This window comes from Vigna unguiculata, chromosome 10 (genome assembly GCF_037176805.1).
Source record: "Vigna unguiculata cultivar grain cowpea cultivar isolate G323 ecotype 2 chromosome 10, ASM3717680v1, whole genome shotgun sequence".
In the NCBI taxonomy this organism is placed as follows: Eukaryota; Viridiplantae; Streptophyta; class Magnoliopsida; order Fabales; family Fabaceae; genus Vigna; species Vigna unguiculata.
In genome coordinates, this window is record NC_140801.1 from 48,192,293 (window position 1) to 48,264,381 (window position 72,089).

The 72,089-nt window shown below is 28.3% G+C and overlaps 2 protein-coding genes, 1 long non-coding RNA gene, 1 other non-coding gene and 1 pseudogene across 9 annotated transcripts in view; all 5 read left to right on the top strand.

The window, feature by feature from the left end:
• LOC114167219 (F-box/kelch-repeat protein At3g61590 pseudogene) overlaps nt 1-2,463 on the top strand; it is a 3,038-nt pseudogene extending 575 nt beyond the window's left edge. For 2 of the 5 annotated variants that reach the window (XR_014985463.1, XR_014985464.1), the window contains exons 2-3: nt 818-861; nt 950-2,463. The product of XR_014985463.1 is annotated as an F-box/kelch-repeat protein At3g61590 pseudogene, transcript variant X3 (transcript). Of the gene's footprint in view, nt 1-449; nt 862-949 lie in introns of all 5 variants that reach the window. The other 3 variants (XR_014985461.1, XR_014985465.1, XR_014985462.1) reach the window with 2 other exon arrangements.
• Nucleotides 2,464-26,725: 24,262 nt separating this feature from the next.
• On the top strand, nt 26,726-30,264 carry LOC114167636 (uncharacterized protein At5g41620-like). Its single transcript, XM_028052751.2, has 3 exons — nt 26,726-27,311; nt 28,020-28,142; nt 28,564-30,264. Exons 1-3 carry the CDS (start codon nt 26,922-26,924, stop codon nt 29,950-29,952), a joined length of 1,902 nt encoding a protein of 633 aa, XP_027908552.2. The 5' UTR covers nt 26,726-26,921; the 3' UTR covers nt 29,953-30,264.
• Nucleotides 30,265-31,079: 815 nt separating this feature from the next.
• Nucleotides 31,080-32,514, top strand: LOC114165723 (uncharacterized). The gene is made up of 3 exons (XR_003599767.2): nt 31,080-31,230; nt 31,342-31,409; nt 31,553-32,514. It is a non-coding gene; the product is annotated as an uncharacterized LOC114165723 (long non-coding RNA).
• A 1,100-nt stretch (nt 32,515-33,614) lies between these two features.
• TRNAL-UAA (transfer RNA leucine (anticodon UAA)) lies at nt 33,615-33,697 on the top strand. Its single transcript has one exon. It is a non-coding gene; the product is annotated as a tRNA-Leu (tRNA).
• A 16,652-nt stretch (nt 33,698-50,349) lies between these two features.
• On the top strand, nt 50,350-50,816 carry LOC146883386 (secreted RxLR effector protein 161-like). The gene is made up of 2 exons (XM_085667534.1): nt 50,350-50,584; nt 50,662-50,816. The coding sequence occupies exons 1-2, from the start codon at nt 50,350-50,352 to the stop codon at nt 50,814-50,816; spliced, it is 390 nt and encodes a 129-aa protein (XP_085523660.1).
• Nucleotides 50,817-72,089: the final 21,273 nt, after the last annotated feature.

Genomic DNA, 72,089 nt, shown 5'->3' on the forward strand with positions numbered 1-72,089 from the left:
TTTTTTTGTTTGTTTTGTTTGAATCTCCACCAAATCTCTAATGGGGTGATTTTCTGGTTCTAAATGTTGCTCCTTTGTGCAGAAAAGAGGTTTTCTGGATTTTTTTCTATTGCGTGTTGTTTTTTGCACTATTTGAAATGCTTGTGATAACCAGCAGGTTGGGTGTCTGTTCTCCCAATGGTATAGTGTGTGTGTGAACTTTGTTACTCTTATATGTTTGATAACAGTGTTACCTCTGGGTTGTGCGTGGTTTTCCTTTGTGTCTTCCTTGTATGTTTTACATTGACATAAAATTTATGAGCTCTTCTCGAAGCATGTTGTTTTTGAGTGTGGTTGCGGTGTTATCTATGCGTGTACTTAAATATTATATCGGACGATTCCTGCTTTACTTGGCTATCTGCTATCAGCTCCTTTTGGTTGTTACTAACGTTGTATTTTGGATTTGTTAGCAATGTTAGTTTCAAAGAACCAAACAATTTTTAAGAAATTTCCCGAGGTGGGGTCTGGCTTTGATTGCTATTTCCAAACTTCTTCACCATCTTACCCAGTAGCATGTGGACTGGACCAGCTTTTCTAAAACACCTACAAAAGTAGGACATGTGATGGCTTTTAGTTTCGTTGTGGTCCTTTGACCAGAGGTTCGGAATTAGTGTTTTTCTTATTGTAAGGAGGTGATTTTTTGTTTGAGTCTTCTTATCTTTGGTGAGATTTGATTTGGCACATGCTGTATTTTGTCTAATTCATCCTTTGATCATTTATCATACGCCAGAAAGTATTTTGTGTGTGTTTGATCTTGCTTATGTTCTTCCTTTGGCAGGATTGGGTGTATTTTTTGAAATGTCCTTTCTATTTTGTCATGAGGTGCTTCACCCCCTGTACTAGTTTGATTTTCTATGATCTAGAATTTCCTCATGTGATATAATATCTGGTTTTCTTTCTTGTTTGTTAGGACGATTTAACAGTTAACTGAGTTCTTCTGAACATACTCAGTGACCCTTTACTTTCAACTCTACCATGGCGGGAGACACATCATGGATAAGCCACTTAGATGATGGTGCACGTAGGGAGACTAGGGATTTTGATTCAGTTTTGGAATTTGGCGAGGAAGTTGATACAGAGGAAACTGCTGTTTCTGTGAACACAGTGTTACCTGATGAATTGGTGGAGCGAATCCTAGCCTATCTCCCCGTGGTAAGCATTTTCAGAGCAAGTTCTGTGTGTAAAAGATGGCATGAGATTGTTACTTCTGAAAGGTTTCAATGGAACCCTTCAAATTCATTGCCTCAGAGGCCTTGGTACTTTATGTTCACCTACTCAGATGAGCCAACTGGTTATGCTTACGATCCCATCCCTCGGAAATGGTATGGCATTGAGCTTCCCTTCATCGAAACATCTAGTTGGTTCGTTGTTTCTTCTTATGGTTTAGTTTGCTTCATGGACAATGACAGCAGAAGCAAATTATGCATGTGCAACCCTATCACCAAAAGGTGCAGAAGGCTTGAGGGTCCTCCGGGTCTGAAATTTTCTGATTACAGTGCATTGGCAATGTCAGTGAACAGGAAATCCCACAGTTACACTCTGGCAATTGTGAAATCAAAACAAATCCCTGAAGATTTTGTCCAGTGGGAGATCTCAATTCACATATACCACTCAGAGAAAGAGACCTGGATGACAACTACAACAGAGGTTTTGATGGGTTGGAGGGGTGGTAATGAGAGTGTGATATGCAATGGTGTGTTATACTTTTTAGTCTACTCAGCTGGGGGTGTTCCTTCAGAAAGTAGGCATGCACTGATTGCATATAATGTTTCTAATCTCACTTCTCAAACTACCTTGAGAAGGAGCTTTATTGCTGCACCCTGTTCTCTAACATGTGGCCGTTTGATGAATATGAAGGAAAAGCTTGTAATGGTGGGAGGAATTGGAAAACAAGATCGACCTGACATAATAAAAGGAATTGGCATATGGGTTCTTAATGATAGGAAGTGGGAAGAGATTGTCCGAATGCCCCACAAATACTTCCAAGGCTTTGGGGAGTTTGATGATGTTTTTGCTAGCAGTGGTACTGATGATCAAATATATATCCAAAGTTATGGATCTCCAGCACTCCTCACATTTGATTTGAACCTTAAGCAATGGAGATGGTCACAGAAATGCCCTGTATCAAAGAGGTTCCCTCTACAGCTATTCACTGGTTTTTGCTTTGAGCCTAGGCTTGAAATTGCTCCATAGGTTGTTCTTCAAACAATCAACAGCTGCGCTGCTATTATTAGTATTGACACTTTTGTGTCTGAGTTTTCTTCATTTTACTCCATTGTTCTAGTAAAGCTTAATTTGATTTCTGCTTTTCAACATCTTTATACAAAGTGTACTTTGCTGATAAGGTTGGCTATTCGTGGATACTGGGATATTATATAGCATTTGAAAAATACAAATAGCTACATATTTTTAGTTTCCTTTCTATATCTACTCACATGTTTTGCTACTCTTATTAATCAAAACAAAAGTATTTAATAGTCAAAAGGCTATGCTTTTTTTTCTCTGCATGCTTTGAAAATGGAGTTAATCATGCATTTAAGTATATTTGATTGATTGCCTAGGCTTTCTAAAACTTGGTATAATGACACTTTTATCATGCAAACTTTTCTTTATCACCTTTTTAAACTAGGACAGCATCTAATCCAATGTTGTGGATGGACCAATTTTCTTCTGCCTCGCAGTGGCAGTGTCCTTTAGAATTGTGGAACAACATTCAGGCTGTCCTGCACACTGACTTGTGTTGGATTGAAAATAATGAAGTCATGTGCTCTAATATCTAATTGCTGGGAAACTATTGCATTGTTGGGGAAAGTTGTTCAGTGTTGAAACAGTCCTCATCAGTATCCCCAACATGTCAAGTCTCATCATCTAGGGAACTTAGGAGAAAGGTGAAACAAAATTTCTTATGTAGAAACATATTTCCTTTTTAGGTGTACGGCTCCTCAATGATACTGAATGGACTTTAAAAACCTCTTTTTTATTTTTTCTAGTGTCCTAAGACATGTAATCTCCTTGATTTAGTGATGAGCCAATGAGCAGAACACAACACATGTTGTGGTCAGATAACACAATCTGTGTTGTGCATGTGTGAATGAGTGTGGTGGGTGTGTCGTCCGTACAACACATTATTTTATTCATGCCAACTTGAAAGGGTCTGTGATGGTTGGTGGAGAAGTGAGGTCCACGCCTGCTATGACAAAGGTGGGTTTTCCTTGGTGGAGATGTGACAAATAAAGCTTATATACAATTTTCCTTTTCAAAATGGCCATCACTTCCCTATAACATTTCAATATTCAATTACCCTTTCAAGGGGTCCTTGGAGTTATGATATATATCAGAGTTTTGTTTTTTAAAATAAATTATACATGATATGTAATTAAGTGCTATAAATAATGCTTTTCACAATTAGAGAAGCATAGATATGAGTTATTTAAGATTTGATTGGAATGATCTATAAGAATATCCAATGATCTGGTGTGATAAGTAAAGTAGATATCAGAACAAAATACTAAACAAGTCACATCATGTTCATGTTGAATATAGTTGTTCCATTATCAAGTGTATTCAAAAGGAATTGTTAATGCTTTATAAAATTCACAGGTGATTGTTAACCAACAAATAATTTAGTCCAAATAAGGTGGTTATTGATTCATTGACTGTTCCCCACCATGTTACAAAAATAAATTAGTTTTAATGGTTGTAAAGGGTTTGGCTAATCAACTAATAATTTAGTCTAAGCATCTGTTTAATTTAATAATTTTTTAGTGTATTGAATCGGTGAAATTACATATGTAACTTTACATTACTTTCAACTAATATTTATTCGATTTATTTCATTAATCAAACGTGTAATAAGTATTTTTGTTATATTTTAGTTCACTGCTAATCTTATTTATAAAATTGTGATCGTGAATTTTCACTTATAAGGTATAAAAATAGTGCATTTGGTACTCTAATGGTTTTTATAGGTATGCAAAATTGCAAATCCCTGCCAAAGGTGGGAGACAAGGGTAATTTTCTTCCCAATTGGTTGGTCCAAAGCTTTTATTTCTTTTGGATTTTGCTTTTGTTTTGGTTTTGTTGGGTCTAACCATTTCACTGACTTTGCTTTTAACATGAAAAAAAAAATGACAAAGAAAATGTACTTTTTAAGATTTGATGGTGAAGGGGCGTGATAGAGTGTTTGAATCCTAATTGAAAATTTAAGTTGTATTGAATTTAATTGGTGAATTAAGAAAGTTCACTGTAACTTTCAAAATGAGTTTGAAACAAATTTTATTTGTGATTATTTGGACAAAAAATATCAAAAACATATCAATACACTGTTTAATAAAAACTGAAAGTTACGTTAAATATTCCGACATAAATCAAAAACACTATTTAACACTCAAATATACTCTGAAAAGGAATCAATCCCAATTATCAATAATAAAATAAGAATGAAAATTAAAATACATGAGTGCATGCGTGTTCAACTTTTTTTTCTTACCTTAACAAATTTTTTTTTAAATGATAAAATAATTTTTAATTATTAAAAATATTAATAAATCATAAAATAATTTTTATAAAAGGGTAAAACTATAAAAATAAATAATTTTTATAATTTTATTATAATTTATTTTCATTATGTAATTAATTTTTTATTATAAATAATTATTTGAATTAAAAAATATATATTTAGTAAAAGGTAAAAAGTGAAAAATGTTTTCTTTAATAATTTTAAAAATAGTTACTAAAAGTGTAAAATAATAAGAAATTTTGTGTAAAAAAAAATTCCTATACATATTGTTCTCACTTAAAAAAAAATAGAAACAAACTTTTCAAAATCATTAATTAAGTTTTCATATGTATTTGTTATTAAAATAATTCATATTTTCTGTTAATTTTATTTTTTTTAGAAAATATTTATAAATTTTGTTATGAAAAAAATTTGCAGGAAATTATTTTCAATTTTTTTTTAAAATATTTTTTATAAAACACTTTTCACAACAAATTTTATAGGAAATATTTACAAATTTTATAATTTTATAGGAAATAATTATCTACGAAAGAATTGTCTGTCAATTAAGATTTGTAAGACAAATAGTAAGAAAAAAGTCTTTTCTTGTAAATTTTTTAACAAATTTAAAATAAAAAATCTTATGTAATATTTTATGTAATATAAAATATGTTATCAAATTTTATAACAAAAGTCCTATGATTTCAGAAAAAAAAAAAGGTAATAGAAAGAGTATATAACACTAACATGTTGTTTGTTGAGCATAACATATTATATTTATATTTTTTTATAAATGTCCTGAATTGAAATTCATAACTGAAAAGTGATTTAAGAGAAAAACACTTTGTCAAATGATTGTTAAACTTTTTGACAAAAAAAAAAGCCAATCATAAATAAATGTAATATTTTTCTCATCAATATCATAATGATTAAAAAGGTGTGCATAACATAAAAACAATTCCTAAAGGGTTTTCCTAATAAATGTTTGAATAAAAATGACAAACTAAAATTTTCTTGTCCTAACATTTGCAGATGAACCATTCCCACAACTTAGTATTAGAGTTTTTTTCATAAATATATGTATTTAGAATTAATCAAAAGATATTAAAATACGAAGGAAAAAAAACATGAAATAATATATTTCACTTGTTATTTATTAATTAGTAAAACAAGAAATATATACAATAAAAGAAAAGAAATCGAAAAAAAAAGTTGGATTAGTATTTGAGATTATTTTATCATTTGACACATTATCATTTTAATATTAGTTAAAAAAATATGTTTGATACATAAAAAATTAACATAATTAAATTAAGACAATTATATTCATTTAAAATTAGAATAAAATACATCAAAATTTTAAATATTATGAATTTTAATTTTGCGTTCAAATTTAATGAGTAAAAATATATTTAATCTTAAAAAAATTTATAATTTTTTAATACATAAAATTTATATTTTAAAATATAACATATACCATAAATTATTGAATTTGACTAATATTCATTTTCCTGCAAATCTTCTCTTATAACAAAGAAAATTCACTTTTTCAAAACATGGAAAACAAGCCATATATAAAACTGAACAGAGAACATAGAGAAAAGAAAAAAAAAATTTAACTGCCGGCTAACTTTTAAAAACCAGCAAATAACATGAAAGGTGTACCAAAGTTAATATTACAGTTTTAGAAAATTACATTAAAAAAAGTAGTAATTTCATTACACTAAACTTGTTTTTCTTAATTTTATACCTCTAACCTTGTTTTTTTTTTAACATTTTGAATTCATGTTTTTATTAGCTAAAAGCAAAGTTTGAAATATAAATAATTGCAAGTCAATAAAATCAAACAATGTGAGAGGTAAATATTAAAGTATACTTTTGATTCCTTATTCTATTGCTTACATTTGCTTTGAAGTTTTTTTTTTTTTTAAGAAAAGCATTTTTGATATTTTTTATTTAAGTCTACGTTGTTCTGATTTTTTTTTAAAACTAGTATTATTTATATTAGTTGTTTGATATACATCACTTTATATGTAGAGATGACAAATAAACCCGTGTCTGTGGGTATCACCCGAACCCGTCCCCGTTTTGACGGGGAATCCCCGCTTTGACTGGGTATGGGTATGGGTATGGGTAATACCCGAAATTTTCAACTGGGGATGGGGATGGGGATGGGGATATATATATACCCGCCCAAATACCCGTCCCCGCTTAAATTACTAAACTATTTATAATTTATTAAATAATCTAAAAAAAATATATAAATAAATAATATATTTACACATATAATATAATATAATATAATATAATATAGTATATATACATATAAATAAAATATACTTTTATATATATATATATATATATATATATTTACACATATACATGTAATATAATATAATATACATATAATATATATACATAATAATATAATATAATATATATAATATATACGTATAAAACAAATTAATCATTTAACTAGTGAGATCTTTTATAAACAAATTTATAACATTACAAATTTATAAAAATTTAAAAGAAATATATATATATATATATATATATATATATATATATATATATATATATATATATATATATATATAAAAGCATAAAATATCTACGCATATACATATAATATATATATATACATAATAATATAATATATATTATTATATTTATATTATTATATAATATAATATAATATATACTTAAAATAAATATATATCTATAAATATATATATATATATATATATATATATATATATATATAAACATAAGATATCCACACATATAATATATATACATAATAATAATAATATAATATATAATATAATATAATATATATAAATAATTATATATATATATATAAACATAAGATATCCACACATATAATATATATATATACATAGTAATATAATATATAATATAATATAATATATATATATATATATATATATATATATATATATATATAACATATTTCTCATTCTCTTTGTTTTTTGTTATACACTTTGTTTACTCTCTCAATTGTCTGGTTTGTTTTTCAAGATTTAATTTTGAAGGTAATTTTTCTTCTTCTTATTACATAATTTTTACTCTCTGTACATGGTTATGTTCAAATAGGTGTTCCTCAATTTCATTCTATGAAATAATTTTTAGGTTACACATTTGATTATCTTTATTTATTTATTTATTTTCATGAAAATGTTTGACTCTTATTTTGTAGCTCTTCTTTTTGTTACTTTGGTTATACACTTTTTTACTCTCTTTTAATTGTTTGGCTTGTTCTTTAAGGTTTAAGCAGATCTTCAAGGTACTTTTCCTTTTATCATAATCTTAATTATACATTTTTTTTTCCGTTATGTTATGTTCAAATGGATATTCTCAAATTTGGGTCACACATTTAATTATCTTTACTCCTTTATGATAATTTTATTTATTATTTATTTTTTGTTTCATGATAATGTTTAATTCTCAATTTTAAGTGCTCAATTGCATAAATCCTTAATTTAATTCAAGATCAAAAGATGAAGAATCTATGTTTAAATTTGAATTATTATTAATTTAATTTTGTTATTTGTGCTATTTCGTTTAAGTGGTATAATATAAATTTTTAATAGTATAAAAAAATATTTGAAATATTTTTAAACTTGATTATTGGTTTTCCTTTTATATTTTGTTAAAAAAGAAATTAACCTTTTTACTTTGTTTGATTTTTTTTTGTTACGTATGTTAGTTTCTAGAGAAAATGAGCACAGGAGATCAAGATTTGCAGGTACCAAGTCCACCACAGTGTTCACAACAACCAACTCCCTTTCAAAGTTCCAATAATGACAGTCAATCTCCATTGAATCCATCTACGCAAACACCTTCAGAAGTTCATGATGAAATACATTCAACAACACAAGTAGAGCCTGAGAAAGGGAAATTGAAAAGTGTTGTGTGGGAACACTTTGAAAAGATAAAAGTTGATGGAAAATACAAAGCTAAATGTAACTATTGCAAGAAACTGCTTGGTGGAGAAACAAAGAATGGAACAAAGCACTTGCACCATCATACAAACATATGTATTCAAAAGAAGGCTTTAGCAAAAGGAAAAGGGGGACAAAAAACACTTTTTTCTAAGATTTCAAGTGGCAAAAAGGAATTGGCTTGTGGAGCTTATAATGAAGAAAATGCCAAGAGGGAACTTGCAACAATGATTATATTGCATGAATATCCATTGTCAATAGTGGACCATATTGGTTTTATTAGATTCGTGACAATAATTCAACCATTATTTCAACTTCCTTCACGAAATACGATAAAGAAAGAGATACTCGGCATCTATGAACATGAAAAACAAGTTGTTATGAAGTTGATAGATACAAATAAAGGAAGAATAGCAATTACATCGGATATGTGGACTGCAAGCAATCAAAAGAAAGGGTATATGTCTATCACAGCTCACTATATTGATGACAATTGGACATTGCAAAATATAATTTTGAGGTACACCTTTTTTAATTTATAAATTTTCCAGTAATTTTTTTTATGCACCTCTAGAAAGATTATATGTCTTACAAAATATTGCTTAATTTATAGGTTCATTTATGTTCCCGCACCTCACACAGCTGATCGACTTTGCAATGTATTAGTTGATTGTTTGTTCGATTGGAATATTGATACAAAATTGTCTACTATCACTTTAGACAACTACAGCACAAATGATAGCATGATTGAAAAAATTAAGGATAAGTTGAAGTTGGACACACTCATTAAGAAAGGGTCTTTGCTTCATATGCGTTGTTCAGCACATATCCTTAATTTGATTGTGAAAGAAGGGTTAGCCGTCCTAAAAGAAGGGGTGGAAAAAATTCGAGAAAGTGTAGCATATTGGACAGCAACTCCTAAAAGAATGGAAAAATTTGAGGAAACAGCTAGACAATTGCGAATTTCTTTCACTAAAAAGTTAAGTTTGGATTGCCCAACTAGATGGAATTCTACTTACAAGATGCTTGATATTGCCATATGTTATAAGGATGTGGTTTTTAGGTTAAAGCAACGTGAAGCTCAATACACTTCTTTGCCAACTGATATGCAGTGGGAATTTGCAAAGGATGTTTGTCGAAGGCTAAAATTATTTAATGACATCACAGAAATCATTTTTGGCTCCAAATACCCAACTGCCAACATCTTTTTCCCAAAGATTTGTGAGATCAAGATTGCAATAAATGATTGGGTTAAATCTCCTGAGATAACCATTCAAAATATGGCAATACAAATGTTAAAGAAATTTGAAAGTTACTGGAGTGTTATTCATGATATATTGGCAATTGCTTCAGTTTTAGATCCAAGGTACAAGATGAACATGTTAGAATATTATTTTTATAAATTGTATGGTAATGATTTTGATCTGAAACTTAGTAGGATTCGTCAAATGTGCTATGATTTGGTTTTGGAATATCAATCAAAAAAGAATGAAACTTCTTCTTATAAAGCTACATCATTGAAGTTGGGAAAGGATGTTGATAATGATGCGAATGAATTTTTAGAGTTTATGGCAAAAAAGAAAAAATCTAGAACTACAGTTATGAAAACAGAGTTGGATTATTACTTGGAAGAAGATAATTTGCCGGTTACACAAGAATTTGATATCCTATCATGGTGGAAAACAAATGGGTTAAAGTTTCCAACCCTTCAAGCAATTGCAAGGGATGTTTTAGCTATTCCAATAACAACTGTAGCTTCTGAATCTGCTTTTAGTACTGATGGTCAGATATTAACTTCTCACCGTAGTCGACTTCATCATATTACTATAGAGGCTTTGATGTGTACAAGAAGTTGGATATGGAACTCAAACCATCTAGGTAAGTTACTCAAATTTATTAATATTTTTTGTTAGTATTTTTTGTGAATTCTCATCTAATATTCTACATTTGGTGTTTGTAGGTGTTAAAAAATTAAAAGAAAAAGATGTTCTCATGAGTGAAAATGAATCTGATGAAGAAGGTACATTATATTCTAGTAATTAAAATTTTCAATTTCAATTATTATATCATATCTAATTTTTCATTTTTTTTCTATGTGTAGGTGGATCGAATGCAAATGAAACCACTGATCATTTGTAAAATTAATAAATATTTTGGTTATTATAAAATTTTAGTAATGTGTAATTTTTTAGCTTTTATATAATTATTTGAATTTTATTTAGTTGTTGTTTGATACTTTAATTTGAGATTTATACTATTATAATATTTTTCTTAATATTTGACATCATGAAAATCAAAAAGAGTATGTTATTTTAATATTGAATATTTTGATAGTATCATGATTCCGTTGGTGTGATTTTTAAATTTTTTTTATAAAAAATATTTAATTGATATATGGAACAATAAAAAAATGGGTATGTGTATGGGTATAAGAAAATACCGGTTACCCGATGGGGATGGGGATGGGTCAAAAGTTGTATACTCGTTGGGTTTGGGGATGGGGATGGGGATGAATTTTTATTATGGGGATGGGGATGGGATCATGATACCCGTACCCGCCCCGCCCCGTTGCCATCCCTATTTATATGGAACGATTAAAAAATATCTGAAATTAACAATTTTCTATCAGCTAGAAGAAAAAATATATATAATTACATTAAATCATTAATAGATTAATGTAATCCAATATGTTTATCTGACATCAATTATCATAGGAAGTAGTGTAATATATATCATTTTTTGTGTGATGTTAAAAATGTTAATTTTAAGTCTAACAACTTTTGGGTTTTAAAGTGAATTTTATATCCATATATATATATATATATATATATATATATATATATATATATATATATATATATATATATATATTATAAACCGAGTGTATAATTAATCAATGAAGGATTTTAAACACATTCCCACATTAAGATATATACATCTTGAATATAAGACTGGACTTTAGTGAATGGTCTAATAACGAATCAATTACGGACAAATGAAATAATAAGTTTAACAAACAAGAACTATTCCAATAGTGGATGATACAATATGTCCAAAAAACAACATTTTTTAATAGGATACTCTATCTCACTCTCTTGATACCTTATTAAGAAGTGAAATTTTAAGTCAAACTCAATCTTACAAAATTGACTTGTAAAGTAAAATTTGTATATCTTTATATATTATAAATTAGTTTTATCACTAGTTAACGTGAGATTTTTAATATATAACTAATATATTTTTGAAAATTTAAGTCTTATTTTTTCAAAAGTGAATACCAACCGAGAATTTCATATGATATTATATTTATTAATTTAGTATGATTTTATTTTATAACATGTTGAAAAATCTCACCAACCAACATGGATATGAATGTTTCATTAATTTTGTTTCCTAACTTTGAACTTCTCAGCAATGGTAACCTTACATTTTATATCCATAAAAGGTTAAAATACTATATGAAAAAAGAAACATTTAGAATATAGAATAAATAATAGAATAATGATTGATTAATTATATGGTACATCTCCATTTGTGATTCTTGTTTTGCTTTCACTTTAGAGTTGAAATCTAAATAGTTGAGTAGCATGGATAAGGGACAACACTTTCCACAAAGGGTTGATAGATTGGTCAAATCATATGATAGAAGAGTAATGTGCATTCTCTTTTTCTTCAGCCATAACGAAATTTGACACAAAAAGTTGCACATGTTCTCTGTCCACTCTCAACTACCAACAAACAAACATTTATCTACAAACCTTAAACCCTAAAAATGTAAAAGGTGACCAACAAAAATGATGAGTTAAGACTTTTGGTTAATTATTTTTAGTGTTGTTGTCTGTCAAATATTAAAATTTTAATATATTTTTAAAATCAAAATTATATTTATTAGTATATTTTAAAGAAAGTATAAAAAATAGTAAGGAATTTAAATTCGAAAATGAATATTCTTTTATAATTATACTTTTCTCGTATAAAAGACTCATGTCCTTCAACTTTAGGAAACTACTCCTTGTTGAACTTTCTATTCAGTTTCTCTTTGGTCTTTTCCATCATTTTTCCCCTTGAATTGAGAGAACTTCATGATGAGTTTATTAATAGAAACCTAAAACTCCTTTTTCTTTACCCTTTTGGACTAACAATCTTGAATCATTGATACTAAAGTATGAGTGATTTCATAAATGTGCTTTTCTTTAAAGTAGATGATTCACGTTTGGATCCACAATAAGTGATTTGCATGACACGTTTTGTTGTTTTAGAATAATATTTGGTATAAAAATGTTTAAAATTTAATGCATTGCAACTGTAAAGTGGTAGTTGGATATGGTGTCCTTTTCTGTGTGGTACATGACTTGTTCTATTTTTTTAAAAAATGCTTATTTGATAGAAAAATGTCTGAAAACAATTGCATTTGCATCTTTAAAGTGTTTATTATAGTATAATTAAAAAGGTTTGACTTTTCATTCAATGATAATTGTCATACTTCTTTCTGACCTAGCCCTTGATATCTTTAATATTTTCAATTTGGCATATACCCAAACATTTAATTATAATATATTGATAATGTCAATTTTTTATGCTATCATCTAATTATATATGTATATTAAGTATGATAGTTTGTGAAATTTCTGTATCAATTTAAAAATTATACTTAAAATTATTTTCAAGTATTAAATATATATATAAAAAAAACTTTACAGAAGTGAATGAAAATTATACTCTATGTTTTAATTTGGTTTGTTTTAGGTGGCAAATTAAATTCGTCTGTTTCTAAGATGAAGCACATGTGGTCCCTTTGTTAAATATATCATATGCTCCATGATATGTGGATAAAAAATAAAAAAGAATTTTAGGACTGCATATAGAAAGAGGTCAATGAAGAATTTTTTTTTTTTTACTTAAAAAAAAATCTACAATGAAAAAATATTCCAAACTAAAATTGTACGTAGTTTAAATTAAAAAGAAAAATATAAACAAAATTTTAACAATTTAATAATACATAGTTGTATAATTGTATAATATAGCATACATTATTTTTATTGGCCCATGTTTTCATCGAAATCCAAGCCGACTACTACAGAGCCCAAAAAAGCCCATTTTATAATTTTGAATCGTGCTTGTATAACGTGCGGGTTGTAAGAAAATTGTATCTAGTTCTGTGCAATCTAATTATAATGAATTTTTATTTTATTTCTTTCTCAATCTTCTATCTCTGTTTGCTTTTTATGGCTTATGAAAATTTTCCTAGATAAGCTTTAATTACACTCTATGTGGAAATAACTGAGAAGAAAAGAAAAAAAATATATAAAAATAGAAGATGGAATGTGTAATGGTTTAATAGAAGATAAAGGAGGAGAAAGAGAGAGTGAGAAGACTTAATTCAGTTGAATGAGGAATTTCTTTCAATTATAATTATTTCATTAACCTTAGTGGAATTTAATATCACTTAAATGTTAAAGGTCAAATTACTCTTGTGGTCTAAAAATATTGATTAAAATATAATCAATGATCATTGATTTCATCATACTTATATTAAAAACTGAAATAATTAATTTCACTTATTAAAATAATATAAATTAATATAATTTTTTAATAAAAATAAAAATATTCTTTTTATCTTGTAGGTCTACAACTAGGGATGACAACGAGGCGGGGCGGGTACGGGTATCATGATCCCATCCCCATCCCCATAATAAAAATTCATCCCCATCCCCATCCCCAAACCCAACGGGTATACAACTTTTGACCCATCCCCATCCCCACCGGGTAACGGGTATTTTCTTATACCCATACCCATACCCATTTTTTTATTGTTCCATATATCAATTAAATATTTTTTATAAAAAAAATTTAAAAATCACACCAACGGAATCATGATACTATCAAAATATTCAATATTAAAATAACATACTCTTTTTGATTTTCATGATGTCAAATATTAAGAAAAATATTATAATAGTATAAATCTCAAATTAAAGTATCAAATAACAACTAAATAAAATTCAAATAATTATATAAAAGCTAAAAAATTACACATTACTAAAATTTTATAATAACCAAAATATTTATTAATTTTACAAATGATCAGTGGTTTCATTTGCATTCGATCCACCTACACATAGAAAAAAAATGAAAAATTAGATATGATATAATAATTGAAATTGAAAATTTTAATTACTAGAATATAATGTACCTTCTTCATCAGATTCATTTTCACTCATGAGAACATCTTTTTCTTTTAATTTTTTAACACCTACAAACACCAAATGTAGAATATTAGATGAGAATTCACAAAAAATACTAACAAAAAATATTAATAAATTTGAGTAACTTACCTAGATGGTTTGAGTTCCATATCTAACTTCTTGTACACATCAAAGCCTCTATAGTAATATGATTAAGTCGACTACGGTGAGAAGTTAATATCTGACCACCAGTACTAAAAGCAGATTCAGAAGCTACAGTTGTTATTGGAATAGCTAAAACATCCCTTGCAATTGCTTGAAGGGTTGGAAACTTTAACCCATTTGTTTTCCACCATGATAGGATATCAAATTCTTGTGTAACCGGCAAATTATCTTCTTCCAAGTAATAATCCAACTCTGTTTTCATAACTGTAGTTCTAGATTTTTTCTTTTTTGCCATAAACTCTAAAAATTCATTCGCATCATTATCAACATCCTTTCCCAACTCCAATGATGTAGCTCTATAAGAAGAAGTTTCATTCTTTTTTGATTGATATTCCAAAACCAAATCATAGGACATTTGACGAATCCTACTAAGTTTCAGATCAAAATCATTACCATACAATTTATAAAAATAATATTCTAACATGTCCATCTTGTACCTTGGATCTAAAACTGAAGCAATTGCCAATATATCATGAATAACACTCCAGTAACTTTCAAATTTCTTTAACATTTGTATTGCCATATTTTGAATGGTTATATCAGGAGATTTAACCCAATCATTTATTGCAATCTTGATCTCACAAATCTTTGGGAAAAAGATGTTGGCAGTTGGGTATTTTGAGCCAGAAATGATTTCTGTGATGTCATTAAATAATTTTAACCTTCGACAAACATCCTTTGCAAATTCCCACTGCATATCAGTTGGCAAAGAAGTGTATTGAGCTTCACGTTGCTTTAACCTAAAAAATACATCCTTATAACATATGGCAATATCAAGCATCTTGTAAGTAGAATTCCATCTAGTTGGGCAATCCAAACTTAACTTTTTAGTGAAAGAAATTCGCAATTGTCTAGCTGTTTCCTCAAATTTTTCCATTCTTTTAGGAGTTGCTGTCCAATATGCTACACTTTCTCGAATTTTTTCCACCCCTTCTTTTAGGACGGCTAACCCTTCTTTCACAATCAAATTAAGGATATGTGCTGAACAACGCATATGAAGCAAAGACCCTTTCTTAATGAGTGTGTCCAACTTCAACTTATCCTTAATTTTTTCAATCATGCTATCATTTGTGCTGCAGTTGTCTAAAGTGATAGTAGACAATTTTGTATCAATATTCCAATCGAATAAACAATCAACTAATACATTGCAAAGTCGATCAGCTGTGTGAGGTGCGGGAACATAAATGAACCTATAAATTAAGCAATATTTTGTAAGACATATAATCTTTCTAGAGGTGCATAAAAAAAATTACTGGAAAATTTATAAATTAAAAAAGGTGTACCTCAAAATTATATTTTGCAATGTCCAATTGTCATCAATATAGTGAGCTGTGATAGACATATACCCTTTCTTTTGATTGCTTGCAGTCCACATATCCGATGTAATTGCTATTCTTCCTTTATTTGTATCTATCAACTTCATAACAACTTGTTTTTCATGTTCATAGATGCCGAATATCTCTTTCTTTATCGTATTTCGTGAAGGAAGTTGAAATAATGGTTGAATTGTTGTCACGAATCTAATAAAACCAATATGGTCCACTATTGACAATGGATATTCATGCAATATAATCATTGTTGCAAGTTCCCTCTTGGCATTTTCTTCATTATAAGCTCCACAAGCCAATTCCTTTTTGCCACTTGAAATCTTAGAAAAAAGTGTTTTTTGTCCCCCTTTTCCTTTTGCTAAAGCCTTCTTTTGAATACATATGTTTGTATGATGGTGCAAGTGCTTTGTTCCATTCTTTGTTTCTCCACCAAGCAGTTTCTTGCAATAGTTACATTTAGCTTTGTATTTTCCATCAACTTTTATCTTTTCAAAGTGTTCCCACACAACACTTTTCAATTTCCCTTTCTCAGGCTCTACTTGTGTTGTTGAATGTATTTCATCATGAACTTCTGAAGGTGTTTGCGTAGATGGATTCGATGGAGATTGACTGTCATTATTGGAACTTTGAAAGGGAGTTGGTTGTTGTGAACACTGTGGTGGACTTGGTACCTGCAAATCTTGATCTCCTATGCTCATTTTCTCTAGAAACTAACATACGTAACAAAAAAAAATCAAACAAAGTAAAAAGGTTAATTTCTTTTTTAACAAAATATAAAACGAAATAGCACAAATAACAAAATTAAATTAATAATAATTCAAATTTAAACATAGATTCTTCATCTTTTGATCTTGAATTAAATTAAGGATTTATGCAATTGAGCACTTAAAATTGAGAATTAAACATTATCATGAAACAAAAAATAAATAATAAATAAAATTATCATAAAGGAGTAAAGATAATTAAATGTGTGACCCAAATTTGAGAATATCCATTTGAACATAACATAACGAAAAAAGAAATGTATAATTAAGATTATGATAAAAGGAAAAGTACCTTGAAGATCTGCTTAAACCTTAAAGAACAAGCCAAACAATTAAAAGAGAGTAAAAAAGTGTATAACTAAAGTAACAATAAGAGTCAAACATTTTCATGAAAATAAATAAATAAATAAAGATAATCAAATGTGTAACCTAAAAATTATTTCATAGAATGAAATTGAGGAACACCTATTTAAACATAACCATGTACAGAGAGTAAAAATTATGTAATAAGAAGAAGAAAAATTACCTTCAAAATTAAATCTTGAAAAACAAACCAGACAATTGAGAGAGTAAACAAAGTGTATAACAAAAAACAAAGAGAATGAGAAATATGTTATATATATATATATATATATATATATATATATATATTATATTATATTATATATTATATTACTATGTATATATATATTATATGTGTGGATATCTTATGTTTATATATATATATATATATATATATATATAATTATTTATATATATTATATTATATTATATATTATATTATTATTACTATGTATATATATTATATGTGTGGATATCTTATGTTTATATATATATATATATATATATATATATATATATATATATATATATATTTATTTATAGATATATATTTATTTTAAGTATATATTATATTATATTATATAATAATATAAATATAATAATATATATTATATTATTATGTATATATATTATATGTATATGCGTAGATATTTTATGCTTTTATATATATATATATATATATATATATATATATATATATATATATATATATATATATATATATATATATTTCTTTTAAATTTTTATAAATTTGTAATGTTATAAATTTGTTTATAAAAGATCTCACTAGTTAAATGATTAATTTGTTTTATACGTATATATTATATATATTATATTATATTATTATGTATATATATTATATGTATATTATATTATATTATATTACATGTATATATATATATATATATATATATATATATATATATATATATATATATATATATATATATATATATATATATATATATATATATATATATATATATATATATATATATATATATATATATATATATATATATATATATATATATATATAAAAGTATATTTTATTTATATGTATATATACTATACTATATTATATTATATTATATTATATTATATTATATTTTATGTGTAAATATATTATTTATTTATATATATTTTTTAGATTATTTAATAAATTATAAATAGTTTAGTAATTTAAGCGGGGACGGGTATTTGGGCGGGTATATATATATCCCCATCCCCATCCCCAGTTGAAAATTTCGGGTATTACCCATACCCATACCCATACCCAGTCAAAGCGGGGATTCCCCGTCAAAACGGTGACGGGTTCGGGTGATACCCACGGGCACGGGTTTATTTGCCATCTCTATCTACAACCGTTTTCTAAATACAAAACTAACATTTTAGAAATTATAAGAGAGGTCTCAAATTCATATTTTAATTTTCTTTTTAAAATTTGAGATGTTTAATACTTTATTACTTATAGTTAATATAGTGAGTTGTTTACTTTTTTTATTTTTCATTTATTAATTACTATGTTAATTTATGTTTTTTCTTAATTGTTTAATTATATTTTAATTTTTAATAATATTAAGATGTAAAATGAAAGAGAAATATTTTAAAAAATAAGAACTGGTACTACAACAACGTTAAAATTGTTTTATTATTTAATTATTTTCTATTTTTTATGCGCATCAAATAAATGATCAAATAGAGTTATATAGCACTTATTAACAATAAAGTCAAAATCAATATTTAAATCTAAATCATAAAATGATTCCACCATTTTACATTATATTTATGAGTCAGATCCCACACACAATCGTAATACAATAGAAGGATAAGTTCGTCGTTGTTCATTTTTTTTCAAATTTTATAATGCACTATTTGTTCATATTCTTTAGTCAACAAATTCAACTTAAATTAAATCTAAACCTAACTAAAAGTTTATGTAATTAAAAATTTACATTCTTATATGTGTTATATGTGTTGTTAGTCACACAACCACCTTTCATCTAACCAAGTTAAATTAAATATTAATATAATTAAAATTATTTTTTAATTATAAATTAATACATCTAAAATCTAGCTTCAACACACCACAAAACACTGTTTAATTAATGTATAATACAAATATAATTTTTAATTTTAGGGTCACAATTTTTTATAAATAGAAAGCATAATAATAACGTTAGAATTTATTAATTATAACATTAATATTAATTATTATTGTATAAAAACACGTAATAACGTTGTTATTTATTATTTATTAAATAAAGAAATTTATATTAATGTTATTTATAAACATTAAACATATTTTTTCTTTTGATATAAGTTTTTCATTAAATTTTTTGAGAATAATGAATAAAGTTTATTAAATTTTAATATATGCATTATTATCATTTATTTTTCCTTTGTTATTTTATTTTAATTATTTTTGTATTCTCGTATTTTAATATATTAATTATTTTCATACATGTTATTTAAAATCTTAAAAGATAAAATATGATTAATTTATACAATAAAAATCCAATAATTATTTTATTGGTAAAGCATTTGCTTACTTTACTAACACTTAAGGACTAAAAATTCTTTCATATATTCTTTTGTTTTTTCTCAATAACATGAAAATATTCAGAGACTAAAAAGGTACATGGTACTCTTTTAGTTTTTCTTTAAATTGGTAAAGAGATTAATTTTATTTCAATATACATGTGTTTATATATATATATATATATATATATATATATATATATTATGTTTTTATAAATGTATTATGATCTCACAATTTAAGGTTAAATGAATCTTTTATGATTTTAATCTAAATTTTGATTTTAACTATCTTGCTTATGATATTTTTTTTTCTTTAAATAAAGTAAAACTACATTAATGATTATTGAGGTTAAAATTCATTTAATGTCACAATTAATTATGAATAAAGTAATATAATTGATTAAATTAAAATAATGCTATATGACATCTTTATGTGATTTTTAATACTTGATGTGAATTTTAACCTCTTAAAATTTTAAATAAATGATATTATTCCCCACTTTTAAAGTTTTTTTGTTCTAATTTTAAATCATCCGTAATCTTTAACAAAAAATATTTAATAAAAATGTGAATTTTAATCAAAATAATAGTATAACATTTATATAAAATTAAATTTTGTTTCAATTTGAAGAGGAACCAAATTGTTCAATTTCAAAAGAATATGAGACTGGATTGAAAAAAATAACGAATATCAGGTTCAAATTGTGAACTTTAATGAAACTAGTAGTATAATATTTATATAAAAATTAAAATATTTATCTCAATTTGGAGAGGAATAAAATTGTTCCTTTTTTAAAAGAAAATTGGAACTGAATTGAAAAAAAAAATATAATGAATATCAAAACCAAATTGAATATAAAAAACTTATCCTGACAGGTGGCACAAAATTGCCTTGATACGTAAACATTTTTTTTAAAATAAATTATAAAGAAAAAAGTCCAAAAAAGTCATAAAATGACACGTGACTCGATATTATCTTGACACATGAACTCTTTTTAAATAAAATAACACAATAAAAAAATAAAAATAAAAAACACAAAAATAATGTGTAACCGTCATTGTTCATCTGCGGTTAATGATTTAAACAGTATTAGCTAAAAAAATTAAATTAAAGAAAAATTGACGATATTAGAATCGAACCGAAAAAAATAATTATTAAAATGAAATTAGAAAAACTGAATGAAAATTATAATTAAATTGATGATAAGTCTAATATTTATAATACATATTTAATATAAGAAAAGAAATAGGTAAATGTTGTCCGTACAATCTACAAAATACACTAAAAGAAATTGTTTTTAGGTATTAAATTATTGGCTAGGTTCACACAATTAGTCACGAAGTAAAGACTAAATTAAAATCTAAATTCAAAATAGAATTCATAGAATCATGGATTAAATATATTTTTGTCCTTTAACTTTTAGAGAATTTTGGAATTAGTTCATTTCGAAACTTTAGACCAATTTAGTATTTCATCTCTCGAAACACGTGGATTTAGTTCTTTTAATCAAATTTTATTAAGTTTATTTGACATTTCAAGCATGTTTCATAATAGTATTTGACTTAACATTAAAACAAAGATGTGTCAAACAATATAAACAACTCAAATATAATCCTGAAACGTGTACGAAACATCAAATCAACCTAACAAAATTTGATTAAAAAGACTAAATCCATGTATTTCGAAAGATGAAGGACTAAATTGGTCTAAAATTTTAAAATAGACTAATTCCAAAATTCACTAAAAGTTAAGGAACCAAAACATATTTAATCCTAGAATCAATCATAAACCTGTTATAGTATTTCTCATTTTCTAAAATAGTTTCTACTAATAATTTAATATATATATTTTTTCTCTAAATCGATTTTTGATCAATGAGATTTTGCAGTGTTATATAAAAAAAAATCTCTTTTACATAATAAATTTTAGGAGGAAAAAAATAAAAAGAATTCACCCCTTCACTATTTTCGTCCAATCAAAAGCAATATAAACAAAAGCAATGTAAAGTAAGTTGATGTGAAGTAAAAATAAACGAATACATCTATATTTAAGGTGTATTCTAATCTTAAAAAAAATAGATTATTTTACTTTTTGTAATAAACATAGAGGCTCCGGTGCATATATTTAAAATAAAAAACATTTCTTTTTAGAGAAGTATGACACCGCTAAAATAGAACTAATTTATTATATATAAATGAGTGTAAAATTTATTTTAAGGTTTTATATAATTAAATTAAATTTAAAATCAACTTTTTAACATTATATAAAAGTTATAAGTTAAAGTTAATTGTAGTAAAATTTGTTGTTTACTAGGTTTATTATTTCACTCGCTATCGGACCAATTAACCTCATGTTACAAGTAGGTTTTACAAAGATGAGTTAAACTTAAAATATTCTTCTTAACACCTTCCATGCAACATGATTGGAGATTGGTTCACCAAATAAGAATTTGTGCTACTTTGGCTTACAAGTTAGTTTTATTGGGTTGAATTAAGTTTTAAATTCACATCTTAACACGATATAAGAGTTATGAGTTAAAGTTTATTGTAACAAAATTTGTTAATTTGTTATTTATTAGGCCTATCGTTTCACTCGGTATTGGGCCACTAAATCTCACCTTACAAATAATTTTTATAGGATTGAGTTAGACTTAAAATCCAAGTCATAACACCTTCCATGCAACATGATTGAGGATTGCTTCACCAAATAAGAACGTGTGCTACTTTGGGAGAAAGTTACAACAAATTGGTCCTTACTTGAGTGTAACGTTTGCTCATATGCGGACATGTGATGTGCTTGAAAGTGGTTTCTGGGGACATTGGTTACATCTTACTTTATGCATGGACCCTTATGGCATTATTTTGGAGTGATTGCTGCATTTTATCTGATTTTATGATATGCCAATAACAGAATCTTGTGAACCTTCATAGCTTCAATAGGTCTCTCTTTTCGGAAACCACAGTAAAATTTTGAAAAGTTAGAGGTTGCTTTCAGTCCCTCTTGCATGCTTCTCTACACTCTTTTGCCTTAAATTTTTTGTTGGTTCTATTCTCCAAACACTACACATGTTACTTCTTGTCCAAACCAATTGCTGTCTGTGACATCTGTATATGGAACATCATAGAGCTAAAGTGAAAAATATGGTTGTGTTGAGTAGCTTTGCTGTTCTTGTCGGGGATCTTTAATTACATCTTGCAGATGTTTTCTATGATGTGAACGTTTAGAAGTTTGATTTGTTTTAGTGTTCGGCTTGTGAAATCGAAAGCTTAATGGTGAATGGCATGGCATTGATAATGACTGAATATGTTTCAGAATTGGAACCAATGGAATGTGTTTTATTTTCTAGCTAGATGTTTCTTTTGTAGATATGCTCCTTTCATGCACTTTGGATTCTTAGACATTATAAAAGACAGGTCAATCTATGGTCAATTAATGTAACAGTATGTGCTCATTTTAACTTTTTTTCTCAGATGTTGTCTTTTGCTTTTGACCTTACATTATGTTTCGATCTTCAATCATCATGATGCATGTGAAAAGTATCCAGCTATAACCATCTATGTCTTTCATTACATGGTTTATGGTAAATGGAATAATGAAATCATGTGCCTTCTAATCTATATGAAATGGTGGTTCATAAGTGAGTTTTTAAAAAGGTTAACTTAGTTTGCTCTTAGTGTGGTACTTTTCTTGTAATTAAATACTCTGTGTTAAGAATCCAAACGTGAATTTAAGTCCTACATCGATTAGAGATGAGAAAGTACAACGTTATATAAGAATGAAGACAAATAAATCTATGATCTCATTGGTATTGTATGTTCTCACTGTATCTCATTCTCTTGGACCTAACACTTTGCTATATCGAAAGAAAGAAGAAAAGCACATTAAGTAAGAGTGCGATAATGTTGGTGAGTTCCTGATAAAGCTTGGCAGTGTGGAGAGTAAGGGGAACATTGAAAAATGGCAAGTGCATTACAACACCAGAGAACATTACCTGTGAATGTTGGAGATATAAAAAGCGATGTTGTTAATGTGAATGTTGGAGAACGAAAAGCAGTTAAAATAATAGTGTTGTGGTCCCACGATGAAATTAAGTGTTGGGAGTTAGTAATAAATGCAAGTATCCAATTAGATGCATAGACATACATAGGTGTGGTGGCAATACTACTGTTCAATTAACTCTCTTGGATGGTAACCTTGGATTGTCATTGATGTTGATTGAATGACAGAAAAATAGGGTAAGTTTGCGTAAGGTCTACCTACAAGGACACACAACCCTTTTATGAATTGTCAATTTTTTATACACGCTTTGTATCTATGATACACAATACTTCAATTTAGATCATTTGTTCGATGTGTTTGATATGTATATCTATTTAATATTTTAAGAAATTTTACAAATATTTATTAAAGAAATATCTATTTTATATAATAATAATATTTTTATAATAATAATAATTTATAATTTCTTATATTAATAATATATATAATTTAAATTTAAATTTATACAATAATAATCTTATATAATCTTATATTTATTATGTTATTCAAAATTATTATATATATATATATATATATATATATATATATATCGTATTATATATCATATATGAGCTTCATAAGTTTTTGTATAACACAATTAAATAAGATTATCATAAATTAATTTTATCTTTGTTTTAGATTTTTATTGTGCAACGTGAATCCTATTCAAGAAGATGGATTTGCGAGTTGAAGTTATGCTTGAATTAATTAATATAAATGGTGGAAATGCAAGGAAAAATAGAAAGCGATATTTCTCAATTTTGAAGAGAAAGGTAGGGAAAACAACCTAATTGGCAATGCAATATCCAAATTAGAAAACAACGTAATTAGTTTTTTTTTCTCACATGCAATATACAGTTAGTTTAACTTTTATCACATGCACCTAATTATTTACGTTTCCTTCCAACTAAAAAACAAAAATAATGTTTTGAAAAACTAATTATTGTCTTAATTAAAAAGAAAATTAAACAGAAAAAAACTTAGTTAAAATTTTTAAATGAATGGTATCCTTGTTTCATCAAGTAAAACATATTTTTAATTTCTGTCAATCACATTTTATTTAAATTTAATTTTTCTTTTAAACAATAATTCATATTTTATTTCAACATAATTTAAACTAATTATATTTCTTTTTAAATCAATTTTAAACACAAGAGTGAAATTGTAATTTTATAATTTTATCAATTTTTTTTTTTAATTTATCACACCCAAACTATCGACAATTTTTTCTTCACTTATTTTCGGTTTCAATTTTCTTTCCCTTAACAAAACAATATTACTTTCTAAATTATTTCTCCTCAAATCCATATTTTTTACTCCTTCAAACTCACGCCTAAGACCAAACAATGACTTCAAGGACTGATTTCAATTGTAATAATTATTTACTTTTAACGAAATTTTACAATTTTTTTTTTTGTGAAAAACAGTCTTGAATAATTAGACAATGAAATTGTCTTTCTAAGTATTTAAGAGAGTAATTTGACAATAGTGGGTATGTTCTAAGTGGTTATGAATAGAACATTATGCATGGGCTTTTTGATCATAAGAAAATAAAGAAGAAGTTGAAGAAATTGGTGAAGCTAAACATTATGGGTAGGTGGACCACAATCTCCCTTTTGTTCATAGCTCGATGATTATGAGGATCATGAGGACCATATGTAACGTTGTGGACCCAAATTTGAGGACCATGTGTGTCTATCTTAAGCCCAAAATCGGTGTAGTGAATAGGACAAGACAAAATGAATCCAAAGACCTAAAAACTTTCAATCTTTCTTATGTCAAACGTTTTGGTCATAATTGCATGCATAAACATAGTCTTGAACAAATCCAAACACCCCCAATCATCTTCTACATTCCTTGCTATATAGCTTAAGCTTAGGTTAGCTTAGCATGAAAGAAAGCAAAATGAAAAATTCAAAATTGGATCTTGTCCCCTTTTTTTCGCTTCTTTTCTCTGTCCACTCCTTTTTAGCTCACGACATGTTTGAGGTTTGGAAGGACAACCACCTTACAGAAAAAATTCAGATATAAACGAGGAATGTAATCATCATTATAACTAGACTGTAGTTTCAATCCACTTTTATTTTAATTTAGCATCCTAGGACATAAATAAAATTGTAATCATCAGGCTTATTGATTGTTATAATAATAATAATTTAAAAACTATATTATCTTTAATTTCTTAGTTGTATAATTTTTTCTACAAGGAAAATATTTATTAAATTTATATCTTACTTGTTAAAATGTTTTTTTACCACTTCCTAACACTTCAAGAAAGAAAGTGCTATTTTTTGAGTATTTAAGAAAACAGATATATATGTCATAGGATTCGAAAATAAAAGATGTTCAGCACATGAGGCCTATGGAGAAGGGGATTTATAATTGAGTCACCATTAACCAAGATTGCAATTTTTCATGTACCTATTTGGAATATTCAATTAATAATTCTTCTCAATTGAAATAAATACCTAACCACTCTACTTGCAGTACTTTCTTTTTTCTTCTTTTATATATATATATTCCCTTTCGATCATCCAAATGAATCAAATTTTCCAATAAGAATTCATGGTTAAGAAAATTTAGAAATATTTCATACTATTAACTTATATAATTACAGAAAAAATATATTCTAAGATATTTGTTCTAAGAAAAATTAAAGACATGACATAAACAATTTGACAGAGAGGGGACAAAGGTAGCCAAAACAAGGAAGTTGGAGATAAGAACTGAATGACAGTGGACCCAACATGGAAACAACTGCTGAGGTGGCTAAATTTTTGAGAGAACTTAACTAAGGTAACTTTGTTCAAGAAAACTGCAGAGAAGAAGAAGACACAGAAAGAAACATTGTCAACTCCAGAAAAAAAAAAGGAAAGAAAAAAAGCAGTGTAATCAAACTGTTAGAGGAGGCAGAGAGAGAAAGAGATCAAGAAAAAGGAAAAAAAATGGGCTTTAAAATTTGAACATCGAAGAGAGAGAAAGAGTGTGTGCAATGGAGAGGAGAGAGGATAAAAGAGGTGGATTAATGGTGGAAAAGTTGAGGGAAGGGGTTTTGGTGGGGAAAAAGGGAGGGCCTAGTACTCCACCACCCACATGGAGACTTGAGCTTCCATCGCAGTACAATGGCAGTGACAACGTTCAAGAGTTTCTAAATTTTCCAACTTCTTCTTCTCTTTCGGCCAGAAAGCTCTGTGCCAACCTCTGGGAACTTCTGCCCCACCAACAGCAACACACCCCACCTGTCAAAATGAACAAGCTTGGCACCAACCTCAGCCGCCGCCGCCGTAACCGCCGCCGTCTCCGCCACCCTAAGGACACAGCTTCCGAAGTGAACAACACCCAATTGGCTGAGCCTCCAGACACTCCTTCCGGTTCTGATCAGGTTTTCTGTTAATTTATGTGAATGCTTATTTTGTTTCCCTTACAAAAGGGAAAAAATTGTCCATTCTTTCCTATTTAACCACTTGTTTTGCACTTGTGAGCTCTACCTAGTTGTATATTGTTTGGAAAGTTGTGTTTTTTTTTTTTTGTTTCCCATGTATGATGTTCTTGGTGCTGGTTCGGAAGTGGTGTCTTGAGGAATTTCTAGCCTTGTCTTTTGTTGTTTGTTGCTGACTTTAACTTCATCACCTCTTGTGGTTGAACAAGATCTTGCTCTCTTTGTAATCTGATTTGGTGGGTAGGGTGTCCCATCTGTTCCACTTAGTTCCATTACACACACACATGTGGCTAACTTTTTTGTTTAAAGTATTATTTTACTAAGTTTCCCCCATCATCTTGTTAACCTCCTTTCTTGATGGCTTAAAAAGGGAAATTTCAGTTAAAATTTGGTAATGGGTTTGGTTTATAACTTTTTTGTGTAGGTTCAAACAAGTGGATTGTTTATCTAAATCTTTTCTCATAAATCAACTCATTATTGTCTTAGATGTGCAATTTCATAGCGCAGCTAGGCTAGATCATATACTAACTAGAAACTTTTCAGGAAGATTGTTAAATTTGTCCATATAATTGCATTCCTACATTCTTCAGTAGGTTAGGGTATGATAAATGAAATTTCTTTCACTGACCGTGACCTTGTACCTTATTGCAGCCAGCATCATCCAGTAGTTCAAGATCTGTTGCAGCATCATTTGTTCGACACCGTACATCAGTAAGAAATGGCTGTGATTTACAGCCTGCATCCCCTGCTTGTTACAGTAGTAGCTCAGAGGAAGTAAGCATATTTTAATCAACTTCAATCTTCTGCATTTCATGTTATGTTTTCATTGTTCTAAAATTTTTATTACTTGGCATGGTACGAGTTTTGCAGTTTGTAGCTTTTAAAATATTGCCACAGATGAGTTTTTAAGGGTGCTGACAATTTTGCATCTCATCTGTTTGCGTAATTGCGTTTTTCTTTGTAGGGAACATTGATTCTTAATTCTGGGGTGTTAGCTCAGTTATATAGGAACATTACTTTTTATGATTGTACCGTGAAACATTTTTCCTAAGAGCAGAATTTGTAAAATCTAGTAGTAACAAAGCAGGAAACAGAAATATTATACATCATATAATAGAAGACATTCTGGTTGTATGTGTATGTCAATAGTGTAACATCTCTTAGAAATGATGCAAATGCTATTTTCTTAAAACAGGCAGCATCATATACATGTGCAGTAACCCCCAAAAGCTCGGTAGATTTCAAAGGTAGGAATGAAGAGTCAAGGTACAACCTTAAAACATCCACAGAATTACTTAAGGTACTCAACCGTATTTGGAGCCTTGAAGAACAGCAGGCATCAAGCATGTCAGTGGTGAAAACTTTGAAAACTGAACTAGACCGCTCTCAGGCACGGATAAAGGAGTTGACACGAGACAAGCAGATGAATAGGCAAGAAATGCAGAACTTAATACAGCAGCTGACAGTGGACAAACTTATTAGGAAGAACAAAGAACATGGTAGAATTAAAGCTGCTGTTCAATCAATCAAGGAGGAGCTAGAAGATGAGAGGAGGTTAAGGCAGCATTCTGAAAGCCTGCATAGGAAACTGGCTAGGGAAATTTCTGAAGTGAAGTCTTCCTTCTCTGGTTGTTTGAGAAATCTTGAAAGAGAGAGAAAAGCTAGGATTCTTTTGGAGAATCTGTGTGATGAGTTTGCCAAAGGAATACGAGATTATGAACAAGAGGTACATTCTCTTAGGAGGAGTTCTGAGAAGGGTCAGATTCAGGTTAAAGGGAATAATAATAATAATAATAGCCTTGATAGGCTTATACTTCATATTTCAGAAGCTTGGCTTGATGAGCGCATGCAGATGAAGCTGGCTCAATCTGACAGTGATCTCATAGAGAGAAATTCAATTGTTGACAAGTTAGGTTTTGATATTGAGACATTCCTTCATGCTAGAAGATCAGTTGATTTGAAAAAATATGGTTACTCCTCACCAAAGGAGCTCACTGAGATTCACCCTTGTGAGCATTCATTGGAGGGTGGAAGTGCACCTCAAAATATGGGTCTGGAAGATTCCATTGATGACTTTTTTGAACCAAAAAGGGCTAATGGTGAAGGACTTCACAAACTTAGTTCAAGCCTGCAATCAAACATGGACAAGAACATGTCATATGATACTGAGAGATTTTTTGTGCATAGGAAATCAAGTGAAATGGGAGAAGACAACATTGCTCTACTGAATGAAGATGCAAAACATGATCAACAAGAGAGTGATAGACCCTGGATCCTGAGAATGAACTCAAGTCACCGGCCAGATATTCTGGTTGGAAACAGTTCCTTGTCATCAGAGGGTGATAAGATTTATCCTGATAGTATTTGCAAGGAAGATTATTCTGTCCACTCTGCAGTTACAACTACTGGTAGTCCTGGAAAACTGTGGAAACCTAAGTTTTCTGTTTCAGATTATGACAAGCCTGAATCTTGTTCTTCCAAATTGCCTGCGGGAGTAAAGGAAAACACATTGATGGCAAAACTCCTCGAAGCAAGATTAGAGGCACAGAGATCTCGCTGTAGAGCCAGCAAAAGCACTTCTTGATGAACTAGAGAAGTTAAGAATGTGGAAATGGGAAATATGAAACAGTGGAAATGGTTATTACAGTAGGACCTTTCATATAATTCCAGTAGCCATCTTTTACCTTGAATAATGTTTAGCTTTGTACATGGTCGAATGAAAATCAGTGTTGTATCCATTATCTGTAAAAGATATTTGATCTCACTGTGCCTACCAAGTGCTGGTGAGTACTACCAGTGATTTGGAATATATGTTGAATTGACCTTATTTTCCAAAATTCTGCTACATAAACTCATGATTATGATGATATTGAATAACAATCCTATGTGTAGAAAATCAGAGATCATAACTTTTATTTACTTATTTTTAACTGATTATTATCAAATTGTTGTGTTTGACTGTTATAAAAAATATGATAACATAGTTTCTTTCTCTGTAGGTTTTTATGGTTGGTATCGGTTTGCAATTGCATTTATTTGCACAAGTGCCATTCAGGATTAGCTTGAAAATTTTCAGTTCTTGTCAACAATGAATTACCGATATTTGATTTTGACAAAGAACCATCTAGAAAATTCATCTTGTTCTTTAATGTTGGAGCTACCCCCTTAAAACTAAATTAATCCAGTTTTTCACTTATTTTTAACTCTTCTTCTCAGTGCTATATGAAACTCTTTCATCTTTTCAATCCTAAAACACTTAAGTTCCCTACATTAACAAATTATGGCCTTATGGTCATATTAATACTATATTTTAATATTTCAGGGTAATATCTAGTAATAATATTTATTTATTTTTTAAATTAGTCCCTGACGTGTCGAAAGAAGGACAAGTTGTGAAACAAAGACTTGGCAATGGACGACAATAGAGGAGGCTACTTCTTTCTACGTCAAAGGAGCAAAAATGCTTGTTCGGGACGAATTCAAACATGGAAGATTTGAAGAAGAAGGATTTATATGAGAGAAATTTCATAAATTAGAGATTAGGATTAATTCATAATTAAATATTTAAAGAGGAAAACACGAATTAAAATTTTTAAGTGAGTAAATTTTATTATTTTAACCACAAACTGTAAGGTCCATTAAAATCTTGTTTATGTAATTCTGCCCTAAAGTAAAGGACTGCCTCTTGTAATTGGGCATAGGGTTGGCCCAAGTGATAAAAACTAAACCCTAAGTTTCCCTAACACACTCACTCTCACTCTTCACAGAATCAGCCGCCACGCCTTCTACTCCGAGAGAGAGCTCTGCTAGGGTTCAGCCGCTTTTTCGCATCCAGTGGGCTCGAACTAATTTTTCGCTTCTCGTAAGTCCATTCCAACTCGTGCTCGTACTTCCTTCGGTGTTTCTTCATGTTTGTTTTTAGCTAGGATTCCGTACTGAGCTTATCTTGTGATCTGCTCCGTTGTTTTTCCAGTTCCTAAGCATGCCCTAGAGCCGTGGTGTCCGTGGTTGCTGTTGAGTTCCTGTACTAGCATATTCCAGGTAAGGGAAGCTAGAACCCCCTTGTTTGGTGTGTTTGTGATGTGTGTATTGTTGATTTAATGATTTTTTTTGAGTTGATATACTGCCATGGATGTTTGGACTGACTGGTTTTCTTGTTTGGGATATGTTTATGTGCGTTGCAGGCGTGAACAGTGGCAAACACTGATAATCTCGCCCAAGCGACCTCACTTCGCTCAGGCGAGATGAGCAGAGGCTCGCCCAGGGCTTTCTGCGCGAGTTGTCGCCCAGGCGACTAAAACTCGTTTTGAGCGAGCAGATGTCTCGCTTAGGCGAAGGGGATCTCGCCTAAGCGAGATTGTGCAGGGGCTACTGTTCTTCAGGTCGAGCTCTCGCCTAGGCGGAGGGGAACTCGCCTGAGCCAGAGTCATTCTCGCTTGAGCGAGACCCTCCAGCCTGAGCGAGGAGCTGGGCGAGGTTGCGTCCTGATGCATGTGGTCACAAATTTGGCATGAGCAACAATGGACATTGATGGTTGGTAAACCAGTGGCATGGTGTTGGTATGAGAGGAAACATTTTACTCATGATTGGTTATGGATGTTGGTATGAAATTTATGTGTAATGTATGTGTAAATTCTTGGCTACTTATATATGTTGGTCCGTGTCAGTGCGTAATTCCTTGGAGTCTCTAGGTGAGACTTTCAGGGTCGCGCTTCAGTGGTCGGGACGTAATTCCATGGCCCCTGTTAGTGGGTGTCCATGGTGGTGCCCCATCTATATGGTCTGGTAAGGATTCAAGGTAAGGTTGCATCCTAACACTCTAAGGAGTCAGTTAGTCTCACTTAGAGCGGACTGACTCTTGTGGTGAGAGTAGCAGGAGGCCCGAAATTCATTAAGGGCTAACCTTGTGGTGAGGGAAAAATGATTCATTATAACACTTGTAACACATAGCTCATGGGTGAGTAGTTCGGGGGTGAGCAGAGGTATCCACCACAAGTGCAAGCATCCGCTGAATCCGACCGGGCTATATGTATGTCCGGATGAGTCGAGTCAAGTCTTGGTGTATTGTTTGGAAGGTCGTAACATGCTTGCGTGATGTATGCATAATGAACTGTGAATATGTATATGATTTTATTAATGAAATGGTTTTGGCTGCATAGTCCATCTGGATTGGAGCTGATGTTTTTTTTTTGTTGGGCTTTTGCTTAGGGCCACGGCCCATGTATTCCATTGACTTGTGACCTCTTCATGTTCCCTTTTACTTTATAACTGGGTTTTTCCTGTGGCACCGTGGTGTGCCTTATGTGATAAAGAGTGAGTTTAAACTTTAGGACTGCGCTAAGATATTATTCTAGTGTAACGCTTCTTTAATTACGTTATTAATTAAATGGAGTGTTACACAAACTATAATACAGTATTGTAAAATATAGTAATAGCATATTTTTATTATGATATTCATTATCATAAAGAAATAAGTTATTTAGCGGAACATAAAGAAATTTTCTATATAAGTTTTTTACGTTTTTTTTTAATTTAAATGTTTTTCTTATATAAAATTTATTAATATATGAACAAAAATTATATAAGGTACACGTCTTAATTTGAATGTTATGTTTGAAATAATATATATATATATATATATATATATATAATTTGATATTAACAAATAATTATATATTTTGGTACGCTTAATGTTTCTATAAACTGAAAGAGATTTTAGATGAAAATTGTTTTAATACAAAATTCTTGATCATAAATTTTTAGATTAAGTCTTTGAAAATTGAAAAAAAATATATATATTAATGTGAGGTGAAATCTTTAAGCAAGATGTACATGAAAGTTTAGATAGAAATCTTTAAGAGAAACAAGACCATGAGTTTCATTTTTTTGTTCTTTGATGTTCTATAACTTTGCAACGTTATTTTAAGCACTGTCATCGAGATTTAGAGAAAGACAATAACAGTAACCATTTTACTGGATTTCCTTGTTGGTTCCTCAGTTTGATGACATTAATGAAAGAATGATAAGAAAATGTTGTTTGTTACTAAGTCACTGTCGTAAAGCTAACATAAACTTTATGTTAGATTATTACACACACTAGATTTCTCTCGCCTCAATTTGTAGATAGTACGAAATAATAACTCGTAAGAAAAACTAGGGTCAAATATCTATCTTCAAAACAAAAGAAATGGTTAAGCAGAACTTAAACAAAGACTATTAAAAGATAATGAAACTAATAAATGTGAAGCAGGTTTGCCCGAGTGGTTAAGGGGGAAGACTTAAGATCTTCTGCACATAAGTGCGCGTGGGTTCGAACCCCACAGCCTGCATTTTGTATTTTTGTGTTCTTCATTCCTTTGTTTATTTCACTTTTTAATTTTGAATAATGCTAGTTTCTTTTCCTTTTGAACAAATGTTTTTGTTCCTATCACCTTGTTAAAAATACTAGACTTGGTACTCATTGTGATGCTAGGTGGAAAGAAATATATTTACTTTTTAATGCTTTATACTCGTAAATCATTTTGTTATATTAATTATAAAGTACTATTCTTTTATTTATTTTTGTTGTCGTGCTGTTTACAGTTTCATTATATTATTGTATTATTACTTCAGTAAAAAAAAAAATCTTAAGGTAATAGTATATTAATTACTAACTTTTTTTGTACTTCAGTAGTATTATTTAAATATTTTTGTTACTTTTTATAAGCACTAAGAAAAGTGTCCCAAATCAAACATTACCTAATATAAAGTAGAAGATTAGTTTAAAAATTAAAATTACTTTTTTTGTGTATAGGAATGACTTAAGTGTTAATTGTGTTGGCAAATGAAGATTATGATTGGGGTTCACAATTAACTAACTCAATTCAAAATTATATTGATAGAGGATTATAATATCGGAAATACCGTTACTAAGAATATTATTATCATCTAATATATTTAGTAAATACTTACTATTCATTAGAATACTTTAAATTTATTTAATTTAAATATATTTTTAATATACGTAAAATTAGTGAGCTCTGATTTTGGCATTGGTATTTTTTTTAATTAATTTCTAGTCTCTCTAAAACTAAACTATTGATAACTAGAAGGTAATCACTATTGATATTTAAAAATTTGACTGTGCAATAACTTATTTTCCAGGTTGAAATATTTGATTGGTAGATTTTTTTTTTATTTCACTGTATATATATATTAAAATCCGGAATTCTTAATCCACAATTTGTTTTAAGAAGATCAATTCACATATTTTTAGTTGCAGAAAATCAATCTCTGTGAATATAATAAGAAAAATTGGAAAGAACAGCATAATAGTATAAGCATATAACAGAATTATTCTAAATATGTAAACATAATTAATCCCAAATCTTCCAATCATTAATCATATGTTTGTATTCCCACACAAGCAAGCATCACCAAACTGATGCATCATCACACACTATCAACTGCAGATCCTATCAGACGATTGACAGCAAAAGATCCCCAATTAATCAGCTGGAATAATCTTTAAATTAAATTTAATACAATGTTCACCAATCCTTGAACATCAAGATCCTGTTTTCAGATTCTCCAATCAAATATTTAATCCTCAAATTGAATGGTCCAGATTACACATCAAGCCTAGGTCTTGGCCTATATAAACCCAATGTTATGATGTCTCCAAGCATCACAATCCTCTCTCCCAAGTTCTTAGTTACTACATAAATATTAGTTTAAAAAAACCCTAGTTGGAGCTCTCACCACTCCAGTACTGAAGGAGGTGATGGTGCACCCTAGCTGCTAATTCATGGTCACCTTTGTCTTCACACAAAGAACCATGTGAAAGTCATGGGTCTGCATGAATTTGGAGATGGGGTTTCCCTGATCTTTTTGTATTGGAGTGAAGGGAGCTCCGAATTTCGCCTTCTTTATATATTTATATTTCATTTTATCGTTAGTTGTTAATATTATATTAGTCGGAGAGTTAAACTCACAACTTCTTATACTCTCTCTTCTGGTCAGAGTTTCAATTTAAAACCTTGATTTTATATATGTATGCTGTTGTGATGATTGCAGGTGTTATATATGATGCTCCACACCCTTTTCTTCACATCTTTCTGCTTTTTTTTTTTCCTTTAAGTTTTGATGACATCCTTTGTAAGTTTTGATCACATATATGATGTTTTTCACTCCATGTGGCAGGTTAAGAAGATTGAAAACTGATCAGAGGCAAGTTAATTATGCAGTGAATATCTGTGACTCATTTGAACAACACCACTCAACCTTGGTAAGTCCAAAGCGAAGTAAAGATATGAAAAGCACGAGGCATAAACTGAAAAGAGAAAAGTTAAACCAGAGAGAGACGAAAAGCTGTGCACAAGTTCTTTGAGGTTAATATGATATTCAAAGTTTCTGGGAGGAAAGATGTTGAAATCTTTCTTGTCTTTAATGTGTATTTGTATAGTCAAACTTTTCAAACAGTCGAATATTCCTGTAACAATTTTTCTTTTGTAATTGATAATGATATTTATAGGGCTTATTTTTAAAGTTCTCCTCAGAATCAATTAATCAGAATATTCTTGGAATCAACATGTTATTTGATGTTTGTTTTGCAATAAAATATATGTTTTATTTTGGTAGTTTCAATCAATGTTTAAAAAGTACACGAATTATTGATTTGACGAATACATCGTCTCACGACTCTATAGGTTTATTTATTATCTGAAGAGATCTAACTAATAATACTTAAATATATTAAATAATGAATTAATATAGAAAATAAAAAATAATTTCAGTAAAATTTCAAATTAAGAGAAGGATTATTGTATGAAGATAATAAAATAGATGTCATATACATGTTTGGATCAACTTTATGGTCACTACTACGTAATATATTTAATCTCTGAAAGTGAGATGCTTTAGTGAATTAATCCTTTTGGCTTATTGTTTCCTTATTAATAAAGTATAGGATTACATGGTTAATCACACTCGATTTTAAAATATGGAAGAGATTAGTGGGTAGAATAGGATTGTGACTGAGTAAGATTTTTTGTCTTTATTACTCCTAATTATCTCGTAATATCATTCATCAATGTCAACCCATTTTGTAGTGTTTTGAAAGATACACGTGTGCAACAAAAGATGTCAAACAAATAACAAGGTTTATTTTATACAACGATTATTGCCTTCAAGGTATATATATATATATATATATATATATATATATATATATATATATATATATATATATATATATATATATATATATTGCTTTTTTTATAGAAAATAATACAAGTAAATAATTTTCTTTCATCGTGATTTTCAACAAGAATGAAAATCATCATCATTTGAGTGACAGTTGAAATCATTTCTCAAAGGGGAGAATTTACCAAAATCATTTGGCGGAGAGAGTCTTGTCTTTGATGCTATTGTTGACATTTTTTTTATTGGAATAGTATCGAACAATCACTTTTAAGGCATGAGTTGATCATACAAAGACTACTCTCAATATAAAAAACTTTTAATGTTCAATATTTGTAGTGTTTTTTTCTTCTTATATGTTACTTAAATTTTTGAACTTGAATTTTGATCTTAGATAATGATAAAAAAATTTATGAGAATAACATTAAATTATTATATTATAATAACATAAAATTGTAGTTATAAAATTACATTTATGAAAATAAATTATAAATTAAACATAATTCTTTAAATATTTATTAAAATGTTACTTTACATGATCAAATGTATGCTAGAAACAATTTAATACACTATTGGATGAAATCACATAAAGAAAAACAAAATTATAATTAAGATTATGAGAAGATGGAAAATGCTCTAAAAATCTAAGAAATTTTTTCAAATATTAGTTAGATTATTAATAGATAATGAAATTGGGAGAAAACCATTTTTATGTGAAAAAAAAATATTAAAAAAGAGTAGAAATATTAAAATGTGAGACGTAAAAGTTATTTGATTCACTATAATTGATAATATCTCATTCAAACGTAACCACACAAAGATTTTGATAAAAGGGAAAGTACCTTGGATATGTGAGTAAATTTTGTGGATATAAAATAATCTAAAGAATCATAAGAGATGAGAAAAAAAAAGTGTGTAGCTAAAAAAAAGAAGGGTTTTAACTAAAGAATAAGAAAATAATATATACGCAATTCTTGATCAATGGAGAAACAATATCACCATATTTGTTCAATAAGATACCGAAGTGGATGATTGACTCATTCCACACTAAAAAGAATCGCACACAAATTCCACGTAAGGTGATGCAAAATCTAACAGTCAAAATGCGCGATAGCATTTTTGAAATATTTCACCCAAATTGATGTTGTACTATCTCCTAACAAACGTTAATTTCCCGTTTAACGTTGGCCATAGGCCCAACAAACGTTAAATTGATGTTGGACTACCCTAGGATTGATGTTAAACGGGAAAATAACGTCTTTTGGGAGGTGGATTGATGTCAATTAACCTCTTAAAATTTCACAAAACAATGCCAACTCTCACCTTTCTCTTTCTTGTTTATGCGAAACGTCTCACCGAAGAGTAGCGACGACGCCAAATTCGTAGGAGCAAGTTCTTCCACCCATTTCATTCTATCTTGCCGTTGTGGTACTCATTTGGGCTCACGCTTTTATCCTCCTCGATTGCATTTCACATTACGATTGGTGTTTTCATTCACCATAAACCCTAAATCTTATTTTTTTTATAAAATTCACTAAAAATAGCTAGAAAATTATTCTTTACTCAATTTTTTTGTGGTAACTTCTATTAGGTTGTATTTAAATGTAGAGTTCATGTATGACATATTGGTTATGGATTTAGAGTTTCAAGAATTTATAGTTAAAAACTTTAATTGTCGTAACTTTTGCTACGGATCTCAAATGAAGACACTCCAAAAGTCCATCATTTATGTTATGTTTTTTATGTTTAGTATTTTCACTCATTTTTTCATACTTTACATCTTTAATTAAGATACTCATAGTACTTAAAAAACTTCCAGCAATTTTTGTGGTGTATTGGTGTATTGATTTTCCATGATTTTAGTGAAAGTAAATTTTAGCTAAAATTTTGAAAAGTAAAAGACCACTAATTAATGTTTGTTGTCCCTGCGATGTAAATTAATATATGTTGCATTTATAACAAATCCTAATTTATGTCTGTTATTCATTAATGTCTCCTATTATAATGTTGGACCTTCAATATAAGTCCAAAATAACATATGTAAAAATAAGTCTTTTTTATGTTAATGGTAGAAAATTTTTTGATAGATTTTTCAATGATATCGTACGATCCAAACAATTGGTTGAATGCTTGAAAATCATTTCATAAAAGTTCATTGATATTCAACTTTATAAAACAACTTGATTCCAATTCTTAAATATCTATATATATATATATAATATATATATATATATATATATATATATATATATATATATATAATGTAATAAATTGTATGTACTTTATTAATTTAAATGAGAACTGACGAGAACATGGATAGGTATTAAGATGAGTATAAAAACGAGAATAAAAACAAATGTTTATAAACTCAATAGAAAAAATTAAATATTATCCATTTTTTATACTCGGTACAAAATTTTTTCATCAAAATAAAAAATAAAAATGTGTTCAAACAATACCTATAAAAAACATTTATTTTTCATCCATACATATCCCTCCTCTTAAAAAACTTTGTATCGTCTACGTTGATATTAACATATGCTTTCACTTCATATTTCATATCTACATCAATTTAAGTAAAACAATTCATCGTCTCCTTTTCCCATAATTCTAATGATTTATAAAATATTGTTAAAAAATTAGAAAAAGACGAAACTAATCCGTATTTTATCATCATCTCAATTTCTTTAATCATAAAATCAACTCTTTAAAATATCATTCCGTGTCACATTGATATAGTTAACAAAACGGAATGAACTTAGTTTAAGGTAATGATTAGTCTTTATAATTATTTTATTCTCTAAGAGTAACTAAATTAATAAAAAATATCGTTTTCTTTGCCAAGTTGTTTTACACCTTTGAAAAGTACTATGTGGGGACAGGTTTGACCATATAATTTTTTTTTGAGTTTTAAAGTATATATAGTTTTTATGTCCTATCACTATAATAACTTTACACAACTGGTATCACTGATCTGGCCTATGGTTAAAGTATTTATAATTTCTTATTACATGTCACAATTGCATACATCTGAACACTTACCTCACACTATAGCAAATTAACTTTTTCTTTGTCCAATAACGAATACCAGATGATAACATTACAAATAAATTAATATTCATACATACATATCATATAACTTTCATCAACGGTTATATTATTTATAAATTATATAAAAATAAATTTTATTATTCTGATGTTTCAATTATAATTTATATTAATTAAAAAAATATGATTAAATCATTTATATTTAAAAAATATACATTACGATAATTTCAATTTATGAACATGATATCAAATAAATTAAAAGAAAAATTGAAATTATAGTAATAACCTTTTTAATATTTTGTACACTTTTCTTTACAAATTAAAATTCATAAGAAATATTTTATAAAAACTCGAAACAAAGATGAATCATTTTCAAATAAGTGATATCGGAAAGATTCAACACCAAGTTACCAACAAATTTATATATAACAATATGATATGATCTTTTACCTAAAATTTTAAGACTTAAATCTTTTTAATATATCATTCAATTTTTTCATACGGGAGAATTAGATTTATATTTGAATTTTTAATATATTTTTTCTTTAAATGCGAATTCCTTTCAAATTAAATATACATTGTATCATTTGACTCATTACACATAAGTGAGAGACATTAAATACTCGATTCAACATATTTAAATTAAAAAGTTAATCGTGTAGTTAATCGTGTAGTGGACGAACATGCCATAAAATATTTGATTTAGATTAAAATGGGATCTGTTTTGGTCAGATTTTATCCAATGGTTGGTCAAAGTGAATATTCATATACCCCATTTGTTTTACGATTTTAGATTTTCTTCCTAGTCTATTAATAACAAAAATGGATTCTTCCGATGTATAAAAAAAATTCCAACGGCTCTTGCTACTATAACCGTCCCAACCACGATTTTTTATATTAAACATTTAACCTCAAAATCAGAAATTGTATAGATACTAGATATCAAATAAAATAAAAATAGTAAATGAAATAGGACACATATTTTTATAATGAATTGGTGGGTTCCTTCGTTTCTATGATTTTTTTTAGAAATGAGTTTTTAGTATTTTCACTATTACAAATTTTAATATTTTATGGATTTTTTCTACAAGTTTGTTATAAATTTGTATAATTTTTTTTTTAAATTTTAATTGACAGATAATTCTATATAATTCTATTATATATAATTATTTTTTAATAAAATATAAAATTTATAATTAATTTTACAAAATTTTATGCGAAAAACATTTTGTACAAAACATTTTAAACAAAATTTGATAGTATATTTTTGTAAACTATTATTCATAACAAAATTTTCAAAATTTGTAAATATTTATTGATAAAAAATTTTCAAATACAAAATTTATAAAAAATATGTATTTTTCTACTAACGTGTCTTTCTGCTAAGATTTAAAAAAAATAAAAAATAATTTTGATTTTTCAAAATTCTATTATATTTTTTAATATATCAACATAAATAATTTCTAATATTCAATAGAAATCAATAATAAAAAATCTAATAAAATATCTGGACTCTGTTTTCACGTAAGAATAAATCCAACTCCTATTTATATGTTTGTTCTTCTGCATCAACCTTTTTCTCCTATTATATATCTTCAACTTGCAAATCCATGTGTGAAAATGGAGTGCAGTGCCAAATTATACGAGTTTTACCTTAATAAAGTATAATGTATTTAACAAATACAAATTATTAAAGTAAAATTCTAAATTTAATTAATAATACATAATTTTGAATACAAGTTTTGTCTTATGTGATAATTTTAAAAACTTAGATTATTAAATGAAAGCATAAATAATTTTATACATAGAAGTGCATTTGTAATGAGGTGGAAAAAAGCTTTGAGAAGTTGGAACAAGTAATTCAAAGCTAATAGGGTTTGGTATTAGTGAGTGATGACTCATTATTGAAAAGAAAAAGAGAATTTGCTTTTGACGCAATGTTGTCATGAATGTGACAAGACTACTCGATCTTATAGTTTTCATTATTTTTTAATCATATAATTAAAAAATCTATGAGGCAAACAATGAACGCACTTATTGTTATAATAAGGCTTAAATATATATTTGGTCCCTATTTTTGTTGATTTTATTCGATTTGGTCTTTATTTTCGTTTTATGTTCAATTAGATCCTCATTTTCGTCAAATTGTGGTCAATTGGTCCTTTTCGCTAACGGTGTTTAAATAGTTAACGTTTTTGAACAGTACATGCCACGTGTCAGCTCCTGGTTTTTTTGATTTTTTTTTAATTTTTTTTTAATTTTTTAATTTTTTTAATTTTTTTAAATTTTTTTTAATTTCAAAAAAAGTGTCCACGTGTCAAGTCACAATTGTGCCACGTGTCAATTTCTGCTAGTATTATTTTTTTTGTTCAATTTAGTCCCTATATTCGTTATTTTTGTTCAATTCAGTCCCTATATTCGTTATTTTTGTTTAATTTAGTCCCAAATTTTGTGAAAATAGAACCATTTAATTTTTAAAATTGACATTATTATTACTTATTTTTTAAATTTAATTATAAATTATAATATTTAATTATTAATTGAATATAATTCTTAGATTCAATTGTTAAATAGAATATAATTATTTAAATATTATTAAAATATAATTATTTAAATATTATTACAATATAATTATTAAAATTTTAAAAATATATATTAATATTTGTAAAATTTACATTTAAATTTAAAGTATTTAATATTTTTATTGCATTTTAGATATTAAAATCTAAAATATTTTATATGTAAATGTTAATTTTACAAATATTAGTTTATTTTTCTAAAATATTTTGAATATGTAAAATATTTTTATATATCAATTTTAAAAATATTTTAGAATATAAATATTAGAAAAAAAATTAATAATTATATTTTCATAATATTTTAAATAATTATATTCTATTTAGAAATTAAATATAAGAATTTATTCAATTTATAATTAAATTTAATAATTTATAATTGAATTTAAAAAATAATAAATTTAAAGATCAATTTTAGAAAAGATATTAATATAATTTGTATAAAAGATATTAAATTTAGTGTCAGACTAAATTGAACAAAAATAACGAATATAGGGACTAAATTGAACAAAAATAACGAATATAGGGACTAAATTGAACAAAAATAATAATACTACCACAACTGACACGTGGCACAATTATGACTTGACACGTGGACCATTTTTTTGAAATTTAAAAAAATTAAAAAAAAAATTAAAAAAAAAATTAAAAAAAAAATTAAAAAAAATTAAAAAAAAAATCAAAAAAACCAGGAGCTGACACGTGGCATGTACTGTTCAAAAACGTTAACTATTTAAACACCGTTAGTGAAAAGGACCAAATTGACCACAATTTGACGAAAATGAGGATCTAATTGAACATAAAACGAAAATAGGGACCAAATTGAATAAAATCAACAAAAATAGGGACCAAATGTATATTTAAGCCTTATAATAAAAATCGTGGATACTTAGAGCATCACCTTTTCAGCATCTTTTTTCATACATTTTAAATTAATTTCATTATTCTATATCACTGAAGAAATATGAAGAAAAAAATTGTATATTATTGAATGTGTATAAAATACAAAATTAATCCTAAAAATAACAAGTATATATATGCTTATATCAATATTAACAATCCAAAACATCAACATATAATAACATTCACAACTTTAATTTCTCTTTCTAACCTAACCTAACCTAACATAATCACTTAAAATCAAAATAATAGAGTCTTGCAAATAACTTAAAATACTTATTTATTTTTATTGCATATTGAAATAAATTTACTTTTTTTTTAAAATGTATTATTTGTATGTGTCAGATTAATTAATTTGAGAATATATAAAAATATATTGAAAATTTAAGTGTGAGTCTAAATTCTATATTGATTAAAAATAAAAAAGTTAAATTATAATAAAAGCCCATAAATCTATCGTCTTAAGATTTTTTATTAATAGCGATATCAATCTTTTATATATGGATTGAATTCATGTTTATTGGTGTTGTATTTTTCCGGTGATCCTTTATCGAAATACTCAACAAAATATCAGTTAGTCTTTTATTAGAAAATGAGAATATAAATTAATTAATTTTTTTAACGAGTGAAAGGGATAAAGTGATAAAGGAAGTAATAATTGAAAAAATGGTGCTTATTGAGTACCAGATTAAGGGAACTCTAAATATGAACCTGTTCTAAAGCACTTTCATTAAGCTTGAATACTTAATCAGAAAAATGAATATAAGCATCTTTGATCAATAACATTTTTTTATTAAGAACGAATGCTTGACGAGAAAAGTGTAAGCATCTTTGATCAAGACCACCTCTGTGTTAATAATTTAATACACAGTTATGTTTGTTTGGATAGAGAATTAAATAAAAACAAAAAGAAATATGAAATATAAAAATAAAATAAAATTTAAAAATATATGTTGTTTTAGTAATAGAAATAGGGAAAGAAGAAACTTAAGAAATTCCCTTCATTAGTTTTTATAAATGAAAAAAATGGAATAAATAAATAAATTATATACATTATTTTTAAATTGATTAAAACAATTTTTTTTTATCTAATATAATTTTTAACATAAAAATATTTGTATTTTTTAAAAAAGAAACAAAAATTTGAAGACAAAAAGTTCCTCGGATTTTATTTCATTTTTTATGGATCTCACAGAAATAATTTCCCTTCTTGCTGTTTTCCATTAAAATTTAGAAAGACAGTTTTTCATCTATATTTTTTCTTGTGGTCCTATCATTCTATTTTTACTGGAGCAAGAAAAATATGTTGGAGAGAGGGAAAAAAAAGAGAAAGGAGAAAATAAATATATGATAGATAATACAATGTAATTCTCCTTTCAATTGGTCAATAATAAATTACCCTAATAATAATAATAATAAATTATTTTCTCTGAAAACAATAAATATAAGCATTAACTACCTTACAAAATATAAAGGGGTAATGGTTTAATCATTCATACTCTCTTCTCAATCTTAACTTTTAATAGTTATTTCACACTTAATTAATTTTACACTATATGAAAGGGTAATGATTAACAACTATATATGGTACGTACAAAATATTTGATAATTTTTTTACATTCTCTTAAGTTTGGAGTTAGACTTTAGTATATATGTACAATTATTTATGCATTTAGTCATTATTTTTTGTAAAAGGATGAACAGAAAGGCTATATGAAAGGGCAATGATTTTGTTTTACATTTAAATATTTTTAGTATATGAAAGGGAGTGACTAAACATTATGTTAGGATAGTGAAGTGAACAAGATTTTATATAAGATTTTAGAATTTTAAATTAATAGGAATGATTTTGAGATATTATTTTATTAAAATGTTGACTTTGCAGATGAGAATACGATATTGAAAAAAAAAAAGATTTTAGTTATAAAAATTTGTTAAATTAAATACTACAAAAAACAGTGACTCGAAACCTTTCATTAAGACGGTGATCGGGGGAGTATGTATTTCATGTTAATTTTATTTTATAAGTTTTAATTAAGTTTATATTAAATTTTCCTTTCGTCTATTAAATAATTAATTTTTATATTTTCAATTGAGCTCATGTCATTTAATTTTTTATTAATTAAATGACATGATGTTTCTGTGTTTGGTTCTACATCAAATTAGTTAAATTGATTTTCTAATACATAATTACTATATATTTGGTTTTCAAATTTGATCCAAGTATAAAGATTTTACGGTGAATGAAAAAACAATCGATTGTTACATTTGTCCTGGATAATTAATATACTTTAAATTTTACACAATTTTGTAATTAACTCTATTAATGTAATTTTACTTTATTTAGAAAACAAAAAAAATTATAAATATTATACAATTATAATTGATAACATTTGTATCAATTATATGAACATTTTTGTCTTCTAACTAAAATAAAATTACATTAATAATTATTAAGACCATAATACAATTATTATACTTGTATAACACTTGTAAATTTATATTATTTTAACTAGTAGAGTTAATTATTTCAAATTTTAACATAAATGTAATAGAATCAAGAATGATTCAGACCTTAAACTGTCTTTTTAAGGCATTGAATAACATTTTCCTAAACTACTATTATGGTTAGTGTGAAATAAAGACTTTTATTGTCTAAATTAAAACGTCCACTAATATCATCACTATATATTAATATAGGTGACCGTTATCTTATTATCTAATATTTTTTTAACTAAAATAATAAAGTCACTTATCATTTTACATTAACCCAATATTGTTTTATATTAATTACAAAACTCATACTATTTAATGTGGAAATAAGTAAGTAGATAACAAAATAAGAGAACACTTATTTCATGCTGTTATGGATGAATACTTAATTGAAAAATATACAATTTTTTAATACTCAATACGAAAAAAAAACTTATCAGAAGTTTAATTTAAACTATCCAAATTTATGAGCGACTTAAATAGCGGTCTCACTTCAATTGGGTACAACAAATCTAGATGGTAATTGCTAGGTATGTCACTCAAAGTGGTAATGTTTAATGTTGTGAAAAAGTTTAAGTGTGAAGTCATGTTTGATTTTTTTTTTTTTTTTAATGTTGATTTAAAAATGGATGTTAATTGGTTGTAGTGTTGCACAAGGTAATTAAAATCAATAAATGGTTACGATAGTAGAGGATTCACAAAATCGTAATTTAGTGAGATCGAAACACAAATATAGAAAAATTGACTTTTTTATATATTTTTTTAAATTTCTTAGTACTTTGTAAAAGATTAGGAATATGCACGTATTTTCTAAATATTTGTGAAAACGAGAGATAAATATATGGTTTCTTAACTTATAAATATTCGAGAAAATCGTAATTTGCGATAATAAGAATAGTAAATTTTATTTTTTTTGAAATTTCTTAGTAATTTATAAAAGATTGGGAATATATATATATATATATATATATATATATATATATATATATATATATATATATATATATATATATATATATATACGTGTGTGTGTACGGGCGGAAGTTGTTTAGGTGATTATCTTTTAGGTTTTTGTTAAACTGAAATAATATCAAATAATATATTTTGAATAAATTTTGAATCTCTGGCGGCAATGATTTAGTATATGAATTAATTTGCTTTTGAAAATTGAAAATTCAGACCGTGTATATAAACGATGGTCTCTCGGACGGAACAGAACCCTGCAACCACAGAACCACAGAGACAAAGCCTTCTCTCTTTCCTTCACACAGAAACTGTCTGAATTAGGTTTCCGATAGGGTATCGAAAGGAAGTTGGTGTTCTCTGCACTCCAAATCTGAAAGGATATGATGGTAAACCTCTTCTGCTAGTTCATGGATACCTATGGTTTCGTAACAACAGTGTTTCCACGACATCAAGGGTTTGCATGACCTGGGAGATGAGTTTACTCTGATCTTTTGGTATTGGAGTGAAGGGAGCACCATCGTCTCCTCAAACCCTAATCTTCTGTCATCTCATTCCAACAAGGTTTCTGTTCTTTCGTTCAATCTTCTTCATACATGCTATCGCGTAATCTGTTTCTTGTTTCTTTATTACAAAAATGTTTCTTTTGATAGCTCTATATTATTACATATTCATCTTTTTCAGCGTTGGAATTTTTTCTATTTGTATCATAAATTCATTTGATAGGTGTATATTATTGATCGTTACTGCAGGTGTGATGAATTAATTTGTATCATAATTTCATTTATTGAGATTTTTTACGGTTTTTTTAAAGCCTAAAACAATACAAAACCCTTAAACATGGTTTCTATATTTTTTATTATACTTTTTATATAGGTTGTTTCCACCGGTGGTGAAGGCCGCCGGTGAAGTTTTGTTTCCACCGCCGGTAAAGTTTTGTTTCGTAATTGTGACGCAAGGAGAAATAGTGAAGCTGGCAGAAGTTTATTTAGTTCTTGAATCTTTTTTCTCTACTTTTTAGATGTTTATCTAATTTAAATACTATAAATAAATATTGTTAAGTTTTAATTTAAATTGATTTTGATCTTTTTCCTATTTTTTTCTTAAAACTATTTATCTCATAAACGTGTATTTTAAATACAAACAAATGCAAGCCCAGATTTATCCACGAACCATGTTGAATTTGTCCACGCTTTGTGTAGTTTTCCACAAACTCTAAGATCTCCTCAATCCCAATTTCAGATCCAGATCATGCCCTACGCAAAATAGAAAACCAAAATGGTTTAAAGTAAAAAAGTTAATCAAGATTTAACATTAAACCTAATTAGATCCACAGATATAAAGCTAGAGTGTCAATGTTTGACATGATAAACATATAAAATGAAGTGAAAACTATGATAACAAAATTAAAATTGCTTGAAGAGAAGAACATTAAATTCAAATATGTACTGTTAGAAAAATGAATGAAAAAGATGCTAAATTAGTCTCAAATTTGAATGGAACTCACTTCACCACAAAATAGAAAAGATCAAAATAGCCATGTTTCAAAGATCATGAACACCCTAGTGAGTGCATAATGATATTTGTGGTCACTCACATGGGATATATATGAGCTTTCAATCATGGTCTACAATCACCTCCTTTCAATTTTCATGGCAAAGTGAGTTCCATTTTCATCCATTGAACACTAACACATCTTCTAATACTAGTTTGAGATGAATGAAAGTGTTTTACTTGGAATATGAATGATTTTAGCACCAGTATGCCTTGGATTATATAGGCCTAAAAAAAAGAAAATTGAGTTTCTTGCATCTCGTAATTGATTTAAATTAAATTTTATAATGTATTATTTAAAACTCTTTTTCGACTTTTAAGATTCTTTCTGCAAGAGACTTCAATGAACATTTAATATTTAGGTGGATAAAGTTAATTTTTCCGTAAATTAAGTTTCAAAACAACCATGCATCTTAATTGCTCTTAAAGAGAAGAAATAATAAAGACAATTGCAATTAATATTTCTTCCCATTTAATATTTTTTGACAATTGATTATTTTCTTTCAAAAGTATTGAATGAAGCTCGTGAGAAATTTCGTATATGGAAGACAACTAAGACTGTATTAATTAAACCAAGTATATATAAGTCTTGTAATAAATGTTTTTCTATTTAAATATTAATACCGATTAAATTAACGTAGTAAAGTAAGAGAAAAATAATGTAGGTTCTTCTAGAAATCAAGTTAGTTCTTATCCGATAGTCAAAAGATAAATGTGTAGAGATGTCAAAATGAATTTAAATTCGTGAGTCAACTTGACTTATCACGAGTTTGAGCTGGGTTGGATTGAGCAAAATTTAGTTACACAGGTCTACAATTTCATATTTTTAAATGCTAGAATGTTGCTTAATAATATTTGAATAATTTGAATGTTTAATTAATTTGTTTGTCAAGGTATATACGTTTATACTTTAATCTTTAACCATTATCTTTATAATAATATTCAAGAATTAAGTGAACACTTTGATTCTACTATTATAAAAAATAAATTAAGTCAATTCACTCTCATTGTAAAGCACTAAATATACAAAATAAATTGAAAAAAAAAACAAAACATTTGTAAGTGAGCCAACCCACTAACATATGGTAGGTCGGGCCAGATTGAAGTGACCCTTTTTTAGCTCAACTCGTGATGAGCCAACCCGTGTGAGCTGAGTTGACTCACCCGGGCCAAATTTATTTTTTGATTGGATACCATCCAACAAGTGCATACAAGCTGTATGACCTAAAAAATAATTTGGTGGTGATTAGCAGAGATGTGGTGGTAGATGCGACAGCCAGTTAGGATTGGAAGAATAAGGATGATGTGGTAACACATGTTCCATGTGTCTTGGAAGACAAAACTGAAATTACTGTTGTTGTTCCAAACAATAAAAGAACCCAAAGATCAAGGTTCCCTTCTACTAGATTTGCTGGCCATGAAGTTTATGGTGATGGTGTAATTACAGGTGGTGGTGATTTGGTTCATTAAGAATTAATGGTTGACACAAAACTTATCACATGGAGAGAAGCTTTGAAAATAAGGGAATGGAAGGATCCTATGAGAGAAGAGTTATAAGCAATTGAGAAGAACAAGACATGGAAGCTGGTTGATCTACCACATGATAAAATGCCCATTGATGTGAAGTGGGTTTTCAAGCTCAAATTGAAGCCAAACGGGTCTGTGGCTAAACACAAGGCCAGGCTGGTTGCAAAAGGTTTTTTGCAGCAACAAGAAATTGACTACACATAGGTGTTTACCCCTCTAGCGAGGATGAAAATCGTGAGGTTGGTCACAACAGTTGCCAGTTCAAAAGGCTGGAAAATGAGTCAAATGGATGTGAAGTCAGCCTTTCTCAATGGCCCATTGGAAGAGGAGGTGTACATTGTACAACCACCTAGATTTGAGAAGGAGGGGAGAAAACACCTTGTATATAGATCGAGAAAGGCTTTGTATGGGCTTAAACAAGCTCCTAGAGCTTGGAACAAATTAATTGATGCAGTGCTGGCCAAGCTAGGATTTGTTAAATGCACAGTTAAGTTTGGAGTGTATGTGAAGAGGACAAGTCATGGAAACACACTCACTGTATGCTTGTATGTTGATGATATGATCATTACAGGAAGCATGGAAGAAGAAATTGAAGAGTTTAAAGGGAGAATGAAGATAGAGTTTGAAATGACAGACCTAGGAACACTAAGCTACTTTTTCGGGCTAATGTTTGTGCACACGCATAAGGGAGTGTTCCTACATCAGAGAAATATGCACAAGAGATTTTAAAAAGATTCAAGATGGAAGGATGCAATGAGGTTGCAGTTCTAGTGCTGCCTAGACTAAAGCTGATAAAAGAAAAGGAAGTTGAAGTTGTGGATAGGACTTTGTACAAGCAGATTGTTGGCTCACTATTATTTCTTTGTAATAGTAGGCCAGATCTAAGCTCTGGAGTGGGCATGATAAGCAGGTTTATGCATGACCCGAGAACACCCCATATGGCTGCTGCTAAGCATATATTGAGATACCTAAAAGGTACTACAATTAGGGAATTTTCTTCCCAAAGGAAGATGAGCAAAATGAAGTTGTGTTAGAAGCATTTTCTGACTCAGACTGGTGTGGAGACAAGGTGGAGAGAAGGAGTACCTATGTGTACCTATCCAGATACTTAGATGCACCAATTTCTTGGTGCTCTAAGAAACATAAGGTTGTGGCTCTATCATCGTGTGAAGCAGAATACATAGTTGCTTCAGAAGCAGCTTGTTAGAGTTTGTGGTTGGAGGTAGTTTTGGAGGAGCTAAAACTGGACTACAGGAAACCAGTTCAGCTCAACATTGATAACAAGTCAGCAATCAACCTGTCATAAAATCCTACTCTACACGGGAGAAGTAAACACATTGACACGAAGTTCCATTTCCTTCGTGATCAAGTGAGCAGAGGAAAGCTAATCCTACTTTACTGTCATACATAAGAGCAAGCAGCTGATGTCTTCACCAAGCCGCTGAAGCAAGCTAGGTTTGACAAGCTCAGAAAACAGATTGGGATGTCAAGCCTAGAATTTTTGGATTAAGGGGGGTCTTGACAGTTGTAACCAAAAATTAGTTTTCAGTTTCAGGCTTTGCTTCTGTTAGAAACAGAGCAAGCTAACAACATATAAATACTTGTTCAGTTTCAAATGCAATGTTGTTGAATGAAGAAATTGTAACATTCCGTCTGGATATTACGAATTTAAATAATAAAACAAAAACATAATAATAATACTTCATTTATTTTAAATCGTTTCCCAAAAACCGCGGAAATTTAAAACTTTATTACACTGATAAAACCAAATCCAATCCAAATATTTATTAAACATAATACATTATCAACTCAGTCTCATTATAAAGCCAAGTTCTGTAGTTCAAATAATTACAAGAAAATCCTTAAAATTCATTAAAAAAATGATAAAATGCTGCCATAAAGTTTTCCAACTAGCCCACGCTCTGGCTCTACGCTCCACCAGTACCACCTGCAACATCATTTGCTCCCGTGTACCGCGTACACGATCATCGCCAAACACAGGCAGATAGGGTGAGCTAAAGGAATATAAACATATGCAACAATTCAGACAACCAAAACACACATATTAAAGGAACTCCATCCTTTGGTCTCATCACACATGGCCACCACCATGTAATCCATGTTCTACGTCTTTGGTTGATAATCTCAAGCTATCATTGTTGTCAAACCTACAAGCCACCACTTGTAGAACACATGCGGGAACACTCGCTATTCCGAGCCACAACTCAAAGAATGCTCGTATTACCCTCCATCCTGAGCCACAACTCCAGGAATACTCCAACATCTGACCCTTGAGATATCACCCAAAGTCTCGTAGACCACACACATCCAACGGAAGCAAAACACAATGTCTGCTTCATCAAAAATCGCTTGGCGCTCCACACGAGTCGCCAAGCTCAAAGGCTTCCAGACCGCTTGGCGGGGGACACGTGCTGCCTGGCACCAAGTGCCTCTGATGCTACTATTTCCACAAGCATCGTCTGGTGGGACAACCCTTATCGTCAGGCGCAACACGCTTCAATTCTCTACTGGTTTTGTAGCCATCACTTGGCGGTCAAACACCACCGCCAGACGCTACACCAATACTTGCGCAATATTAGTTTTTAAGCACCCAGAACAAAGTAAAATCGAACCAAAAGCTCGCGTCGCCTGGTGGGTCAATCACCACCGCCAGGCCCTTCATCCAGAAAACCCAGAATTGGGTTGAACAGCAAGCACCGCCTGGCGGTCCAGTTTGTGCCGCCGGGCGGTTCCACTTGAAACCCAGAAAAGCACACAAAAGCATATGCGTCGCCTGGCGGCAGTTCGTCGCTCGCCAGGCGGTTTCTGGGAATTTTCCAGAAACACAAAATCCAAAAATAAGATACGGCAAAGAACATACACAATCATGCTATAATTCATGTAATTATTCAAAAACATAAATAAACGTGGTCCAGCTCCCCTAACCTGGTTTCTTTGCTTAATTCTTAGAATTTATTCAAGTCTTTGTGCACCAAAAGTCCAGCCCTTGACTCCTTCCAACTTGCTTCTAATCTTCTGAAATTGTTCTCTAATTCACTCTCAATCTCCACTTTTCGGTGCAGTCGAGTTATGTCTCCTTAGAGTCCTCCTTTCTCACTAAATTTCCCTTTACCCCAAGTTTCAAGCCTAGTTTTAATTGCCATAATGACTAAAACGAAAATTTGCCATTAAGCTAGGCATAATTATCATTCAATGGCTGTTTTACACTTCTTTTCTCAGCCTCCTTAGTTTCTCTCACACAGCTAGGGTTCTTTTGTCCCTTCAATTTCATACCAAAAATAAATTTGGCAAATAAGAAAGTTTAATTTGGTTCTAGCAAGGATTGAACCCCTAACCATGCCAATGCTAAATCCATGCATAAACATCAAATCAATTCATGTTCCTTGATAATTTCTATAAGTATGAGATTATATTATCCCTCTTCACGAGAAACATATTATTACTAAAATTAAATATTTAAAATAACGCCTAAATGGCATGCATATGATATTCAAACCCAAGTCCTCTCAATCCAATAAAGTACTCTCAACCCCTCGAACTAGTACTTTTTCATGTCATAAACCTTAACTTTAAGTGCCATAAAGGCTCCACTACCCGTATTTATTACATAATTATTTATTTACTTATTTAAATTTTACGGGTCTTACAGAAATAATACCTTTTCTTCGGTGCTTTATTTGTGTCCACTATTATAAATAAAAAATTATAATTAGTCACTAAATTGATTTACTACGACATTAAAGCAGAACACAAATCCTCCACTAAAAACTCAATTCACAAAATCTGTCTTCGCATACATGCTTATATAGAGCTTTCCATCTTATTTAAACACCTACAACAACTTTCTTAATGACTCTGGTATGAATGATGTTGTGTCCATGAAAGGTATCCATAAGTGAATCTTTCTTAGTAGAAACTGAACACTACACCTATAGCAAAACAAAGCACTCTAGACCACAAAGTCTAGGTAATAAATCATAGATATTCCTTTACAAATACCATGTTATTCTTCCTAACTCACGAATGCCCTATTCCTCTTCCATGCTACACCTTTTAATGTAAAGTCTCCACATGGTAAAAACTCCGCAAGACTAAGTATATTCCTACTTCCGAAGATTCCAACAATCTAGGTGTACGATGGGTGTCTACCTATTGATCTTAAACAGTATGGGACAAGGACAATTATTTGATTCTTGATTATGAATTATGATAAACAATTGATTTTGAAGTTGTTAATATATATTATTTAAAGTTAAATACATTAAATTTGTTATTCATGTTGGTTTTATGATTGAACTTGAGTTTGACATGATAAATGGAATTATACTAGTATTACTATGCAAATTAGACTTTTATTTATTTTGAACTTGTTGGAATAATTGAATTACTTAATTAGAAGTTAAATGTTATTTTAAGAAAATTGTACGTATTTAAGATTTTGTATAATTTGTCTGATGTATGAGATTTGGCTTAGTACACTTCATTTAAGAAAGCGTGATTCCTTTTAGACTTCATTCAACAAGTGCATTCTAATGTACTCAATGGATGAGATTTTTGTCCAAAAGATCTCAAACGGAAAACAATTAGGTAATTTCTTAATTATATCCACTCAACAAATTTCATTGCATTAAGATGAATTTACTATGTTCTAATTTGTATGGTATATGAATTATTTGAGGCCACATATATATTTTTCATGGTCTATTTGTGTCAGATCTTTTGTTCTTATGCAAGATCTGAATGGTTTTGATGTTTTTTTGTATTGATGAATCTATATTTTTTGCAACGTGGATCAAATGTTTGAAGAACACAATAAATGTTCCATCTTTGTACCTTTCACTCTTTGGAGACAAGAATAAAGTTACGAAATTTCTAGACTGTGCCACATCTTTTATTGTTCTGTAAGATCTGAATGGTTTGAAATTTTTTTACTGATCAATATATATTTTCTACGAGGTGGATCAAATATTAATATTTGAAGAACACAATAAAATTTGAATCTTTGATGAATGAATGTTTTTTGCCACATAGATGAACGATTTGAAGAACAAAATAAAGGTGAGACAATAAAGTTATAAACTTTCATTCTCCTCGCAAATGTTTTCTTCTTTTTCTTCCAGATCTGTATACTTTTTTATGTTTTTTCTATGATGAATGATTGTTATCTAGCAGATGGGTGATGAACCGTTCCAAGAACACAATAAATGTATACGTTTTTGTCCTTCTCAAGATCTTTTCTTCTTCTCCCAAATCTGAATATTTTTTGTTTTTTTTTTCTCCGAATGCTTTCTGCCAGATGGATGAAGAATACAATAAAGGTAGAAGATTTTGTTCGAAGAACACCATAGGTTATTGTTCTGTGATGATGCAAACTACCTTTGATTTTTACAAAAGTTTGATTTTTGTGGTGTTTATGATTCCCTATTTAACTTTGTTTTGTTTTAGAGATGAAAAAAATATTGAGATGCAAGTGTGCCTCGAGATAAAAATGTTTGATTTTTATTGGCAGAATGAAATAAATGATTACTCAGTTTTTTGAAAGGTTTGATTTTTATCAATTTCCTGTTTTTTTTATGAGGATTATTCTCTTCTCATATGGTTTGCAATTGTTGAAAATTTATCTCAAATTTTGTTTTCAAGATGAATGAAAACTTCAAGGAGAAGATGAAAGAGCTTTTGAAGCACAAGGACGAAGATCAAATTTGAAAGGTTTGATTTTTAGTAGAAGGACTAACATCATCCCCGTGAAATCTTCAAAGAGGATAAGATTGAAGATCTCTTTAGAATCAACGACAAGGCCAAGCATAAGTACAAATATATTTTTAGAAGGTTTGTTCTTCTTTCATATTTTTTAAATCTCAGTTTATTTTTTTAAAATCTCAATTTTTGTGAAAACTTAATTTTTCTTCTACCATCTCTATTTTTTCTTTTTCTTTTGAGATACATTTTTGTTTAAACCATTTATGTTTTGTTTGCATGATATTCAACCCACTATTTTTTGGATTCTTCTCCTTCTTCACTTTGTTCTTCGAAATTTTTTCCTTTTTTTATGCCAAAGTTGAAGTTTTATGATAGTTATAGATTTCTATAACAAAACGATATAAGAGAATAAAATTTTGTTGGATAATATTGTTTGTATTTATTTTTAAATTATAATTTTATGAATGCAACAATTTTTTTTTTAAATATTGTTTGACTTAGTAAACTTCATCTAAAAAACCATGATTCTTTGTTTTAGACTTTATTCAACAAGTGCATTCTAATGTACTCGATGGATGAGATTTTTATCTAAAAGATCTCAAACGAAAAACAATTAGGTAATTTGTTAATTAAATCCACTCAAAAAATTTCATTACTTTAAGATGAATTTACTATGTTCTAATTAGTAGAGTATATGAATTATTTAAGGCCACATATATATTTTTCATGGTCTATTGTATGTGATTTATAATGAACCCATAAATAATATATGAGGGACAAAATGAAACTTCAGATCAAGGGAAATAAAGTTTCAATATCTGAAGAAAATAATTGTCTGTAATAAGAGAATTTTAAACACGGTTTTCAATGTGAAGAAAATATATTTTTAGAAAGTTTGTTCTTCTTCCATATTTTTTAAATCTCGATTTACTATTTTAAAATCTCAATTTTTGTCAAAACTTAACTTTTCTTCTATCATCTTTATTTTTTCTTTTTCTTTTGAGATACATTTTTGTTTAAACCATTTAAGTTTTGTTTGCATCATATTCAACCCACTATTTTTTTGGGTTCTTCTCCTTCTTCACTTTGTTTTTCGAAATTTTTTCCTTTTTGTTATGCTAAAGTTGAAGTTTTATGTTATTAGGATTTTTTTTTTACATTTAAATTAATTTACTATTTTTTTTATACTGATCTCCCTCGATATGTTTTTTCAACTATGTTAAAGTAGTTAAAGTCTTTTTTTTTAATTTAATTTAATTCATGGTTACTTCTTTTCTTTTTCAAATATGATTTTTTTTTGCTATCTTTTTTTTAACCCATTAAAGTTTTTATTTTTTATTATTAGGGTTTTTCTTTGCATTAGATTCAACTTACTTTTTTTTTTCTTTTCTTGAAGAGTTCTTGATCATCTCCGCACGTGCAGTTATGTTTCATCCTTCTTGTTTTTTCAAATGTTATTTAGTGTTCTTATAAATTCTTTTTATGATAGTTATAGATTTCTATAACAAAATGATATAAGAGAATAAAATTTGGTTGGATAATATTGTTTGTATTTATTTTAAAATTGTAATTTTATGAATGCAACAAATTTCTTTTTAAATATTGTTCGGCTTAGTAAACTTCATCTAAAAAACCATGATTCCTTTTAGACTTAATTCAACAAGTGCATTCTAATGTAATGGATGAATGAGATTTTTGTCTAAAAGATCTCAAACGAAAAACAATTAGTAATTTCTTAAATAAATCAACTCAACAAATTTCATTGCATTAAGATGAATTTGCTATATGTTCTAATTAGTATGGTATATGAATTATTTGAGGCCACATATATACTTTTGATGGTATATTGTATGTGATTTATAATGATCCCATAAATAATATATGAGGGACAAAATGAAACTTCACATCAAGGGAAATAAAGTTTTCAATATATGAAGAAAATAATTTTATGTAATAAGAGAATTTTAAACACTGTTTTCAATGCGAAGAAAATATATTTTTAGAAGGTTTGTTCTTCATCCATATTTTTTAAATCTCGATTTATTTTTTTAAAATCTCAATTTTTGTCAAAACTTAATTTTTCTTCTACCATCTTTATTTTTTCTTTTTTCTTTTGAGATACATTTTTTGTTTAAACCATTTAAGTTTTGTTTGCATGATATTCAACCTATTATTTTTTTTGGTTCTTCTCCTTCTTCACTTTGTTCTTTGATATCCAACAAGTGCATTCTCAAACGGATAACAATGAGGTAATTTCTTAATTAAATCCACTCAACAAATTTCATTGCATTTAGATGAATTTACTATGTGGTAGAAGTTAGTATCACTATAGTATTCAACAACACGGTGTTCTTCTTACTCAAACTATCTTTAAATGATAAAAAAGAGACATTGAAATGGAACTTTCACATCTTGTTTCCCAAAAACCCAAAAACACCATAGGAGTTAATGGAATAGGAAGAGTGATATACATCTATAAGGACTAGTGAAAAACATATTCTTTACACATGTACATACATTAAAACCTTGCATGAACACTCATTTTCCCTACAATAATAACAAGATTTCTAAGGAAAAAGTAGATATAAAAAACATCAAAAACACTTCAAAAGTGGTAGTTGAAGCTCCTCTTATCAATCCATTAGAATCTTTGTCAGAAAAACTTTTGATACAAAAACTCAAATCCAACCCGTATAAATATAAACATAACTTTCAATCCAAAACTTAGACTTACATTTTAATTCCCAACAAGTCAAAGGAATTAGTATGATATTCTTACTACAACGATTTTAATCAGAATCATAAACCTGCATGTTTAAGGAGAGTTTAACATATTAGTGAATGCTTTTAATCAAATAATTATTAAATACTTTCTTAGAATATTTTTTTTTTAAAAAAAACTTCTTTGTTCTGTAGGATATATAAGGATTAGCATCACATTGGAGTGTTTTCCAGATTTCTGATTGACAAAAGAAAAATAAAAGCCTACAATGACTTTTTCAAATACAAAATGGGAAGAATAACGTGATGATCGTAGTAGAATATATATAGTCTTTGGAGTTCCCTTCACTCCAATACTAAAAGATCAAAGTAAACTCATCTCCCAGTTCATGCAAACCCTTGATTTCGTGGAAACAAGTATTGTTACGAAACCATAGATATCCATGAACCAGCAGCAGATGTTTACCATCATATCTTCTAATACTTGGAGTGAATGGAACTCCAACTTGGGTTTGAAGCCCTATTTCTAACCTAAGACATTATTGTCATAAGAAATAGAGAAGGGCGGTCTGCAATATCCATGCCTCAACCTCACCTTTATATAGGATGGGAAATGGTTTTGAATAGGAAAGAAAATCTCAATGTCATGGGTAGCACATTTGGTATTAATTGAAAAAACGTAGCTAATTAAAAATCATTTAATGTCATTAAATAGCTTTTAATGTTATTATTAAAGTTTAGAAACGTATACTAATAATAAATTAAATATGTTTTAAGTTCTTAAATTTTAATTTTAATATGTATCTATATGAAATTTTTATACATTTTAATCTTTTAGAAGAAAAAATAATATGTCAACCGTTTACATTAAAAAAAGAATATATTCATTTATTTTTAGTATTTGAAGACAAAAAGTACATCAAATTTAAACTTATAAAAAAAATATAACTTGTTTTTTAACTGATATTAATTTGAGTTAAAAAATATATATTTATTTTTAGAGTACGGAGACAAAAGTATTTCAAACTCAAACATGGACACATTTTTTTTAATAAACATATCTATTTATTTTTTTAAAATTTAAAAATAAAAATATATCAAAAAAGTTTCATAATCACGTATTTCAATTATACTTTAAAATTCGAGAACTAAAATCATAATTACCTCTTCAATATTTTAGTATCAGATTTTTACGTAGAAGTAATAATAAGTGTCCCTTTCCTTTTTGATTGGTTTACCACATTTGATTTACCATTATGTTCTTTTAAAAGTTTCTTGATGAATTAAAATTAACCTTGACATCAAATCGAATGTATTGTTGGGGTTATTACATTTAAAATAATTATTTTTCTGTTACAATCTTTTCAGTGCACTTGATTATTCGTTTGAACTTTAAGGGCCAGATTTAATTAATTCATACTTTATATACAGATCTCATTACTATATTAAAGAAATTTATAGAATTTTCACAAAAATATTAATTACTCATTTATTAATTAAAAAAATTATTAAATGCACATCTCTCTTGTAAAAAAAATAAAAATAACTTTTAAAATAAATAAGATGAATTGATAACATATTTAAAGGAATTAGCATTAACAATCTAAATATTAAATGTTTCATTTGAATTTTTTACGTGAATCAGATAATGTTTTAAATGTTTTAAATAATAAGCCTTTTAAAATTTCAAAAATAATTTGCTAATGTGAGTGCACTTGGGTCGCTATTAACCTATTTACAAGAAAAATACATTTATCATAAGAAAATATAAACTTAGCTTTATGTTAGATCAACTCTAACATAAGAAAAAAAATATATCTTTTACATATTTGAGAGGTGTAAAACTAATTTTAACTTCTTTAATAAATAAATATTTAAATTTGTGCCAACTTAATGAACGTTAAATAAAATAAATAATAAAAGTGAATAAGTTGACTTAACGAATACTAACTAAAATAAATATTAAAAATAATTAAATTAGCATCAACATAATAAAGAGTATTGAAAATATTAAAGATAAGCTAACGTTAGATTAGTCAATACTAATTAAAATAAATAAAGTAATGTCAGTTAAGTATACATTAACAAAATAAATATTAAAAATAATTAAATTAGCATCAACATAATAAAGACTAATTGAAAATATTAAAGATAAGCTAACGTTAGATTAGTCAATACTAATTAAAATAAATAAAGTAATGTCAGTTAAGTATACATTAACTTAATTTTAGTAATGTGTTAGTGTACGTTAACGAGGGTTGCTCAACAGTTTGGGACACCTAAAACAAATTTAAAAAATGAGACTTTTTATTTAAAATTTATTTTTTGAGTTTTTTTATACAAAATTATTTATTAAATTATTATAATTAATTTTATTTAACATTTTTTTCTAAATAAATAATAGGACTATTTCGTTTAATTTATCTTGAAACATTGTTGATCTTAAATAAGTCTTTGTTATCTTTAGTTTTGAAAAACTCATTTCAACTTAAACAATTTACACTGGAATTGTTAATATTATTTTATAAGTTATATATATATATATATTTGGAAAAGAATTTATCTTTTTATATAATTAAGAATGTCAATTGGTTTATCATTTTCCAAACCTATAATTTTTCTTAAGATATTTAATTATGAAATTAAATCAAATCCATCAATATACAACAAATTATTATGTTTTAAAGATTTTTCAAAGTTTAAGCATTTAAAAAAAATGAAATATCTACACATCGTAACACACAAAACATTTGTTCTTTTTCTTCATAACTCCTTGTTGTTATGTAATTAAAGTCTCAATTTTTCTTTTCTTTTGAATTCTTGAATACCCTAATTCAAAATTTCTAGTTGACTTACCTATATATTTTTATATGAAATTAAAAATGATAATATACAAAAACACTACTAAAGATAAATATATAAAACGAATGAATTAAAACAATAAAATCTGGTTCTGGTTGTCAAGAAAATAAATTCGATAGTAGACTTGCAGTATCTTAAAGTCTCAAGTCTCTTTTTCGTTCAGTCTAAACTTTTTCACAAACTTGTAAATTTGTTTATTTTAAGATTAATCGTTAATAAAAATAATTAAAAAAATATTGTTCTTCCAAACTTGATAGTAAGTTTTTTTTTTTTTTCTAAACTTCAATTATCTTTCTACAAAAACCTCAACTTTAAATTATATTCCAATTAATCTATTATCCACCGAAAGACTAAATCATAATCTAATTAATAGTTTTGTAAAAAAATCCAGTTTCTCCTTAAGATATATGCAAAAAAAAAAAACTCCGTAAATATAAAAGTACCGAAAAACAAAACTAGGCAAAAGAAACACATTTCTAATTCTAATACAAATCCAAAACAAAATAAAAAATAACAACACAAATAGAAAAAAAAATCACTACAAGAAAAACCGATATTACTGACGGCCAAAATCCGTCGGTAATGGTCAAAATCTGTCGCTAAATCAACATTACCGACGGATTATCGACGGTCAAAAATCTGTCAGTAAAATGTTTGTCGGTAAAATTTTACCAACGGAAATCATGTTTCGTCGGTAACTATCGACGAAAAAATTTGTCGGTAAATATGTCGGTAAATCTGCCGGTAATTACCGACGAAAAAATTCGTCGATAAAATCCATCGGTAATTATCGACCAAAAATCCGTCGGTAAATTTGTTGCACGGTTCATTTTCTTCCTCCTCCCTCTTTCAATTTTTTTTTTCATTTTTTTTCGTGGTCGCCATCGTCGTTGTCGTCGCTGCCACCGTAGTCACCGCTGCCACCATCGTCGCCGCCGCTGCCACCGTCGCCGCCGTCGTCTTCTTCTTCTTCTCCTTCATCTTCATCTTCTCCTTCTTCCTTTACTTCTTCTCCTCTTTCTCCTCCTTCTCCTTCTTCTCCATCTTCTTCTATTTCTCCTTCTTTTTCTTCTTTATTCTCCTTCTCTTCTTCTTTTCCTTCTTTTCTTCTTCTTCTCGTCTTCTTATAAGGTGAGATTTGGGCGGGAAAATTTTCACTTCTTTTACCGACAGATAAATCTGTCGGTAAATTCGTCGATAAAAAAAATTATCGATGGATTTTATCGACGGATTTTGAGTTATATAAGTATCAACGAATTTACCGACAGAAAAATTCGTCGGTAATTCGAATTTAGGCGAGAAATTTTTCGCTTCTTTTACCGACAGATTTTTCCACAGGTAAACTCGTCGGTAATTCAAATTTGGACGTAAAATTTCCCGCTTTTTTTATCGACGAAAAAATTCGTCGGTAAATTTTTCGGTAAAAAAAATTTGAATTACCGACGAATTTTTTTGTCAGTAATTAAAATATAAGAATCCGTCGGTAAAATCCGTCAGTAATTCAAATTTACCGACAAAAATATATCTGTCGATAAAATTCCATCAATAATTTCAGTTTTTTTTGTAGTGAATATTACAATCATGTAATCCATTTTTTTAACCCAAACAAGCATTCAATCATGTAATCCATTTTTTTAACCCAATCTATGAATAAAAGGCAAAAAAAAAGAGTTACGCTATCTTTTCCTGCTCCACCTACAAAAGAAAAAAAAAAGAAGGTATGGAGCGTGGTGGCAGGGTAGTGGATCGATGTGAGCAATGCACAGCAAAGCAGCAGCGTGAGACAAATGCATAGGAGGAGGAGGACCAATGCACAGTGGAACGAGAAATGCAGAGAGCACATGAGCAATGCACAGCAAAGCAGCAGCGTGAGACAAATGTAGAGGAGGAAGAGCAATGCACAGTGGAACGAGAAATGCAAAGAGCACAGAGACAAAGATATTCGTATAATTTGTCCTTTTATATCGTTCATTCACTATTTATATGAACGATCATTCTTATACAATGTCATCACTAACACTAAAATGAAAAATGGATATTATAATTGTTGAAGTAGTCCAACCAGAGCCAGCCGTGATTGTTGAAGCAGTGCAACCAGAGCCAGCCGTGATTGATGAAGAAGTGCAACCAGAAGCCGTGATTGAAGTGGAAGATGAAGAAGGGCAGCCATAAATAACTGAAGGCCAACTTGAAATGCAGCCAGATATGGAAAATGAAAAAGCATAGCCACCCCTGATCACTATGTAAGAAGAGAGTTCTTTAGAAATCTAATTTCTGGTTTTACTTTGATAGTTTATTTATATTTAAAAGAGATTAAAACTATAAGAAAATGAGCTATTTTAAATCTAATTTGTGGTACCTTTTGGTTCCTTTAAATGAATATATAATTTATAAACTTGAGGGTGGGAATGAGGGAGATGCAGAACTGAAAAAACTACTCAAAACACTACTAGGATCAGTGTTTGGATTTCTGCTGGGAGGGATAATAGTCATTGTTTCATGTAGTTATTATCCAGAGATTGGTGCGAGAACAACTATTCTATTTTTTTCCAGTGGTGTGATTTTTCTGCTTATGGAAAATTATGAACATAGTTTTATTAAGTTGAGAGGTGGAATACATACTATGGTAGTTGTTATATGCTGTGAAATAGCTATGGGTTTGACATTTATTTGCATTGATCAAATTCAGAATATATTTAACAATTCTTCTAATCATACTCGTTCTTCTTAGTTTGTAACAGGTTTTGAATTTATGTAATGCGTAGTTTTTGCAGAAACACTTTCAATCTTTCCCTGCTCCACTTTCAAAAGAAAAAAAAAGGTACGGAGCATGGTGGAACATCATACGCAGCGTAGTGGAACGATATATGTAGCGTGGCGTGGTGGAACGTCATACACAACGTAGTGAAACGATATACGTAGCGTGGTGGAACGATACATAATAAAGACAAATGTAGCGTGGTGGAACGATGCATAGCAAAGACAATTGCAACGATATACGTAGCGTGGTGGAACGATGCACAACAAAGACAAATGCAACAATATACACAACATGGTGGAACGATGCACAATAAAGACAAATGCAGGGGAGCACAAAGACTTCATATTAATCAAATATTTGTCGTTTTGCGACGTTCACTCACTATTTATATGACCATCATTCTAACGCACTACAATCACTAACAATAAAATCCAAATTTTCACTATGAGTTCAAATATTGTAGTTGAACGTGAAGTTGAAGCATTACATCATGAACATGAGATAGCTCGTGAACGTGAAATGGATGCCATTTTTAATCGTCTTGAACATAATATGTCCTAAACGAGCGTGCAAACTGTGAAGAGAAGGCACGCAAAAAAAATTGATTTAAAAATTAATTTATTAATAATTAATAATTCTATACATACCCATCAATCATTCCCTGTTCGACTTCCAAAAAAGAAAAAAGGTACAGAGCATGGTGTAACGTCATACATAACATAGTAGAATGATATATGCAGCATGGTGAAACGATGTACAACAAAGACAAATGTAACAATATACACACTGTGATGTAACGATGCATAACAAAGACAATAGCAATGATATACACAACGTGGTAAAACGATGCATAGCAAAGACAAATGCAACGATATATGTAGCGTGGTGGAAGGCCAAACTGAACTACAACCAGTGATCGATGTGAAAAATGAAAAAGCACAGTCACCCGCTGATCACTACGTAAGAAGAGAATTCTTTAGAAATCTAATTACTGATTTTACGTTGATAATTTCTTTGTATCTAATAGATACTGAAATTAAAACTATAATAAAAGGAGTTATTCTTAATCTAATTTGCGGTACCTTTTTTGTCCCCTTAAATTAATACATTATTTATAAACTTGAAGGTGTGACTGAGGGAGATGCATAACTGAAAAGACTACTGAAAACAACAATAGAATCAGTATTTAAATTTCTTGTGGACATGACACCAAAGGAATACATACAGTAATTGTAATATGCTGTCAAATAGCTATGGGTTTAACATTTTTTTGCACGGATCAAATTCAGTATATGTTTAAAAATTCTTATAATTATTCTCAATCTTAGTTTGTAATAGGTTTTGGATTTATGTAATGGGTAGTTTTGATATTTGCAGAAATACTTATGTAATGGGTAAGTAGTTTTAACATATGACGCTTATGTAATGGGTAGTTTTAATATTTGCAGAAATGATTATGTAATGAAATAATTCTAATATTTGAAGTGGTTATTATATTTTTGTCATAATCTGAGAATAAGAAATGCTGGCTGTTATATTTTTGTCATATTCTGAGAGTAGAGTAGAAAATAAGAAACACTGATCACATGGAGCAGAAAACGCCTACCTTCCCCTCACGTTTTCTAAATTAGAAAACGTGTGGCCTCTACACGATTTTACTCTTTGACCAACTCTGGCCAAAAAAATGAACAACCCCACAATATATTCATGAGAAAATGTGCAACCCCAACACGTTTTGCCCAAATTCGTAATTTTTAAAAAAAATGTGTATTCTCGTAATTATGGAAAGTGGTTTGCAAAAAAGAAAAACTAATTTTCGTTACGTTTTTTGTCCTCTTAAATGAATACATTATTTACAAACTTGAAGGAAGGATTGAGGGAGATGCAGGGTTGAAAAGATTAGTGAAAATAATAGTAGGATCAGTATTTGGATTTCTTGTGGGAAATGTAATAGTTATTTTTTTATGCAGTTATTATCTAGAAATTGGTTCTAGAATGACTATTATATTTTTGGTCAGTGGTGTGATTTTCCCGATAGTGAGAAATTATGAACATAATTTTATTAAGTTGAGAGGTGGAATACATACTATGACAGTTGTTATATGTTGTCAAATAGCTATGGGTTTAACATTTCTTTGCACTGATCAAATCTAGAATATGTTTAACAATTCTTATATTATTCTCGTTCTTAGTTTGTAATAGATTTTGGATTTATGTAATGGGTAGTTTTGATATTTGCATAAACGCTTATGTAATAGGTAGGTAGTTTTAACATTTGACGCTTATGTAATGGGTAATTTTAATATTTGCAGAAACAATTATGTAATGGAATAGTTTTAATATTTGTAGTGGCTGTTATATTTTTGTTATAATCTGAGAATAGGAAACGTTGACTATTATATTTTTGTCACATTTAGAGAATAAAGTAGAAAATAGGAAAGACTTATCAAATGGAGTAGAAAACGCCTACCTCCACCCACGTTTTTTAAATTAAATAACGTTTGGTCCCTACACGATTTCTCTCTCTGACCAACTACGATTTCTCTCTCTAACCAACTCTTGCCAAAAAATGCACACCCCCACGATTTTTTCATGAGAAAATGTGCAACCCTAACACGTTTTGTCCAAATTCGTAATTTTTTTAAAAAATGCGTATTCTCGTAATTATGGAAAGTGGTTTGTCCAGTACGAAAAAAAAGTCTAATTTGTGGTACGTTTTTGATCCCCTTAAATGAATTCACTATTTACAAACTTGAGGATAGGAATGAGGGAGATGCAGGATTGAAAAGATTAGTAAAAACAATAGTAGGATTAGTATTTGGATTTCTTGTGGGAGGGGTAATAGTCATTTTTTCCTGCAGTTATTATCCAAAAATTGGTGCTAGAATGACTATTATATTTTTGGCCAGTGGTGTGATTTTCCTAATACTAGAAAATTATGAACATAGTTTTATTAAGTTGAGAGGTGTAATACATACTGTGACAGTTGTTATATGTTGTCAAATAGCTATGTGTTTAACATTTCTTTGCAGTGATCAAATCCAGGATAAGTTTAACAATTCTTATAATTATTCTCGTTCTTAGTTTGTAATAGGTTTTGGATTTATGTGATGGGTAGTTTTGATATTTGCAGAAACGTTTATGTAATGGGTAGGTAGTTTTAACATTTGACGCTTATGTAATGGGTAGTTTTAATATTTGCAGAAACAATTATGTAATGGAATAGTTTTAATATTTGCAGTGGCTGTTATATTTTTGTCATAATCTGAGAATAGGAAACGTTGGCTGTTATATTTTGTCATAATCTGAGAATAGGAAACGTTGGCTGTTATATTTTGTCATAATCTGAGAATAGGAAACATTGGCTGTTATATTTTGTCATAATCTGATAATAGAGTAGAAAATAGGAAACACCGATCAAATGGAGTAGAAAACGACTACCTCCCCCGAGATTTTCTAAATTAGAAAACGTTTGGCCCTTACACGATTTCCCTCTCTGACCAACTTTAGCCAAAAAACGCACACCCCCCACGATTTCTTGATGAGAAAATGTGCAACCCCAACACGTTTTACCCAAATTCGTAATTTTTTAAAAAAAAATGCCTATTCTCGTAATTATGGAAACTGGTTTGCCCAATACGAAAAAAAAATTGCGGTACATTTTTGGTCCTCTTAAATGAATACATTATTTACAAACTTGAGGGTAGGATTGAGGGAGATGCATGAAATTTGGACTTGATGGAAACCCAGAAATGTTGCCAAAGTGGTACGCTATTGTGGTTGTGTGGGGCATATGTGTGTACATGACATGATTTGCATGGTCTTGGGGTCCTTTAGGATGGTTAGTTCCAAGTGAGATTTTTCCACTTGAAGTGCGTTCAGCTGCACAAAGTATTAATGTCTCTATGAACATGATATTGACCTTTGCTATTATGCAAATTTTCACCACCATGCTTTGTCACATAAAGTTTGGATTGTTCATCTTCTTTGCATGCTTTGTCATTGTGATGAACATATTCATTTACAAGCTTCTACCAGAGACTACGGGCATTTCCATAGAAGAAATGCATGTTGTGTGGCAGAGTCATTCTTATTGGAAGAAATTTGTTGAACCAGATGCTGATGTTAAAACTATTAGTGATGAGTGTTAGGAAACTATTCTTATATTTTATTTATTTTTATATATAATATGAACTATTTTTAGTAATCTAGTGAGAAATATGTATTATTTTCTTGGTTCTAATTTTTAAACCATACCATGCATGCATGAACCTTTTAGTTGTTCGTTTGAAATTTTAACCTTTTTATATACTATTTTTTATAGTATTGTCTTTTATTTTGCTGAAAATTAAAAACATATTCAGATAAAAGTATATATATATATATATATATATATATATATATATATATATATATATGAATTTTTATGGGCAGAGAGAGCGTTGATTCCAATTTTATTTTTATATTTACATAATTAATATATTGTTTTAACTATTCTTTTAATATATTTTATATATTTAACATCTCAAAAATTTATACATTTATATAAAAATTTTGATAATCTTAAAATATTTGGTTAAAATTAGAAATTCAAAAGAAAACTTTTGGATTAGATCAAAATAAAAAAATAAAAAATTTATAAATTTATAATTTAAACAATTTAGGTTGAAAGTGAAATTTTGAATTTTTGAATCTTTATTTTATATAAAAAAAGTTTAACGATAAATTGCATGTTGCATGCAATATTACAATCATGTAATATTGAATCTTTATTGTATCTAAAAAAAGTTTAACGATAAATTGCATGTTGCATGTATATTAACCAGAAATGAGGATGAAAAAAAGACTATTAGAAATTTAAGGGATATAATCTACAAATACCCTAGAAAAAAGACTATTAGAAAAAAAAAATAAAGTAATGAGAGGTAAGAGAAGTCATAGAGAGACAAAAGAAGAAAATAGAATCTAGATTAATTATAAGAGAATAAAGATAGTTAATCATTCTCTTTTTTGTAAACAAAATTATAATTTACTAAAAATATGTTTTAACTCATTAATTATCATTTTTACTACTAATAAAAATTAACATTTACTAATAATAATTTAATTAAATTTTATTCTCAAATATAAACATATAATTAATTTAATAGAGTTATATTAGTAATAAAATACTTTTTGAAGGTCTTTTTTTGTTGTCTTAAACATAATTCTGTAATTAGTTTAATAGAGGTATATTAACTAGTACCTATGATGCACCGATACTTCAACTTGGGTCACGTATCCTTGTCTGACACGTATCGTATCCGATACTTTAGGATATTTTAACAGTATTTATCAATGGAGTATCTAATTTATAAAGTCGTAGTACACTACAATAAAATCTTTAAATAGTGACCAATTTTATTGACAAAAAATAATTAGTCACTAAATAGTGACCAAATTGACAACTAAAATAATTTCCAAAAATTATAATTAGTCTCTAAATTGATAATTAAAACAGTTTCAATTATGAATTGGTTTTAAAATTGGTCACTAACATTAGCTACCAGGTTTCGGCTACCAAAATAATTGATCTATAATTAGAAAACTTGGATTCACACATTAACAATCATATATTTATTACGTTTGTAAGAATTATTGTACATTTTTCAATATATATACATCATGTATCTATCACGTATCGTATCCTATTATTTTGAAAATAAACATATCGACGTATTGGATACGTGTCGTATCCGATACATGTATTGTTATGTGCATCTTAGATTAGTACTAAAAAAAATTTTGAGGCATTTTTTTCTTAAACATAATTTAATAAAGAAATATTAGTAGTAAAAAATGTTTTTTTTTGAAGTTTTCTTATTCTTAAGGCCTAAAATGAATGATTGACTCGCTTTACCCTTGAGTTGACCCTAAGGTTAACCTTATATTTATTCAACTTAGCATTAGTCGACACTAAATTATATTATATGTTATAAATATGTTTATATTGAGAAGGGAGATTATGAACCATAAACTACATTTTAGTATAATGGAATTTAGATTTAAAGATGACAAGTCTCCTCATTCATAATTTCTTTCTCTTATTTTTTTATATAAATCTTCTCATACTTATCTCTTTCATTTACTCTCGTCTTCTTCGTACATATTCATTTTTTTTTCATCTATACTCATTTTTTTCATCTACATACTAATATATTTTTATTTTAAAATTTATTTAATTTAGTATTGGTTTAACCCACACTAAATTACTTTAATTAAAAATCAATTAAAATTAGTGATGAGTTAGGCTCTACTAAGACGATACTAAAGTCGACTTTAATGGCAAACTTAATTAACAAATAGAGTCGTGAGTTAGAATCATAAACAAGTATGACATAAATTTAATAGTTAATGCTAATAACTTCTTATTTTGTTAGTATTGCTAAACGCATGTTTTCTCGTAGTTACTGAAAAAAAAATTAAAGAAACCACATATTAAAAAATATTCCGGAAAAATTTTATCTTTCCATCCCAAATAATCAAACAAACAACTATTTTCAGCCAGCCACCAAATTGTAAGTAAATAAACGAAGAAACTATCCAAATTGTGATTATTTTATGCATATAGTTCAGTGCAGACAACATACTAATAACTTTTTGAGATTAAACGGAGATAAATTTAGGGTAAAGATTTAAACATATAGTTAATTCAAATACCAATGAGTTCCAGAGATTATATAGTCTTTGTCTTTTTTGTTGTTTTCTATTTATCCACCTTATATTCTTAATTTTCTTGTATGATACTATATTCCTTCATCTTTAACCATGAAAATAATTTGAGATCTGGACAGAGATATAAAATTATATATAGAATATCATATAAAATATAGAAAAATTAACCATGAAACTGAGTTTCATAATTTGAGACCCAGACAGAGATATAAAATTATATATAGAATGTCATATAAAATATAGAAAAATATATAGTAGATGGATCTATCCCAAAGATAATTTGATATTTACTTCTGTGCAAATATTTTACTTAAATTGATTTATGCATGATTATTGAATCGAGATTCGAATCATGAATAACTTTTCATTTATTTTGAATTATGAATTGAGTCTATTATAAATTACAAGATACATAATGAATAAAATTTGACAAATTTAAGAGAAAAAAAGTAAAATAAGAAAAAATATTAGAAACATCACACACACACACACATATATATATATATATATATATATATATATATATATATATATATATATATATATATATATAAGTTAACTAGTTAAATATTCAACCATAATAAGACAACATGATTGATAAAAAGCAAATTACTAATTCCTGTATCTAAAGTTAAGTATTTTAGTATTATATTCTCATTTATTGTCTCTGGAATCAATGTCACTTATTTTTTTTTTTTCTAATATGGCATTTCATTCTCATAATTTTCCTCCACAACTGTATCTTCAATTTTATTTTCATTTTCTTTTGTTAGTAGTATGGTAGATTTTCTCTGTTTATCAACATTCCTAGTTAAATTTATTTAACCTATTAAATAAGTAAAAAAAATAAAAGTATCGTAATATTTATGATCAATTTAATTGTACAAGTTTTAAAATCTCAGCAAATATTCTTGTATATTCATTAATAAAACATCTTTTAGTAGGTAAAGATCTTATTTTTCCACTCATCATTTGGTTTAATATCATATAAATATATAAGATCCAATTTTTTTTTCTCCTCTTTAACCTTTCAAGTTGAAGATTATACTTTATAAATACAATTTTATTGAATTTTATATTTCTCCAAACTATCTTAAATATTGTGATCTCACCTTTTTAATAATATACTCTAACATCGTGATAAATAGGAGACTTTAAACCTTTCTCGTATTCAGCAACAAATTATAGCATTTAGATAACTAAAGAGTTTCTTACCAAATTAAGAGGTAAAATATCATCATGCATTTACAAATGTCTATAATCACAAACCCTTTTTCTTTAAATGTTTTCATTCATGATTTTTTCTCTCTTTATAACTCCTTTCTTTTTTCCTTTTTGACAAATGACAATGATGTTCCTTCTTTATCCTTGTCTTGAATATCTATTTCTTTAAAATAGTCTTGACGGTCTACTTATTGGATTTTTTTTCTCTCTATATCTTGTAATAACTTCAAAAAATGTCTGTAATATTATTTAGAATAGATGAATAAACAACGACTAATTTTGTATTACAAAACTAAAATAAAAGTATAATAATAGATATATACTAATTTAAACAATTTTTTTTGTAAAAGATAAACTTAAGATATTTAAATGACAACAAACTTTTAAACAAAAAGCAAGATTGAAAATAAAGTATATCTCTCATAAAAAATATCATTGTCGCTTAAAACAAAAGACAAAAGGTTTACGTCTTACATT

Bases quoted from the DNA above. Each gene is read 5' to 3' on its own strand.
- LOC114167636 (XM_028052751.2), top strand. From the start codon at position 26,922: ATGGAGAGGAGAGAGGATAAAAGAGGTGGATTAATGGTGGAAAAGTTG. The intron at 27,312-28,019 runs GTTTTCTGTTAA...ACCTTATTGCAG, and splicing joins CTCCTTCCGGTTCTGATCAG to CCAGCATCATCCAGTAGTTC. The intron at 28,143-28,563 runs GTAAGCATATTT...TTCTTAAAACAG, and splicing joins ACAGTAGTAGCTCAGAGGAA to GCAGCATCATATACATGTGC.
- LOC146883386 (XM_085667534.1), top strand. From the start codon at position 50,350: ATGGAAGGATGCAATGAGGTTGCAGTTCTAGTGCTGCCTAGACTAAAG. The intron at 50,585-50,661 runs GTACTACAATTA...TTTCTGACTCAG, and splicing joins TATATTGAGATACCTAAAAG to ACTGGTGTGGAGACAAGGTG.